Source organism: Balaenoptera physalus, assembly GCF_965194825.1.
Source record: "Balaenoptera physalus genome assembly, chromosome: 7".
In the NCBI taxonomy this organism is placed as follows: Eukaryota; Metazoa; Chordata; class Mammalia; order Artiodactyla; family Balaenopteridae; genus Balaenoptera; species Balaenoptera physalus.
The window spans coordinates 89,825,504-89,897,592 of NC_138886.1; the positions used below are offsets into that span (position 1 = coordinate 89,825,504).

Here is a 72,089-nt window from a genome sequence, read left to right on the forward strand (position 1 = left end):
TGGCCCTATCTACCTCACTCGCATGACCAGGGACACAGAGCAGGTCTCCAGGCATGGCACCTTGTCTGAGGCCCTGCTGTCTAATGCCGCTGCATCCTGGGGCAACCACAGGGGTGTTACTTGCACCCTGCAGGCCTGGATTGGGGTCCAGGGCCTCATTACTGGCTGTGCCCATCTGTTACCCTCATTCTCCATCCAACCACCAGCAGGCCCACTGTGGGGAGACCCTGCCCCAAGGCTGTGTCCACCTGTTGGCTGCCAGCATTTATTTATGTAGATAAGCACTGTCCACCACCCACCAGGGAAGGCAGGCACAAATCTCAGCCCACCCCCACGATGCCTGTGTGGTCCGCCTGTAGTTTCGCAGCATGGTTATTCAGGAACCCACCACTCGCCCCCTTGGGCATCTCCAAATGGGGTGGCGAGCTACGAGGTGGCACAGGGTGTGCCCAGTCCCCGGGAGAGGAAAGAGGAGAGAGGTGGAGTCCAGGGGGCCAGTATGGTTCAGCTCACATGGATGTAGATGGTATAGATGGGTGGGCAACTGTCAGGAGGGGTGGCATGACTGCAGACATCCACCAGGTGTCCCTGGGCACCACCCATGAGCTCCTTCTGTCTTCCGGCGCAGATGACCCCTCACTTCCCACTCAGATGGAGTTTTCTTGACAGTCACCCCACGCCCCACTCTGGGCCACACTGCTGGGCCTGAGGGCAGAGGCCCGGGTCTTTGAGGGACGTGCTGGGTGACCCTGGGCAATTGGCTGCCCCTGTTTGGGCCTCATTTTTCTCCTCTCTGATGTGGAGGAACCCTCCAGGGCCAAGTGCTATGTGGCCTGTTGGTCCCTCAGCAGTCCAGGCTCCCTTCATGCCTGCATGTGGCCTTGATGCCACCTCTCAGATGAGTACAGACCCTGCCGTGGTGGCTGTACAGCTAGGAGACGCGGCAGAGACTCAGCTCATGGGGCAGCTGGGGCCTGGGGCTGCTGGGCCCCCGGGCTGGCCTGGGCCGGGTGCCCATGGGCTGCTGAGCTCAGGGCCTCCAACCACTGCTGCTGCAGCTCGGCGGACGGGGCACTCAGGTACAAAGACTGCTGGGCCTGCTGCAGCTGCCACACGTGTCCAGCATCCAGCCTCTCTGCGGGGTCTGGCACACTCACCCTCCAGCCAGAGAGGGGGATGGCATGCAGCAGCTGGCCATCCTGCAGAAAAGGAGAGGAGCATCAGCACCTCGGCCCCTGGAGTCCTGGCATCACTAAATACCATCTCCCACAAGTGGGCAGCAGAAGGGTGATTCTGGACAGCCGGGGAAACTGAGGCCCTAGGGTCACATGAGCCACCCACCACATGGGGTTGGCCCCAGGCTGCATGGTCCAGGCCTATCTGGGCGCCGCGGGCTTGAGGCTGTGGGCTGCCGGAGCAGGGTGGACCCCCACTCCCAGTGTGGCCCAGCGGACAGAGGACACACCTGGCTGCCTCCTCGAAGGTGCAGCACCAACTCCAGGGAGTCCGACTCAGAGATGGCAGCCCACACCTTGCTCCAGGCTGTGCCGCCATCCGACACCTGCAGGGGGCCACAGAGCAGGCTGGGCAGGGGGTCCACAGTGGCTGGCTTCTGGGGACACAGAGGACAAGTCAGGTGGAGTCTCCCTTGTAAGAGCCACTCTCCAGGAAGCACCAAGGCCGAAGCTCTTGGGGGAGAGAGGAGGGGGAGACAGACTGGACAAGGCCTGGGCCAGCCTGAGCTTCCCCAGGGTCACTGCAAGGCCACTTGGGATTGGGCTGGACCTTCTAGGCAGTGAGACCACAAGAAGGGTCAGGACAGAAATAAAGATAAGGTAGGAAAAAATGGAACAGCAGGGAACCAGAATGTGGCAGCTGTTGATGATTTTCCTGTACACACACACCTCTCACATATAACACCACACACACCACACACATTCACACACACATATACACCCATACCACCCCCCCCAACACCCACACACACCTCACACACATTCACCACACACACAGTACACACAAACATACACATTCACATACACATCACACACACACACCACACACCCACCCCTCCCTTTCTTCTGATGTGTTTAGAGCAGTCATGGACACAACCCTTAGGTCATCAGGAAGCCCCTCAGACACACCTGGCAGAGCTGGTTCCTGCTTGGACCTGAGACCTGGGTCTCCCAAACACAGCATTTAAAGTGCATGGATGAGGGGGCCAAGGGGGCTGAGCAAGGGGCTCCTCTCTCCTCTATCGAGATAATCCTACACTCAGTTCTAATATACTGATGCACTTGACCTCTAACATACAGAGACCCTAACTGGGGCTCCAACCGGCCCACCCGGATGACCCTCCCTGGAACCTTTGGGAAGGGAAACTGACATTATAAATAGCTTCCCAGAAGACCCCGATGTGCAGTTGGCCTTGAGAATTATGCACTAGGTTATGTGGAGAGAATGGAAAAACGCACTTTTTTGGAAACCACATTCTCACTTTTCCAGCTTTCCTGTTACCTCAACAAATAGGTACAATGCCCTTGAAGGAGGGCCTGGAAGGCAGCAGCCATGCTCAGGAGGACAGGAGGTGAGAAGGGGTCTGGTGTCCTCACTGCCCCCTAGCCCCCTGATGGCTTGGGCAAGGCAGGGGCAGCATCTCCTTTCAGCAGGGCCTCCAGGCCTTCAATCAGAGTGACCATGAGTGAAGATGACACTTGTTCCCATCTGCTGTGGGCTGAATTGTTTGCCCTCAAACCCATATGTTGAAGCCCTAACCCCCCATGTGACTGTGTTTGGAGATGGGGCCTCTAAGGAGGTAATTAAGTTAAAATGAGGTCATATGTATGGGCTCCAATCCAATATGACTAGTGTCCTCATAAGACGTGGAGATTAGGACACAGACACCCACAAAGAGAAGACCGTGTGAAGACACAGGGAGAATATGTCCATCTACAAGCCAAGGAGAGAGGCCTCAGGAGAAACTAGCTTGCTGACACCTTGATCTCTGAATTCCATCCTCCAGGACTATGAAGAAATAAGTTTCTGTTGTTTAAGCTGTCCATCCTGTGGTATTTGTTATACAGCCTGAGCTGACTAATGCACCATCTAACTCCTGAGTGCAAATGGTTCCCAAGCTCTCAGCCATGACTGGATCCTAAGAGCCCAACACGCACACATGTGATATTTGGCATTCAACTGCTAGCTGCTCTCAGTGGCCTATGAACCCAACTGAGCTCTACCAGTCCTGGTCTCAGGGAAGACAACAGCTCTAGCACAGTCTGTCAAGGCTTCTGGGGTCTTGTGTCTGGAAGGCTCACCAGACCCAGCCCACCCACCTCTGTGCTCTGCTTGGGCTCCAAGGGGTCCTCGAGGCTGGGGCTCGAGGGGGCCACCGGCTGGGTCAGGAAACACTCTCGGCAGACACGGCTCTGCCTGCCGTTCTCGGCCTTGAACTCGGAGCACTTCCCACAGATGACCTGCAAGACAAGGGCACCTGTGACCCCAATGCCCAGGGACAGAAGACTATCCAGAAGGAGGCTGGAAGGAGAGGTGTTAACGGCATGTGGAAGGGAAGGGCTTGTCTGTGAGCCATGGGAGTCGGGAGTCTTGTCCACAGGGCAGAGACCCCAAGTCTGTCCCCTGCTGGGCCTCCAGGGCCTGCCTTCTTGCTCAGAAGGTCCAGGATCCAGGGGTCTGTGGGCATGGAAAGAAGATTGGGAGGAGGAACTAAGCACATGGAGGCCCCAGCAGCTGGCCTCCTCCCACCTGGACTCACCGCCCCGCACAACTTGCAGTGGTGCTTCCTTTTGGTGATGGAGTTGAAGGTCTCGCCGCAGCTGCTGCAGCCCTGCTTCTCCTTGTCACGTCTGGTCTTAGAGGACCCTCTCCTGGGCTCAAGCTATGGGAGGCAAACGGCTGCAGTCAGCTTCCCAGCGCATGTGGAGTGGCAGCTGTGCGATACACAGGCAATGCACATGCAGGGCAAGAAAGCCGGACGTGCAGAAGGGAATTAAGCAGGAGCCACACTGGCCATGGCCCCCTGCCCAGCCTCACTCCCCAGAAGCTGCCCTGCTGTCACACAGGGTGAGATTCCAAGGGGAACAGGAACTCTATGCTTGGAATGACTTGTCCCACCACAGAGGTCAGTGACTTTGCGTGTCTGCAAAGATAACAACCGGAACCCACACTGGGGGAAACGGTGGCTGCTCTGCACAGGAGCCCAGACGCCAAGGACTGGGGTGTCTGCACCCAGCATCCAGCCAGGTGGCCCTTGCTTCCACGCTCTGTCCTTCATTGGACCCCAGAGCATGGTGCCTGCTCCATGCCAGGCACTCAGGGGTGCGCAGTTGCCCACCCAACACATGCGAGAGCACTCTCCTGGGGTAGGAGCAGGGTCAGGGGCTGGACTCCCCTCTCTATCTCCTCCATGCTGCCTGAATTTCCCACAAAAGAGGTCAGTGATGAGTCCTTTCAGCAAGACAACGGGAAGTCATGAAACATGGTGTGTGTTCAGAGAGGTTAGAAGATCTTTAAGACTAGTCACAAGAACACACTATAAAATGCTTTTACTTCTTTTTTGTTTGTTTGTTTGTTTTCTTTTACATTTAAACAAGCTGTTTTGTGTAAGGTTTCTCAGAAAGTTTTACAAGAACCACATCAAACTCCTTGGAGCAAAGAGGAATTGGAGAGTGGCAGGCAGCAGTGGGAGAGAGGTTTTCATTTTATTCTATCACTTTACTTTAAAAAAAAAAAAGTATTTATTCCTCTTTTAGTTAAACATATTTACAAATTTAAAAAAAATCTGATGCAGTCTAAAACTAAGGAACAGTTATATAAATCATACATGGGAGGTAGATGTCAAGGCGACATGTTGGAAGACTGTTTAAAGGTGTCAAGTTATATTGCTAAGGGAAACAAGCAAGTTGCAAAATAACGTACAGTAGCGTATAATGTTTATACCAAAAAAAGTACGTGCATGAAAAAAAGACTGGAAGGAAGCACACCCTGATGATCTTATTGGCTGTTTGGGGTAGAGTTACTCTTATCTGACTCTCTTATCTGGATTTTCTCAAGTGTTCACCGAGAACAGCTTGTGAAAGAGGAAGAAAACCAAAAGACACGTAGAAAAGCAAACCAGCCACTCGCTGACCAGCCCCCCCAACCCCTCCCACCTCCTGCCTCACATTCCCATTGAGGACTGTGTTCCCTCTGCACTGTGGACAGCGGTTTGAGAGCTGGGTGAGGGAACCTATGTGGTCCGCTCTGGCTGCCTACCCCTGGCCATAGTGACATCAGTCGTGTCCAGGACGCCAGCCCCACCTGATGCAAGGGCTTGGGAGGTGAGCAGGAGGCAGGAGGGAGTGAAGGTGGGAGTGGGCACCGACCATGCAGGGTGAGGCTGGGGTGGGGGCTCAGTAGCGCTGTCTGATTAGGTTTCCCCATATGATTAGGAGTGGTGCAAGTTGGGGGACAGCTCCCAGGCCCTTGCCCTGCCCCTCATCAGCCATGAGACCCTGCACAAGTCACTTCTCCTCTCCAAGCTTGGTTTCCTCATCTGTAAAGTGGGGTGAGGAACCGCCCCTGGCCCTGAACCCTGTCACAGCACAAGAATCCTGACTGGTTTTGCTGATTGCCCTTACATGTAACCATGGCTCTCAGGAAATGCCCCATCGTTTGATGAAACAGCTTTCTAGCTTTGAACCGCCCCAGCCCCTTAGCATTTCCTCTCTGTGTGGGTAGGGGGCGCTGGGGTCCCAGCAGAAAACACAGTCAATTCACCACAAACTTAAGATTTTAAGAAATGTCACAGATATGTATCAAATTCCCCAGGATGTCAGAGCTAGAATGGCTACTGGAAGTGCTTGTCTCAACCTCTCCCCTGCACAGATGGGGAAACTGAGGCCCAGAGACACTTTTTCTGTTTAAAAGAGAAACACTTAAAATTAGTTTAACATTAGTGTTTCTGAGCAGAATAAAATGAGGTCTGAGATTTGTTTTAAAATATTCCAGAAGAAAGAAGAGTATGTGGGGGTGGGGTGAGGATAGGGGTGGAAAGACAGATAAAACATGAACAGCACAAAGTTGAAGCTGTTCCAGGCTGGTGTGGAGGTCTCACTGTCTGTTATTTCTACTTGTATGTGTCCAAAACTTCCCTAATAAAAATTTGAACAAAATAAGCTAAAAAATATGTTTAATATAAACTCTGCAAGTTTAAGGAGAAAGAGATGCACTGGTTGGGGGTGAGGGGGACCGAAGGGAGGGGCTTGGGCATTGGAGGCTGTTCCGGGCTGAACTGTGTCCCCCAAAAGTCACAGTTTGCAGTTCTAACCCCCAGCACCTCGGAATGTGACTGTATTTGGAGAGAGGGCCTTTAAAGAGGTGATTAAGGTAAAATGAGGTCACTAGGGTGGGCCTTAACCCAATATAACTGGTGTCCTTATAAGAAGAGGAGATTAGGACATGGACACACACAGAGGCAAGACTATGTGAGGACACAGGGAGAAGATGGCTATCTACATGCCAAGGAGAGATGCCTGTGAACAAAAAAAGAACAAAGAGTGCCACTCATCATCCAGTTATATAAGGGTTAAGATGCAACCACTGCAGTCACCCACGACAGTGCACCCTGGAGGGAATTCAGGATGCAAAAACAAGATGAGGCATTCTGTGTGTTGGAGAAACAGGCCCCGAGATAGATGCACATCTCAGAAAGAATTTCAGTGACCCCAGATTCTTGCATCTTCCCATGCAGAGAAAAACACTTAAAAGTATTAACTTGAGATATCCGTTCTTTGTGATATAGCAGGAATCTTTTACCAAAATGTATGCTTGACTACATGTATTTCCTAGCCAAAAAATTCCTACATATACTGGCTCCTCCCCTCCCTCTTACAAGCAGTTCCTCAGAGCTGTCTCCCAGGCTATAGTCCTCAGTAAGATCCTGAATAAAACTTAAACTCAACTCTTAAGTTGTGTGTTTTTCTTTAAGTCGACAGGCCTCAGGAGAAACCAGCCCTACCAACACCTTGATCCTGGACTTCCAGCCTTCAGAACTGTTAGAGAATAAGTGTCTGTGGCACTTTGTTAAGTAGCCTGAGCACACTATTCTGGCCTATGCTTCCCAGCTCTGCTGCCTCTGCTCATAGACCCCACTGTGGGCCCCACCACTGTGAGGCCAGTGCTGGCCCCCTGGTACGAGGAGCCCTGGGACCAGCTGGTGCCTCTGAGGGTGATAGGGACACTTGCTCTGCCCAAGACCCCATCCCCCTCCTCCTCCAGCTCATGACCCCTGACCCCATGGACACTGGGTGTAAGAAAACCTTGGGCCCCCTCTCAGTTTATTCCATGCAGCTCAGGACCACAGAGCCCTGTGGGTGGAAAATGGGTGGCACAGACCCGACAAGCAATACTGACGCTCCCCACAGCCACGTGCCTTACTGGAGGCCACCCCTGTCACCCGACCTTGGCTGCCAGCCACACTCTAGCCCTGAGGCACATCTGTCTGCCCCACTCAGGGCTCCTTCCCTTGAGACCATCTCTCAGGACTGCTGGGGCTCAGACATGAGAAGAGAGGGGAGGGGCCATCCCTGGGTCTGCCGTGGCCCAGGAGCCTCAGCCCTCTACCAACCTTCAAGGTGACCCTGCCATGCCTGTTTTCCAGGTGAGGACACCAAGGGCACTTGAAGTGGGAGTGGTCAGCGGCAGGGTGGTTGGATCAGCTGTTTTGCCTTCAAGCACTTACATGTGCTGCAGAACCTTGGCTCTCCAGACCCTGCGAACAGCGCTGAACAACTGCTGAGAACACAGGGAGGCCATGGGGGCTACTGGGGCATCCCTGAGGGGCAGGGCTGCCCACGAGATGGAGGAGAGGCTGTAGCGGGCCAGGGGTATGTGGCTAAGAGCTCAGCTCCTGAAGGTCAGCAGGGACCCCATCCTGGCCAGAGGGACCAGAGGGCAGTTCCTAGAGCCGGGCATCTTGGGGCTGGGGCTTGGAAGAGCGACCCATCCTGGCTTCCTTTTTTTGGCTGCAGTTCAGTGATCAGACAGGGTCTGAGTACCAGCTTTCTTGGCTGGGTACCAGCTTCCTCGGTGCTGAAGACTGTGAGCCACCATGGCCTACGCTTGACGCGGCTCCCCCAGGTAGTTCCCGACACCGAGGGCTGGTGACCAGGTGGCTGAGGTGAACCCACCTGCATCGTTGAGGACAGGTCTTCCTGGCCAACCATACTTCCTTTTTGGATGAGGATATAGAATAAGTCAACCAAAGGGAGGGGCTCAGATTTTCTCTTTGGATGTGGAGACATTGGAAAGGCCTGGGCCAAGTCTAACCAGGGAGGTGTGGAACCGTGGCTTCCCCAGTAACAGCCAAGCAACTTCACCCAAAGCGCTCCAAATGCACAAGCATGGGCCTGGGAGGTCTGTGCTGAGGGCCTGTTTTATTCAGCATTTTCTCTTCAGCAGATTCACTTACAAAGCAGGGAAGCAGGAGGAAAATTCAGGTAAGAATCGGGTCCCAAACAGTGGCCCTGACAACCAGCCTCAGAAGATGGAGCCACACAGTTATCATTGGTCCTAAAGGGTGTGGACATAGGCCTGGGTCTTAGGCCCGGCCCTGTGGCGGGTGCAGCCCAGGCCCTCTACCCTTCACAGGCAGCCCTGTCCCGGGCTTGGGGTGGAAGGGCGGCACTAATTTTGTGCACGCTGAGCGACGGGTGGCAGGGGTGGGGCCTTTCACGGCATCGCGGAAGGGTCCATGTGTTGCCATGGTGGGTCTGGAGCCCAGGGAGGCCTTTTGGACTCTGACATTTCTGTGCTTCCGTGAAGAGAGATGCAACTTTTGCAGAACGGGGAAGTTTTTGGATTCTGCAAGGCCCCCTTGCAAAACTTTCTGGTTTGGGTTTAGCTTTTCTTAGGAAAGAGGGCCTTGTGGGAACTGTGCGTCTGAGGACACCACCAGGAAATCAAATGAGCACACCAAGAGTGAGTTTACATTTCCTCTCCAAAAGCTTACATCTGGCATGTTGTAGCAAAGATCACTCTTTCTAGTGCCAGAATTAAAACCCACTTTGGGGTACTTTCCACATATATCCACTGAGCACATCTCGGACTCACCCAGTATGGCAGGAGCTTCATTGAGCTCTCTCTCTTCTCCCCACCCAAGGGAAGGTAAGGGTAGAGGCGGAGGAGTTGCCCAAGGCCTCATGTCAGGACCCACTCCACGTGTTAAAACATTAAACATGTGACCTTCAGGTCCCTTCCAGCTAGAACATTCTCTGATGGGCACTGCCTGTCAGGTGTGCCAGCCCCACCTCCTGCTCCTCTCTCTCTGCCTTGGCACTGGATCTTCCTCAGCCCTGTCTCCCTGACCACACAGCCCGCAGCCACTTCCACTTTTCCCTGCATCCACGGACTGAGGCCTGCCTGTGGACTCACCCTACAAAGAATGGGGGTTGCTCACAGCCCTTGATGCCCTCCGGCCTGCCCCAGGCCAAGGGTCGGATAGCAGAGGGCCCTGCAGGGGGTCCAGCTCAGCTCCCCTGCAGAGGCAGGGAGAAGCAGTGCTTCATGCAAAGGGCCATCATGGAGGTTGTCAGAAACCCTGGCCAAGGGACCCTGGAGCTGATTGGAAAGCTGCAGAGGCCCCATCTGTCATTTTTCTCTGGGCAGTTAGTTACACAGATGAAGCTTGAGTGTGCAAGCTGCTTTTCATGACATTCCTAGACGTTCCAGAAAGGAGCCCAATAGCACACTGCCAGCCTCACATGCACAGTTTGGTGATTCAGAAAGCTGATGGTGGGTTGCTTCATGTGAGAAACATTTGTCGGTGACTCTAGGGTCAGCCGCGAGGGCTTCACAGATGAGGCCTTGGGGCAGAGTAGGCATAATTGAGGCATTCTGCACAGAGGGGATAGCAGGTGCAAAGGCCCTGGGACACGGCCAAGTGAGGGAGGCCAGGGCATGGTGGGGGAGGGTGGGCTGGAAGGAAGCCAAGGCCAGACAGAGCCACAATGCAGGAAGCCCCTCAGGGAGTTTGAGGGGCTGTGACAAGACCATCTCTCCCCTGCTGATAGTGCTGCTTTCAGATTTCCTGACTCTGAGTTCAAACAAATTAGCACAGGCTCCTTTTGGTTCTCGCAGTACCACCATGTGGCAGCAGTAGCACTCAAATAAGGGGGTTCCCTCCTCTCACTTGGTCCCTGAAGCCCATGATGCCCTAGAAACGCTCCATCCCTCCCTGGGAGCCCAAAAACTTCTCAACGTTTTCCCAGTGCCGGCAGTCAGAGACACGTTGGGTCAGGGGTCGTGTGGTGACCTGGCAAAGCTTCTGCTCTTGTAACAGAGCAGAGGACTGGGGCATCTGGGCACATCTGTTCTGGGGCCTCAGCAGGGGCTCAATGCTACCCAGCAGCATGGATCGTGTGGGAGGAGGGGACTAGTTTTCTTACTAAAAATCTACATCAGGACAGGAACACTTACTCCCCATGATGAACTAGACATCCGTCCCTCCCTCTGCTGCTGTCCCAGGAAAGTCAAGTCCCACCACAAGGCCTTTGAGCCAAAGGCCAGGTCTCCTCACCTATCAAGCCCGTTTCCTCTTCTTAAAATGGGTTGACCCTAACAAGTGCCAACCCAGAATGGCTGTGATGACCAGCAGGGTGGCCCTTGTAGCCAGAAAAGAAGGAGCTCTGCAAGTTGGTGCTAAATTCAGGCAGACTTTGCTGTCCAACTGGGGAGCACCTGCCACCAAGGGAGTGCTGGCCCAGATGAGGGATGTGAGATAGAGAAGTGGGGGGGAGGGAAGGAGAGGCAGGCACAGTGAAGAGAATGTGGGGGCAGTACCGACCCACCCATGGAAGAAGTTCCCCTTTAGGAGCAAACCCCCTGTTAGGGGTCAGGCTGGGGCTCAGGCCTCCACTCATTCCTTCCGAGCCTGGAAAACTGAGGGATAGGGCAAAGCGAGGATGCCCAGGAGAATCCCCTCTCAGGATGCAGGGTACAGCACCTCCTTGGTAGTCTAGGCTTATAAATGTCATCAGACTTCACGACTGTTAGGCCCAGTGGTTAATAATGATGCTTCCCTGTACTGGATACTCACTGCATGCAAGGCGCATACATTTACCCTGTTACTAATCTCCCAAACTGACAGAGCAGGAGGGACTCGGGCATAGTCCCGTGGCCTGGCCCTGTCAGGGTGGGGACATGGACACAGGCTATCTGACCCTGGACCACGCCTTCTCCGCCCACATTGACTGAGCCTCCTGAGGGCCAGGTACTGCCTTGATCCACATTTCATCCAGGCATACTTTACCTGTGGTAAAGAGCACAAGTCTTCAGAAGAACTCAGCTGTGTAACCTTCACCCACCCAAGGAAATGGACATTTGGGTCCCAGCGGGCTTGCCCCAACCCTCCACCAACAGGCCCCAGGGGCCATCAGTGCGAGGACCCAGGTCACATGGAAGGGGGAGGCTAAACCCTCACCCTCAGGTCACCCTGGTCTGACCCCAACTTCCACCTCCCACCCCTGTCAAAGCTGGGGGGGTCACTCACCCCTGCAGCACCCGCTCCACCAGTGGCTACCACTGCAGGCACCTCTGAGTTGGCGCTCACCATCTGGAGGGGACAAAGACAGCTGGCATGAGCAGAGGTTCCGTGGCCACATGCTGACATCCAATGCACTGTTGGAATGCCACCATTCCTTCTGTCTGGTCACAGGGTCAGGAGGAAGACTGTCGGGGCCTAGTGTCTGCTATGACTTTGGGAATCTGTCCTTCCTGGCCTGAAGGCATCTCAGAAGAGTTATCATTTCCCAGCTGGGGTGGAGGGCGGTGGGCAGGTATGAACCTCCTTGAGGCCCACCAGGCCTAGCCAGCTGCATCACACCATGTGAGGTGGCCCTGGCCTCTAGCTCTTTCCTCAGGCATCTGTGGAGAGCTCGGTGCCCTGCCTTCTATGGTCAGGCTCTGTCTCTGCACCAACTTTAATGGCAGGTATGGGGTGGGGCGGGGGGGTTCTGTTTCCAGGTCACCTCTTTTCAAGGTAGGGGACAGTACGTTCCCTGCCCGGGACAACACAAAGTTTTCTTCTAAAATAGTCCAGAAAGCAGACAAAATGGAGATTTGATGCAAATATTAAGTGGATAATGAGGTGGCCTGTGGGCCACAGACCAGTGAGACCACAGGGAGGGCCAACCAGGTCTGGTGTCTGGGACTCAGGGCTGCTCAGCCAGGCTGGGCTGGGTATCCCTTAGCTTCAGGGATGTCCCTGAGGCATGGAGTGAGGGACCCTCACTGTGAAGTCATGTTTGGTTGTACCCAGACAGAGGGAATGGCCAAGGCCTAGGGTGGACCCATCTGGCCCTGGGTGGGGATCCTGCTTCCTGGCTCCCCCCAGGCCTGGGGACAGTTTCCCATGGGGAGCAAGCTACCCCTGCTGATAAGATCACAGCCCCTAGGTGCATGTGATAGGACAATGCCTCATGTAGCAGCTTTATCCAGGCCTGTCCTTCCCTCCCTCCTGTCCAAGCGCTGACCACCCCAGCTACGAGGTACAAGGGTTCCCACATGCATGCTCAATAAAGGTGGGCATGAGGAGAGCATGGGGACCAGCTTCCCTCCGAGACACCAGTCCTTGTGCAAAGGGCCTGGGTCACCCCAGGGACACTGGCACTCACAGGCGGGTCTGGAGTGAGGGAGGAATCCTCATCCTGGCCGAAGGAGCCACTGAAGGCCTTGAAAGTCTGGCTGTTCTGCTTGTGCTTCTCAATGGTGGCCTCAATGACCTGAAACAAAACCACAAAGAACAAGGGCCCTCAGAGAGCATTCCAGGAGGGTGAGGACAAGGGTCCTGCGGTCATTGCGTTTTCCCCTGACCAACAGGCTCACATGTCCTCTGAGATGAGGAAACGAGGCTCAGGGATGTGATCAGTGACTGACCAGGTCCCCATTCCAGTCTCCATGGGTCCCAGTGCCACCCCACATGCAGTACTCCAAGCCAAGAGCAGATGCTCTCGGAACATTTTATATGGATTCGAGGCCATGTTTCCATTTCCTGCAACAGCATTCCCATCTAATATCTGTTTCAATTTCCTTTTTCTCTTCTCACTCAGATTTCTGTCTTACGAATTTTGGGAGCCACAAATCTAATGGTTAGCATTTGGCCTGGTGGTGGTCTGCCAACCTCGGTCACTGCCTTGGCCTCCACTCTGCCGTGGCCCTCCTGACCTGTGCCCCTACCATGGCTGGTTCTGAGCTGAGCCTGCTCTGGCTGCCCCAGGACGCTGCCTGGCCTGTCTCTGGAAGCACAGGCTCCGTCCTGGGAGTCAAGCTGCTCGTCCTGCAAGACCCACTGCTCCTGCCAGCCATGTAGAGAAGGACAACATGGACCCACCTTGGAGCTGCCAGACAGTGGAGATCCTCCCCAGGGTGAGGGCACCTCCCTGCATGCCCACCTCCAGGCCTTTATGTTTATTTGTTTACTGGGGAGCCCCAAATAAGAGAATGGATTCAAAGGTTTGTGGAGTCTGAAGCTGCTTATAAACTTGGTCACCCCATCACTTCAAGGTGGATAGATGGGTGGGTAATACCTGGGGGGACACGGAGCCATCCCATCCCTTGCTCCAACATGAAATGGCCATACCGCTCAAGAATTTGGTCATTTGGTTACTTTAAAACTTTAGGAGTTTCACCTGAATCCATTCTTTCTTTTCCTCTTCTGTCCTATAAAAGCCAAAAGAGTATTTTATTCATTTAGTCTTGGATACTGACTGTAAACCACCTGATTCCTCTCAGCCCTGCAGTACATGCCTGCGCTGCTCACTGTCTGGAAGTGCAACTCAAGGCTTGGGAGAGTGGTCCCAAAGGCTCTGGAACACTGTGGCCAGTATCACCAGGTGCAGTCAGGTGAGGTTAAGCGTGGCCTTGTGGGTGCAGGTGGGGTCAGGTATGGCCAGATGAAGTCAGATGTGGCTGGATGTGGTAAGCTTGGTATGCAGAGCCCTCTGCAGGGGATGTAAATCAACACTTCCCTGGGCCACAATGGGTCATTGCAAAGATCTCACATCATTGGCGGAAGTGAGAGATGGGCTCTCCCAAGCCCTGCCACAAGTCACGCACCATCTTACAGGGTAGTGTGACAATAGCCACCAAAATTTAAAGTGGACATGCTACCCTTTGGCCAGCAATTTTACTCCAGATGGAAGTAACGACACATATGTACAAAACTTGGTTCATGGATACTGCTTGCAGCACCATTTGCAACAGCAAGACCCCAGAGGACCTAGGTGCCCGTCAATGGGAACCAGCCAATGATCATATTGGAAAATTATGCTGCTTTAGAAAATGGTGCTCATATATGGGATGATTTCTGATAAATTAAATGAAAAAAGCAAGATGCAGAACAGACTAGATAGAAAATGGTCATCTGTGATTTAAAAAATAGATACAGGGCTTCCCTGGTGGCGCAGGGGTTAACAATCGCCTGCCAATGCAGGAGACAAGGGTTCGAGCCCTGGTCCAGGAAGATCCCACATGCCGTTGAGCAACTAGGCCCGTGCGCCACAACTACTGAGCCTGCGATCTAGAGCCTGTGAGCCACAACTACTGAGCCCGCGTGCCACAGCTGCTGAAGCCCATGCGCCCTAGAGCCCGTGCTCTGCAACAGGAGAAGCCACCACAATGAGAAGCCTGAGCACCACAATGAAGAGTAACCCCTGCTCGCTGCAACTAGAGAAAGCCCGGAGCAGCAACAAAGACCCAACGCAGCCAAAAATAAATAAATAAATAAATAAATTTATTTTAAAAATAAATAAACAAAATAAAAAATAGATATATATGTATGGGGACAGAAATTCCGGAAGGATACTTCAGAGATGGTTAAGAATGTCTTCTGGAGGTGGGGAACAGGGGGTGGGCAGAGGCTTAATTTTCCTTGACTTCCCCTTAGTACTGTTACATTTTAAACCACAAATAAGCGAGTAAAATGAATAAAAACACATCGAAAGGTTATCCAGTTTAGAAAAGGAAGCCATCTGCTAAAATTTCAGGTCAAACACATTCACACAGCAGCAGACACCAAGGCAGCTGAAACCTACCGAGTTTGTAGCTCCAGGGACCTTTTCTTTCCAGTTATGATGAATGTGTGGGCTGCATTTGACTTGACGACATCCTGCACCTGAAGGCATACAACAAAGGACAAAACAAAAACAGTAGGTCACTTTTAGCAGGTCCTGAACTGTGGACTCACACTCTCAGACTTGGAGGTCTTTCCCTGAGAAGTGGGGCGCAGAGGTGACCCAGTGAGTCTGCAGGGAAGTGCTCGGCTTAGGGTCATGGTTGCTGCGGGCCACTCCATGAGTCAGTCCATGGCGGAGGGTGGACCACCGACCTACTCAGGCAGGGCTAGGACCACTCATCCACTGTTCTTGGAACTGTGCCAGCCAAATCTGCCTGCTCTCAGGGCTTCCCAGGAAGTCAGCCCCAGTGCCTTTCCCCACAAAGTTACCCACAGGCACCCCCGACACAGGGATGGGAATCTTAGGAGAAGAGCCAGGAGGATCTCCACTACTCTGCTGGGGTTTCTGAGGCCCCATGGGCAGGTACCTTGGATCTGCCGGTGTCTGCAACAGGGAGCCTTCCCTCATCCCCTCGACACCGCACTCCCACAGCCCTTGGCTGAATGTGGCCCACAGGCTGGCCACTGTCAGAGGGAATTTTTTGTATCACTAATGCACCCCTTCACTTTTTAGAGTAACTAAATACTTTGATTTAGCCAGTATTTTTGGAGTGCCCGTTAATTCAAAGCACTCCCCCACAGGAGAGGGGGACTGACTCCAGCTCCAGCAGCCCCACAGCACGAGACATCGATGGACTCAAGGAATAGGGACAGCAGGAACAACAGGTCATCTGGACCTTGGATACAAGTGCCTGCAGAACCTCATCTGGGCTCCAAATTGGTGCAGGAGTGGAGAGAGCATGGGACCAAGGACCAGGGAACAGGCAGGATGGGCACCCCATCTGCATTCACCCCAAGTTTCCCTTAGAGTCTGTAAATGGGGCCCTTAGGGCTGACTTCACAGGGGACGGGAGACGACCCAGGTCCTGGCATTGTCCTTCATCCTGCCAACATGAATCCAGCAGCGCACTGGCAGGTAGGCCAAGTGGAGGGACAGGGGATCCTGCCCATTCAGCCCAGGATGCTAGGCCAAGGCGCCCTCAGAGATGTTCCCTCACGCCTGGGTCAGGATAGAAGCAAGGCCCAGAGAAGCAGGCAGGCAACCAGTTGCACAGCAGTGAGTGCTTTGGTGGCTAAAGCGCTGTGTCCCTACATCTGCTCTGTGCTTTCCCAGGGGAACAGATTGGTGGGAAGGGCTCACCCACCTGGAGGCCGGAAATGTCCATCTTCTCCCGGACACTGAACTTCTGGCCCATGAGCCGCAGTTTGGGCACACAGTAAAGGATCATGCTGTTGAACTGCGATAATGACAGGCAGGTATGGGATGAGGGGCGGTTGACTCCACAGAGGAACACCCCAGGGAGGAGGTGGGGCGTGGCTCTGGCAGGAGTGGGCAGGGCTAGGCGGGGCTGGACTGAATGTGGGCGTGGTGAGGGCATGCTGGGGGTTGGACTGGGGGAGTGGCTTAGCGGTGGGGCGTGGCTCTGCAGCTGGTTGGGCCTGGGTTGGGTGAGGGTGTGGCTGAGTGGCTGGGTTGCCCGGGCTCTGCACCTGGGCTGGGTGTGGCATGGCAGGGGCGTGGTTCTGCAGCTGGGCTGGGCAGGACTGGGCAGGGCTGGGTGTGACCGGATGGGGGCTCACCAGGAAGAGGTGGCGGTCCTGGGTCGTGCCATTCTTGGCTGATAGCTTCTGGATGTGGCCCTCCTTGATCAGCTCGTTTGCAGGGTTGACGATGTCCTCCTCCCCACCCAGTCTCTCGTACACCTCCAAGAGCTTGTGCATTTTCTCCTGAGAGAGACACGGGGAAAATTAGATAAAAAGGATCTAGAGTGAAATGTCACCTGTTTAGGTTGCCATGGGTGCCCCACTGTGGGCCTGACCTCAGGCCCATCTGGTCTGGGGGCTCCAGACCCAGTCCCGGGGACAGGCAGGTAATGAGGACACAGGACGTGGACCACACATAGCAAGAGCTGCCCCAAGACAGGCGGCCTGTCTCTCATTTCTCCCTTTTGAGAGATATGGGGTCAAAGAAATATTTCACTTTCTTTTTCCTCTCAGAAAACAACAGTGTCCATGTGAAAGTAAATAGGTCTCAGGACTGAGGCAACCAGGGCTGGGTAGGGACTGTGGCGGCCTGGAGAGCCGGCCCACTTAGGGGGCACCTCGCCTCGTCCCAGGTTGCAGTGTGGGCCTGGGGTTTTCAGAGTTTTCCAGTAAAGCCAGGAATTTGGATTCTCCTGTGAAATGACCTGATCTCTAATTCTGGGCAAGGATTTAGAAATTCTTACACCATGTCCAGGCAGTGTGCAGGCCAAACAAGGGCCTGTGAAGACAGGGCCCACTGGGTCAAAAGGCATTGGTATGGGCTAGGAGGCCTCCCCATCGGCAGAGCCTATTACTCGGGGGCGCGTTAGATCAACAAGAGGACACCATCTCCTCCACCTTCAGGCTGTATTTGGAGGTGGGGCCTTTGGTAGGTGATTAAGTTTAGATGAGATCATGGTCATGGGGTGGGGGAGGGGTGGGGGCATGATGAGATTAGAGCTCTATTAAGAGAGACACCAGAGAGCTCGCTCTCTCTTTTTGCCATGTGAGGACACAGCGAGAAGGTGGCTGTCTACAAGCCAGGAACCAAATCCGCCAGCACCGTGGTCTTGGACTTCCAGCCTCCGGAATGGTGAGAGTAAATGTCTGCTGTTTAAGCTGTCCAGTCTACAATACTTTGTTAGAGCAGCCCCAGCTGACAGAGCTTCAGTGAGTGAATGAACGAACAAATGAATGATGCTAACACCAAGAGCTAACATTAAATTATGCCAGGTCCTGTTCTGAGCACTTTATGTAGAGTGATTTAATCCCCACAACAGCCCAATGAGACAGATTCTGTCAGTGACCTCATTTTACAGATGGGGAAACTGAGGCATGGAGCGCTATATAACTTACCAGCAATCACCAAGCTAGTAAGGGACAGGCCTGTCTGGCTCTCAGTGGAGCCTCTGTGTTCCTGGGGGACAGGTGGGTGAGTATGCATGCTGACAGTGCCTGGCCCACCCTGTGCCCTCCCTGCCCCAAACTACTGGTCCCTCGGGCATCTTCCAGGGTTGCCCACACTCACCATTTTCCGAATGGCAGCGTTGGAGTGGTTGGCAGCTGTGGAGATGAGCTCCAAGGACCCTGCAGGAAGAAGACAGAGTCAAGCTGCAGGGCGCCTGGTGACTCCACCCAGGTAGTTGCCCCACGAGGCTTAGTGTCAGGTTCTGCCCTGCTCCTGCCCTTTCCCACGGCTGTACCAGGCTGCTCATGAGACCTGGCCCTGGGTGTGGGGGTGCGACCCTGCAGACGCATCCCATTTGCTGGGGGTCCGCCAGGGCTGGCATGCCACTCCCCTGTGCAGACCTTGCCCCATGCTGCCCGCCAGCTGCTGCCCATGCACCAGGAGCAGCCTTGCCAGCCCCATAAGGTCCTCCGTGGGGCCTAAGCTCTGCCAACACTTAGCAGCCCCCTCCACAGAACCATCATCCACCCCTCGTACTACAGTGGGGGCAGGGGCGGTTTTCCCTTACACTTAGACTCTCAGTCACCTCCTTGTTTAGGGGTCACTTGGAGCTCTCTCCGTCTCTCTGTCTCTATCTGTCTCTCTGTCTCTATCTCTTTGTCTCTCTCTTTCTGTCTCTGACTCTCTGTCTCTCTCAATGTGGGTTTTCAGCAGGGGCCCCAGCTCCCACTGCCCAGGAGCTCCTCAGCCTGTGGCCGGCTTGGCTCACTCTCTGCATCCTTCCAGTCTGGGGCATCCTCTGGGAGCCTCTTCAGATAGTCCTTGAGCAGCAGCTCATAACGGGGGACCCTCTGCACGGGCTCCAGCATATGGTGCTGCAGCGTCAGGTTTCCGCACATCTCCTGCTTCTGTGGGGGAGATAGAAGCAGTGTGAGGCACCCATGGACACATGTGTGGATCCCCCAGGAGGCTGCCTGGAGTACTGTACCCAACTGACTGCAGACCACATCTTACAGCAGAGGAAACTGAGGCTTGGAGAGGTTGAACGATGGAGTAAGGAGCTGGACCCAAGGCAGGGCTGCTCTAGACCCAGCGCTGGCCTTTTTATACACATCCTCATTGGAGACTGTCTGTGGGGACAGCTGGGAGGGCCCAGACATAAGTGAGGGGGTGAGCGTGCAAGGAGTGCAGGCAAAAGGGGAGAAGGAAACACTCTGATAGTATCAGAGCTATCCTCTCTGGGGAGGGACAGGGATGCTGGGAGATGCAGGGGGATCTAGGACCCTATGCTGAGAAATCATGGGTGACCTGATTACAGTGGGATCTGGGGAAAACCCAGAAAGTTATCAAGGGGCCACCCCAAATCCGAGCCTGGCCTCCAAACCCTCAGCAGAGAGGGACTCTGTGCCCATTAACCTTTCAGGGTACAGTGAGGAATGTAGGTGCACGTATGCATGTGTGAACACATGTGTATGTACACATATGCACATGTGCCTATGTATTACGTGTGTGCATGTACGCATGTATGTGCATGTGGCACATACTTAAAATATTTTTTAAAGAATTACTTTATTTAAAATTGGTGAATGTGGCTAATTAAAACCCCAAAAGTTTGTATGGAAAACAAAATCATACATAAAGTTAAAAAATAAAACATCAATGGAGAAAAATAATTTGCAACACATTTGACAGTTAACAGCTGACATTCTTAGCATATAAAAACCTCATGAATCAATAAGAAAAAGACCAACATGGCAGTAGACAACAGCAACCAGAGGTGTGAACAGGCTGTTTGCAGAAAAAGAGAAAGAAAAGATCAATGCAACATTTTCCTAAGTGCTTCCACTAGCCATTGAGGGATGCTGTGGAGGGAGACCAGCATGTTTGGATCCAGGTCCTATTGAATAATAGTTTGTGATGACACAGATCGCACAAACTTTTTGAGCCACGATTTCCTCACCCATGAAATGAGAATGATGATTTGTCTCTGGGAGTTATTTTAAGGATCAAAACATCAATAGAGCATCTGGACACATCCCACAATTTTACTGATTTTCTCCATGTTGAAACACAAACCCAGCACTGTGCCCGTGAAGCAGAGGTGGGACCGCCCTACCTGGATGCCTTGGATAATGTCCTTAAATACCAGTGAGCGCTGGGTCCAGGTGCTCACCAGCTCCACGGCCCGGTCAAAGTTCTTGACATATTCACCATACATCTTGAGGAATGGGGCCAGCTTCTGCAGGATGTCTCCAAGCCGGGGGTTTGTGTCCCTTTGTGGGGGAGTGAGATCGTCAGACAAACAGCTCCAGTGAAGGGCCACGGTGGGCCAGGGACTTCACCAGGGAGCTATGGGACAATGGCCTGACTCCCAGCTCTGTGTGATGGTGGGCAAACTGGTCACCTTCCCTAAGCCTTACTTTCCTCCCCTGTATCACATGGGATGGAAAATAGTGTGTTACCTAGAGGATCATGTAAAGTACTTCAACCGTGCAGTCATAGAACGATTGCTCAAAACCAGGAGTTGCTAGTAATAATGGAATCACTTTAATGATGAGCCACAGTTATCAAAAAGAATCAAGAAAACCCCATTATACTTCTTCTGTATGAGCAAAGATTAGGAACAATGGGGCAATCTAACTCTGGCAATGTCATGGGAAAGCAGCACTGTGTAATAATGAATGGTTTGGACAGGGATTTGGAAATAAATTTCAAGGAGCAGAAAATATATTAATAACCTTTGACTTTAGAACTGTGGGGGATTTATCCTAAAGAAATAATCAAAAAGAAAAAAAAAAGGCATATGCATAAAGTCATCCTCTGCAGCATTACTAGGAACGTGCACTCAAAGGCCCACCACCTGTGAAGACGGATGGACAAGCTGCTGGACTCTCGTACCATTATTATACAAGGAGTGTCTGTGTGCTGACAGTCTCTCCAGGGCCTTGAGGAGAAAACTCATATCTAGCAGGTGTGCACTGCATCAGACAGAAAGCCAGTCTAGCCCTGAGCTTTAACCTCATGGCCTTGGACACAGTATAACCTGCTCTGCAGGTGGAGCATGTCTTTCTAAACATTTACAAATTGCCCTGGACCCTCGCTGAGCCTTGCAGGTGCAGGGAAACCCCCAGTCAAGCCCCCTGGCCTCTGTGTTCTCCCTGGCCTGGCTGCAGCTTGGATAATGGCCTCTTCCCCTCTTACCACAGGAGAACCACACACTGGCTCAAGTCAGGCCAGTGAAGAGGGGAGACAGCAGAGACCCCAAAGCAAAGCTGCAGCAGCACCCAGAACAGAGGGGGAAGCACATAATGTGGAGAATGGCAAGCTGGGGGCCATGCCGGTAATGTTTCATTATCATTTCTTACAGCTGGGCAGTCCCTCTGCTACAAATGAACGGAAGCGGCAGAGGGACAGATGGACAGCCCTCTGGGGACACTGCTGAGGAAGAAAAACATCTCATTTTTTAAAGCAGAGGTGCAATATACACTAGGAGGGAAAATAAACCAATAAGCACTGTCTATTCACTGGTGTTTGCAGATGGCAAACCTCACTTAAATTCCACAAAGCCCTGAGCAGGTATTAAAGCCCCTTTAGTTTGCAGATGAAGAAGCTAAGACACTGAGAGAGCTTGGGGTCAGGGTTGGCCCAGGACCCTACAGAAAGAGAGCCCAGGGCACTATGAGGCAGGCTACCCAGGTGCCTCCTGGCTTTTGGGCATGCAAACCCCAGATTTAGAGGCTGCTTGGCAGAGAGTATTCAACAAAACCACTGCAATAGTATCACCATGACCCTCAACCACTAAGGGCATTGGAGCCAAACTCCCTGGAGATGCCAGCCCCTACACTTCCCGGGCACCATGAGCTGCACTTACCACTCATTCATGATCCGTGTCTGCAGCTCAGGCAGGAGGAACTGCCCGTGGAAGCAATAGATGGAGGAGATGTTAGAGAAGATGCCTGTGGTGACTTCCGAAGGGATCCCTGCTTCCATCAGTTGGGTGCAGAAAACCTGGGCACGGAGAAGCCCATGCAGTGGTCACTGAGTGTGGGTCACTGCAGATGGTTATGATCATGCTTCTGCTGCAGGTATGGGAGCTCAAGAGAGGCTGCCATTGCCTTATGTTTTCTTAGTGAACCTTCCACTTCATCAGACTGGCTCAAAGAACCTTATGGTCTTAAAGCAAGCTTACTTATGGCTAAGAATTGGGGGTGAGGCAGGGACAGTCCCCTCTAGATAGGGACAGGCCATCTTTCTTCCATCTGCCTTTCAAGGGAAATGGATGGTCCTGATTTCCTTTCTTTGCTTTGTGAGCTACAAACAGAAGAAGCACCTGTCAAAACCCAGTTTCTGTTGGAGTTTTACTTCCTGTGCTCATAAACCCCACGTTGCCAGGTGGACAGGGAGAGTGCCACCCACTGTCCCAACTATTTATGCAGAAAGATGTCCAGAGGCCATTTACATGCTCAGATAATTTAACTGCCAAGAAGAAAAAAACCCCAAGGTGACTGGATGAGACCGTTGCCCCAGAGCCACAAGTTCTGAAAGCAAAAACTAAGACTTTCTGGAGGAGACTTAAATTTGTCCAAGTTTTAGTATTCATGTCAGTCATACTCCAACAGCAAGCCCTAGCCAATGCTAAGATAGAAAGTTTGCCTCTGAAACTGCCCACTGAAACTCTGGAAGTGGACAAAGGCAGGCCCAAGCCAGGAGGGCTACCTGGTCTAGCAGGTGCAGACGCTTCACATAGGTCTCCTCAGTGTGCAGCAGCTCCTGGGCAATGTGGAGCAGCTTCTGGGGCTCAGAGCACTGTGAAGAGAAGAGCCATAGCTCACCTGGGGAAGATGAGTTTTGGGGAGGCAGCATATGACAAAGGCTACCCGCTGTATGCCAGGGATGACCAGGGGCCCCAAAAGGCCAGAGGAGGCTGCTGGGACTGGGATGTGGGGCTCAGTTCTCACAGATGGAATTTCCAGGGAGGTTTCTGGGGAAGACATAATAGTTTCTACCAACCCCCCCCAAACCTTCTGCAGCCCAGAGAGAACTCTATCTTCCCGGGGCTTTAACTACAGAGGAGCTGCAATAGCCACATCAAAATATATTGTGGAGTGACATCAGCAAGGTGGCAGATTAGAAAGCTACAGGCCCTCCCAACAGGCACATGAAAAGATGCTCCACATTGCTAATTATTAGAGAAATGCAAATCGAAACTATAATGAGGTACCACCTCACACTGGTCAGAATGGCCATCGTTAGAAAGTCTACAAATAAGAAATGCTAGAGAGGGTGTGGAGAAAAGGGAAACCTTCTACACTGGGAATGTAAATTGATGCAGCCACTATGGAGGTTCCTCAAAAAACTAAAAATAGAGTTGCTATATGATTTTGCAATCCCACTCCTGGGCATATGTTCAGACAAAACTATAATTCAAAAAGATACGTGCACCCCAATGTTCACTGCAGCACTATTTACAATAGCCAAGACATGGAAACAACCTAAATGTCCATCAGAAGATTAATGGATAAAGAAGATGCAGTACATATATACAGTGGAATATTAGCCATTAAAAAGAATGAAATAATGCCATTTGTAGCAACATGGGCTAGAGATTATCACATTAAGTGAAGTAAGCCAGACAGAGAAAGACCATATGATATCACTTATATGTAGAATCTAAAATATGGCACAAATGAACTTATCTATGAAACAGAAACAGGCTCACAGACATAGAGAACAGACTTGTGGTTGCCAAAGTGGGGGAAGGGATGAATTGGGATTTTGGGATTAGCAAATGCAAACTACTATACATAGAATGGATAAACAACAAGGTCCTAGTGTATAGCACAGGGAACTATATTCAATATCTTGTGATAAACCATAATGGAAAATAATATTAAATATATATATATATAACTGAATCACTTTGCTGTGCAGTAGAAATTAACACAGCATTATAAATAAACTATACTTCAAGAAAATATATTAAAAAAAAAAAAAGAAAGTAATAGGTCCTCCTTCCCTCGCACATGAGTTAACAGTATACAAATAAGAATACCTCTGTGAAAACTCTGGAGACCAGCTGAGAAGCTACAGCTTCCAAGGCATTGTAAAACTAAGAAGAGATTCTATCAAATAGAGAATGAAAATTGGCACGTTTGGAACACCCTTTTGTGTTCCTCCCTCATGCAGCATAGCACAGCACAACTGGGAAGAACCCCCTCCCCCAACACTAGGGCTCCTCCCTCAGGATGGAAACAAAGGAGTGAACTGTGCATCCAAAGTTTTGGCTCATCTGGAAGCTGCCTGAGGGACTGGTTTCTGTCTTGCCTGATTTGGAATGCTGTCATGACCAGCACCAGAGTTTGAAAACAGAGGGAAGCAGCATGTTAGAGCTGATGTTCTGCAAGCAGATGCCAGGGGAGCAAGAGATCAGAAAAAGTTTAATAGGTCTTAGAAATTCCAGCCTGATTGGCTAAGGTTTTCCCTGCACAAAGCCAGCATGCAAAGACTGGAGAGATGATTGTTTTTCAGATGCCCAAATTCCAGCAAAAAATTACAAAGAAACAAGGAAACATGGTGTGATTAAAGGAACAAAATAAAATTCCAGAAACCAAACCTAAAGAAACATAACTCTATGAGCTGCCTGTAAAAAATATTAAATACCTGTCATATAGATGCTCAATGAACTAAAAAAGAACACAGACAACTAAGTGAAATCAGGAAAGTGATGCATGAACAAAATGAGAATATCAATAAAGAGATACAAACTATTAAAAAAAAAGAGCCAAACAGAAACTCTAGAACTGAAAATTGCAATAACTAGACTGAAACATTCAAGCTAGGTCATTTGAAATCATGAATCAGAGAAACAAAAAGAAAAAACAATGAAGAAGGCAAAGAGAGCCTAAGAAACTTATGGGCTACTACCCAAGGGACCAATATATGCATTTTGGGAGTGAAGTACAGCATACTTGAAGAATTAGTGGCTGAAAATGTCCCAAATATGAGGAAAGAAATGGACATACGAATTCAAGAAGCTTACAGAACTCCAAATAGGATAAATCCAAAGAACCACACTGGGACACATTATAATAAAAAAAGGGGGTGGGGTGGGAGGAGTGGGATGATATATTTAGGGTGCTGAAAGAAAAAAAAAAAACTGTCAACCAAGAATATGTATCCAGCAAAGCCATCTTTCAAAAATGAAGACGATGATACAAAAACCAGACAAACATATCACAAAAAAAGAAAATTACAGGCCAATATCACTGACGAACATACACACAAAAATCCTCAACTAAATACTAGCAAACCAAATCTAACAACACATTAAAAAGATCATACACCACGATCAAGTGGGATTTATGCCAGGGATGCAAGTATTCTTCAATATACCCAAATCAATTAATGTGATACACATATTAACAAATTGAAAAATAAAAACCATATGATCACCTCAATAGATGCAGAAAAAGCTTTCGACAAAATTCAACACCCATTTATGATAAAAACTCTCCAGAAAGTGGGCATAGAGGGAACCTACCTCAACATAATAAAGGCCATATATGACAAACCCACAGCAAACATTATTCTTAATGGTGAAAAACTGAAAGCATTTCCTCTAAAATCAGGAACAAGACAAGGGTGCCACCCTCGCCGCCATTATTCAACATAGTTTTGGAAGTCCTAGCCACAGCAATCAGAGAAGAAAAAGAAATAAAAGGAATCCAAATTGGTAAAGAAGAAGTAAAACTGTCACTGTTTGCAGATGACATGGTACTATACATAGAAAATCTTAAAGATACCACCAGAAAATTACTAGACCTAATCAATGAATTTGATAAAGTTGCAGAATACAAAATTAATGCACAGAAATCTCTTGCATTCCTATACACTAACAATGAAAGATCAGAAAGAGAAACTAAGGAAACAATCCCATTTACCATTGCAACAAAAAGAATAAAATACCTAGGAAAAAACCTACCGAAGGAGGCAAAAGACCTGTACATAGAAGACGATAAGATACTGGTGAAAGAAATCAAAGATGACACAAAAAGATGGAGAGATATACCATGTTCTTGGATTGGAAGAATCCACATTGTGAAAATGAGTATACTACCCAAAGCAATCTACAGATTCAATGCAATCCCTATCAAATTACCAAGGGCATTTTTCACAGACCTAGAACAAAAATTTTACAATTTGTTTGGAAACCCAAAAGACCTCAAATAGAAAAAGCAATCTTGAGAAACAAAACTGGAGCTGGAGGAATCAGGCTCCCTGACGTCAGACTATACTACAAAGCTACAGTAATCAAAACAGATGGTACTGGCACAAAAACAGAAATATAGATCAATGGAACAGGATCAAAAGCTCAGAGATAAACCCACGCACCTATGGTCACCTAATCTATGACAAAGGGGGCCAGAATATACAATGGAGCAAAGATAGCCTCTTCAATAAGTGATGCTGGGAAAACTGGACAGCTACATGTAGAAGAATGAAATTAGGACACTCCCTAACATACACAAAAATAAACTCAAAATGGATTAAAGACATAAATGTAAGGCCAGACAGTATAAAACTCTTGGAGGAAAACATAAGAACACTCTTTGACATAAATTGCATCAAGACCTTTTTTGACCCACGTCCTAGAGTAATGAGAATAAAAACAAAAATAAACACATGGGACCTAATGAAACTTAAACCTTTTGCACAGCAAAGGAAACCATAAACAAGATGAAAAGACAACCCTCAGAATGGGAGAAAATATTTGCAAATGAAGCAACTGACAAAGGATTAATCTCCAAAATATACAAGCAGCTCACGCAGCTCAATATCAAAAAAACAAACAACCCAATCCAAAAATGGGCAGAAGACCTAAATAGACATTTCTCCAAAGAAGATATACAGATGGCCAACAAACACATGAAAAGATGCTCAACATCACTAATTATTAGAAAAATGCAAGTCAAAACTACAATGAGGTATCATCTCACACTGGTCAGAATGGCTATCATCAAAAAATCTACAAACAATAGGGCTTCCCTGGTGGCACAGTGGTTAAGAATCCACCTGCCAAGGCAGGGGACATAGGTTTGAGCCCTGGTCCAGTAAGATCCCATGTGCCACAGAGCAACTAAGCCCGTGCACCACAAATACTGAGTCTGCGCTCTAGAGCCCGCGAGCCACAACTACTGAAGCCTGCGCACTTACAGCCCATGCTCCACAACAAGACAAGCCACCACAATGAGAAGCCCGCACACCTCAATGAAGAGTAGCCCCCGCTTGCCACAACTAGAGGAAGCCTGTGCACAGCAACAAAGATCCAAAGCAGCCAAAAAAAAAAAAAAAAAAAAACTACAGACAATGAATGCTGGAGAGGGTGTGGAGAAAAGGGAACCCTCTTACACTGTTGGTGGGAATGTAAATTGATGCAGCCACTATGGAGAACAGTATGGAGATTCCTTAAAAAGCAAAAAATAGAACTACCATATGACCCAGCAATCCCACTACTGGGCACATACCCAGAGAAAACCATAATTCAAAAAGATACATGCTCCCCAATGTTCATTACAGCACTATTTACAATAGCCAGGACACGGAAGCAACCTAAATGTCCATCAACAGATGAATGGATATAGAAGATGTGGTATATATATGCAATGGAATATTACTCAGCCATAAAAAGAAGCAAAATTGGGTCATTTGTAGAGACATGGATGGACCTAGGGACTGTCATACAGAGCGAAGTAAGTCAGAAAGAGAAAAACAAATATCATATATTAATGCATGTATGTGGAATCTGAAAAAATTGGTGTAGACGATCTTATTTACAAAGCAGAAATAGAGACACAGAAGTAGAGAACAAACGTATGGATTCCAAGGGGGAAGGGGGGATGGGATGAATTGGGAGATTGCGATTAACATATAAACACTATTGATACTATGTATAAAATAGATAACTAATGAGAACCTACTGTATAGCTCAGGGAACTCTACTCAGTGCTCTGTGGTGGCTGAAATGAGAAGGAAATCCAAAAAGAGGAGATATATGTATACATATAGCTGATTCACTTTGCTGTACAGCATAAACTAACACCATATTGTAAAGCAACTATACTCCAATTTATAAAATAAAACAAAATAAAATAATAAAAATTTTAAAAAAGAAGAAGAAATTAAGACTTTCCCAAATAAACAGAAGATAAAGAGTTCATTACCACTAGACCTGCTATACAAGAAATGCTAAAGTAAGTCCTTCAAGTTGTGAAAAGATGGTAGATAGCAACATGAAGCTGTACAAAAATATAAGGTTCTTCAATAAAGGAAAATGCATGAACAAATATAGTAACCTGTACTATCATAATTTTGATAGAAAATAACACAAAAAGGACAAAAATATTTAAAAACTATAAATCTATGTGAAAGTGCATACTATATATATAAATACATAATTTGTGACATCAATAACATAGAGTGTCTGGGAGGGGGAGCTGTAAAGGAGGAGAGTTTTTGTATATCATTGAAGTTAAGTTTTTATCAGCTTAAAATAAAATGCTATACAGATGAAAAGATGCTCAATATCACTAATTATTAGAAAAATGCAAATCAAAACTACAATGAGGTATTACCTCACACCAGTCAGAATGGCCATCAGCAAAAAGTCACAAACAATAAATGCTGGAGAGGGTGTGGAGAAAAGGGAACCCTCTTGCACTGTTGGTGGGAATGTAAATTGATACCTCCACTGTGGAGAATAGAATGGAGTTTCCTTAGAAAACTAAAAATAGAATTACCGTATGACCCAGCAATCCCACTACTGGGCTTATACCTTGAGAAAACCATAGTTCAAAAAGACACATGTACCCCAATGTTCATTGCGGCACTATTTACAATAGCCATGACTTGGAAACAGCCTAAATGTCCTTCAACAGATGAATGGGTAAAGAAGATGTGGCATATTTATACAATGGAATATTAGCCATAGAAAAGAACATATTGGGTCATTTGTAGAGATGTGGATGGAACTAGAGTCTGTCATACATAGTGAAACAGTGAAGTAAGTCAGAAAGAGAAAAACTAACATCAAATATTACCACATATACATGGAATCTAGAAAAATGGTACAGATGAACCTATTTGCAGGGCAGGAATAGAGACACAGATGTAGAGAATGGACGTGTGGACACGGCGGGGGAAGGGGAGGGAGGGATGAATTGGGAGATTAGGTTTGACATAAATACACTACCATGTGTAAAATAGATAGCTAGTGGGAACATGTGGTATAGCACAGGGAGCTCAGCTCAGTGCTCTGTGATGACCTAGATGCATGGGATGGGGGGGTGGGAGAGAGGTCAAAGAGGGAGGGGATATATGTATACATATAGCTAATTTACTTTGTTGTACAGCAGAAACCAACATAACATTGTAAAGCAATTATACGCCAATAAAAATATAAAAAGCAGACGGAAGATCTTTAAAAAAAATACTATAACTTTAATTATTTTATGTAATTGCAATAGAAAAAGTACATAGAATATACACAAGGGGCAATGAGAAGGGAATCAAAGCATATCATTACAAAAAATCAATTAAACTTAAAAAAGGAAAGCAGTAAGAGAGGGACAAAAAAGCTACAAAACATACAGAAAACAATGAAAAAGGCAATAGTAAGTCCTTCCCTACCAGTAATTACTTTAAATGCAAATGAATTAAACTCCCCAATCAAAACACATGGATTGATTGAACAGATTTTTTTAAAAATCCGATTATATGCTACCCACAAGAAACTCACTTTAGATTTAAGGACGTACATAGGCTGAAAGTGAAAGATGGAAAAAGATATTTCATGGAAATGGTAAACAAAAGAGATCACGAGTGGCCATATTTACATCAGACAGAATGGACTTTAAATAAAAAAACCATTACACAATACAAGGAAAGACATTATATAATGTTAAAAGGACCAATTCACCAAGAAGATATAACAATTATAAATATTTATTCATCAAACCTCAGAGTTCCTAAACATATGAAGCAAACTTTGGCAGAATTGAAGCAAGAAACAGATAGCAACAAAAGAATAGTAGGAGATGTCAGTACTCTACTTTCAATACTGGATAGGACATGCAAAATATCAATAAGGAAGCAGGGGATTTGAATAATACTGTAGATCAAATGAACCTAACAAACATATGCAGAACACTCCATATAACAACAGCAGAACGAACATTCTTCTCAAGTGCACACAGAACGTTCTTCAGGTCAAACCACTTGTTAGGCCACAAAACAAGTATTAACAAATTCAAGAAGATTGAAATCATACAAAATATCTTTTCCAATCACAATAGAATGAAACTAGAAATCAACAGCACAGGGAAAACTGGAAAATCCACAGATATGTAGAAATTAGAAAATACACACTTAGCAGAAGCAAGAAAAACTACAATCCTGCAGCCTGTGGACCAAAAACCACAGTTACAGAAAGATAGACAAGATGAAAAGGCAGAGGGCTATGTACCAGATGAAGGAACAAGAAAAAACCCCAGAAAAACAACTAAATGAAGTGGAGATAGGCAACCTTCCAGAAAAAGAATTCAGAATAATGATAGTGAATATGATCCAGGACCTCGGAATAAGAATGGAGGCAAAGATTGAGAAGATGCAAGAAATGATTAACAAAGACCTAGAAGAATTAAAGAACAAACAAACAGAGATGACCAATACAATAACTGAAATGAAAACTACACTAGAAGGAATCAATAGCAGAATAACTGAGGCAGAAGAACGGATAAGTGACCTGGAAGACAGAATGGTGGAATTCACTGCTGCAGAACAGAATAAAGACAAAAGAATGAAAAGAAATGAAGACAGCCTAAGAGACCTCTGGGACAACATTAAACGCAACAACATTCGCATTATAGGAGAAGAGAGAGAGAAAGGACCAGAGAAAATATTTGAAGAGATTATAGTCGAAAACTTCCCTAACATGGGAAAGGAAATAGCCACCCAAGTCCAGGAAGCGCAGAGAGTCCCATACAGGATAAACCCAAGGAGAAACACGCCGAGACACATAGTAATCAAAGTGGCAAAAATTAAAGACAAAGAAAAATTATTGAAAGCAGCAAGGGAAAAACGACAAATAACATACAAGGGAAGTCCAATAAGGTTAACAGCTGATTTCTCAGCAGAAACTCTGCAAGCCAGAAGGGAGTGGCATGATATACTTAAAGTGATGAAAGGGAAGAACCTACAACCAAGATTACTCTACCCGGTAAGGATCTCATTTAGATTTGATGGAGAAATCAAAAGCTTTACAGACAAGCAAAAGCTAAGAGAATTCAGCACCACCAAACCAGCTCTACAACAAATGCTAAAGGAACTTCTCTAAGTGGGAAACACAAGAGAAGAAAAGGACCTACAAAAACAAACCCAAAACAATTAAGAAAATGGTCATAGGAACATACATATCGATAATTACCTTAAACGTGAATGGATTAAATGCCCCAACCAAAAGACATAGACTGGCTGAATGGATACAAAAACAAGACCCATATATATGCTGTCTACAAGAGACCCGCTTTAGACCTAGGGACACATACAGACTGAAAGTGAGGGGATGGAAAAAGATATTCCATGCAAATGGAAATCAAAAGAAAGCTGGAGTAGCTATACTCATATCAGATAAAATAGACTTTAAAATAAAGAATGTTACAAGAGACAAGGAAGGACACTACATAATGATCCAGGGATCAATCCAAGAAGAAGATATAACAATTATAAATATATATGCACCCAACATAGGAGCACCTCAATACATAAGGCAACTGCTAACAGCTATAAAAGAGGAAATCGACAGTAACACAATAATAGTGAGGGACTTTAACACCTCACTTACACCAATGGACAGATCATCCAAAATGAAAATGAATAAGGAAACAGAAGCTTTAAATGACACAATAGACCAGTTAGATTTAATTGATATATATAGGACATTCCATCCAAAAACAGCAGATTACACGTTCTTCTCAAGTGCGCACGGAACATTCTCCAGGATAGATCACATCTTGGGTCACAAATCAAGCCTCAGTAAATTTAAGAAAATTGAAATCATATCAAGCATCTTTTCGGATCACAACGCTATGAGATTAGAAATGAATTACAGGGAAAAAAACGTAAAACAGACAAACACATGGAGGCTAAACAATACGTTACTAAATAACCAAGAGATTACTGAAGAAATCAGAGAGGAAATCAAAAAATACCTAGAGACAAATGAAAATGAAAACACGACGACCCAAAACCTATGGGATGCAGCAAAAGCAGTTCTAAGAGGGAAGTTTATAGCTATACAAGCCTATCTCAAGAAACAAGAAAAATCTCAAGTAAACAATCTAACCTTACGCCTAAAGAAACTAGAGAAAGAAGAACAAACAAAACCCAAAGTTAGCAGAAGGAAAGAAATCATAAAGATCAGAGCAGAAATAAATGAAATAGAAACAAAGAAAACAATAGCAAAGATCAATAAAACTAAAAGTTGGTTCTTTGAGAAGATAAACAAAATTGATAAGCCATTAGCCAGACTCATCAAGAAAAAGAGGGAGAGGACTCAAATCAATAAAATCAGAAATGAAAAAGGAGAAGTTACAATAGACACCGCAGAAATACAAAGCATCCTAAGAGACTACTACAAGCAACTTTATGCCAATAAAATGGACAACCTGGAAGAAATGGACAAATTCTTAGAAAGGTATAACCTTCCAAGACTGAACCAGGAAGAAACAGAAAATATGAACAGACCAATCACAAGTAATGAAATTGAAACTGTGATTAAAAATCTTCCAACAAACAAAAGTCCAGGACCAGATGGCTTCACAGGTGAATTCTATCAAACATTTAGAGAAGAGATAACACCCATCCTTCTCAAACTCTTCCAAAAAATTGCAGAGGAAGGAACACTCCCAAACTCATTCTATGAGGCCACCATCACCCTGATACCAAAACCAGACAAAGACACTACAAAAAAAGAAAATTACAGACCAATATCACTGATGAATATAGATGCAAAAATCCTCAACAAAATACTAGCAAACAGAATCCAACAACACATTAAAAGGATCATACACCACGATCAAGTGGGATTTATCCCAGGGATGCAAGGATTCTTCAATATACGCAAATCAATCAATGTGATACACCATATTAACAAATTGAAGAATAAAAACCATATGGTCATCTCAGTAGATGCAGAAAAAGCTTTTGACAAAATTCAACACCCATTTCTGATAAAAACTCTCCAGAAAGTGGGCATAGAGGGAACCTACCTCAACATAATAAAGGCCATATATGACAAACCCACAGCAAACATCATTCTCAATGGTGAAAAACTGAAAGCATTTCCTCTAAGATCAGGAACGAGACAAGGATGTCCACTCTCACCACTATTATTCAGCATAGTTCTGGAAGTCCTAGCCACGGCAATCAGAGAAGAAAAAGAAATAAAAGGAATACAAATTGGAAAAGAAGAAGTAAAACTGTCACTGTTTGCGGATGACATGATACTATACATAGAGAATCCTAAAACTGCCACCAGAAAACTGCTAGAGCTAATTAATGAATATGGTAAAGTTGCAGGATACAAAATGAATGCACAGAAATCTCTTGCATTCCTATACACTAATGATGAAAAATCTGAAAGAGAAATTATGGAAACACTCCCATTTACCATTGCAACAAAAAGAATAAAATACCTAGGAATAAACCTACCTAGGGAGACAAAAGACCTGTATGCAGAAAACTATAAGACACTGATGAAAGAAATTAAAGATGATACCAACAGATGGAGAGATATACCATGTTCTTGGATTGGAAGAATCAACATTGTGAAAATGAGTATACTACCCAAAGCAATCTACAGATTCAATGCAATCCCTATCAAATTACCAATGGCATTTTTTACGGAGCTAGAACAAATCATCTTAAAATTTGTATGGAGACACAAAAGACCCCGAATAGCCAAAGCAGTCTTGAGGCAAAAAAATGGAGCTGGAGGAATCAGATTCCCTGACTTCAGACTCTACTACAAAGCTACAGTAATCAAGACAATATGGTACTGGCACAAAAACAGAAACATAGATCAATGGAACAAGATAGAAAGCCCAGAGATTAACCCACGCACCTATGGTCAACTAATCTATGACAAAGGAGGCAAAGATATACAATGGAGAAAAGACAGTCTCTTCAATAAGTGGTGGTGGGAAAACTGGACAGCTACATGTAAAAGAATGAAATTAGAATACTCCCTAACACCATACACAAAAATAAACTCAAAATGGATTAGAGACCTAAATATAAGACTGGACACTATAAAACTCTTAGAGGAAAACATAGGAAGAACACTCTTTGACATAAATCACAGCAAGATCTTTTTTGATCCACCTCCTAGAGTAATGGAAATAAAAACAAAAATAAACAAGTGGGACCTAATGAAACTTCAAAGCTTTTGCACAGCAAAGGAAACCATAAACAAGACGAAAAGACAGCCCTCAGAATGGGAGAAAATATTTGCAAATGAATCAACGGACAAAGGATTAATCTCCAAAATATATAAACAGCTCATTCAGCTCAATATTAAAGAAACAAACACCCCAATCCAAAAATGGGCAGAAGACCTAAATAGACATTTCTCCAAAGAAGACATACAGACGGCCACGAAGCACATGAAAAGATGCTCAACATCACTAATTATTAGAGAAATGCAAATCAAAACTACAATGAGGTATCACCTCACTCCTGTTAGAATGGGCATCATCAGAAAATCTACAAACAACAAATGCTGGAGAGGGTATGGAGAAAAGGGAACCCTCTTGCACTGTTGGTGGGAATGTAAATTGATACAGCCACTATGGAGAACAATATGGAGGTTCCTTAAAAAACTAAAAATAGAATTACCATATGACCCAGCAATCCCACTACTGGGCATATACCCAGAGAAAACAGTAATTCAAAAAGACACATGCACCCGAATGTTCATTGCAGCACTATTTACAATAGCCAGGTCATGGAAGCAACCTAAATGCCCATCAACAGACGAATGGATAAAGAAGTTGTGGTACATATATACAATGGAATATTACTCAGCCATAAAAAGGAACGAAATTGAGTTACTTGTTGAGACATGGATGGATCTAGAGACTGTCATACAGAGTGAAGTAAGTCAGAAAGAGAAAAACAAATATCGTATGTTAATGCATGTATGTGGAACCTAGAAAAACGGTACAGATGAGCCAGTTTGCAGGGCAGAAGTTGAGACACAGATGTAGAGAATGGACATATGGACACCAAGGGGGGAAAACTGCGGTGGGGTGGAGATGGTGGTGTGCTGAATTGGGTGATTGGGATTGACATGTATACACTGATGTGTATAAAATTGATGCCTAATAAGAACCTGCAGTATAAAAAAACAAACAAAACAATACTAAACTTTCATTGGGTTATTTGTATGGAAATATGTTAATATAAATGTTTCAGACATTACATGAAATTTCTAAAAATCTTATATTTGTATTTGTATGGAAATAGGTATGGAAATATGTTAATATAAATGTTTCAGACATTACATGAAATTTCTAAAAATCTTATATGTTCTGGTATAATGTTATAAGTAATAATCCTAGTTATTACTTTAAAATGTTTATCTCAGAAATAACTAATTTTCTTGTCAACTGCATTATTATGAACTTTCATCAAATCTTTAACCGTGGTCATTCTTAAGTCTTTTGTCATTTACAGACAGTTCTGGGTGTACTCTGATGATTTTGCAAATATGTTCCTATAAAAGGGTTTCATCTTCAAGAAATTCATGGAAAAGACTCTGACAAGTACAGGTTTCTGGTAACTGACTGTACTGCTGAACTGAATGAATAAGCATTTTCAGAACTCTAATGAAAAACTGATGAACTCATAAAAGTGCTAACAAAAGATCAAGATGAAAAAAAAATTATTAATTACATGGGACTGAGTGAACTGATGAGGATGAGTATAATTTTTGTGACTTTCTGTCTGAATTAAAAAAAAAAAATCCCACAAGGACTCAGAGGCAAAGAATATACAAATCAATTTTCACTGCAAAGTAAAGGAGCTGTTGCAGTGGAGGATTACTGGACTGAATGTCAATATTATGACATAGTATGAGTGTGTTTCATGTTTGGTAATTGCAATCATTGTTGCTTTTGTTGTGGTCATCCATGTACAATGCTTGGTGTCAGTCTATTTATCTCTTGTAAAAATAAAATACAGTGTGTGGGTGTGGAAAAAAAAAAGTTATAACAAATAAGAGAACAATGAACTTTTCATTTTTCTTGGGAATTGAATCCTGTCATCTTATGAAAAACTACTCTAAATGGCACTTTCCCAGCTGTACAAAAATATACAATATTTCTAATAAAAAGTTGTTCTGTTAAAAAAAAAAAAAAAAAAAGACAATATGGTACTGGCACAAAAACAGAAACATAGATCAATGGAACAAGATAGAAAGCCCAGAGATTAACCCACGCACCTATGGTCAACTAATCTATGACAAAGGAGGCAAAGATATACAATGGAGAAAAGACAGTCTCTTCAATAAGTGGTGGTGGGAAAACTGGACAGCTACATGTAAAAGAATGAAATTAGAATACTTCCTAACACCATACACAAAAATAAACTCAAAATGGATTAGAGACCTAAATATAAGACTGGACACTATAAAACTCTTAGAGGAAAACATAGGAAGAACACTCTTTGACATAAATCACAGCAAGATCTTTTTTGATCCACCTCCTAGAGTAATGGAAATAAAAACAAAAATAAACAAGTGGGACCTAATGAAACTTCAGAGCTTTTGCAGAGCAAAGGAAACCATAAACAAGATGAAAAGACAACCCTCAGAATGGGAGAAAATATTTGCAAATGAATCAACGGACAAAGGATTAATCTCCAAAATATATAAACAGCTCATTCAGCTCAATATTAAAGAAACAAACACCCCAATCCAAAAATGGGCAGAAGACCTAAATAGACATTTCTCCAAAGAAGACATACAGACGGCCACGAAGCACATGAAAAGATGCTCAACATCACTAATTATTAGAGAAATGCAAATCAAAACTACAATGAGGTATCACCTCACTCCTGTTAGAATGGGCATCATCAGAAAATCTACAAACAACAAATGCTGGAGAGGGTGTGGAGAAAAGGGAACCCTCTTGCACTGTTGGTGGGAATGTAAATTGATACAGCCACTATGGAGAACAATATGGAGGTTCCTTAAAAAACTAAAAATAGAATTACCATATGACCCAGCAATCCCACTACTGGGCATATACCCAGAGAAAACCGTAATTCAAAAAGACACATGCACCCGAATGTTCATTGCAGCACTATTTACAATAGCCAGGTCATGGAAGCAACCTAAATGCCCATCAACAGACGAATGGATAAAGAAGTTGTGGTACATATATACAATGGAATATTACTCAGCCATAAAAAGGAACGAAATTGAGTCACTTGTTGAGACATGGATGGATCTAGAGACTGTCATACAGAGTGAAGTAAGTCAGAAAGAGAAAAACAAATATCGTATGTTAATGCATGTATGTGGAACCTAGAAAAATGGTACAGATGAGCCAGTTTGCAGGGCAGAAGTTGAGACACAGATGTAGAGAATGGACATATGGACACCAAGGGGGGAAAACTGCGGTGAGGTGGGGATGGTGGTGTGCTGAATTGGGCGATTGGGATTGACATGTATACACTGATGTGTATAAAATTGATGCCTAATAAGAACCTGCAGTATAAAAAAACAAACAAAACAACTAATACTAAACTTTCATTGGGTTATTTGTATGGAAATATGTTAATATAAATGTTTCAGACATTACATGAAATTTCTAAAAATCTTATATTTGTATTTGTATGGAAATAGGTATGGAAATATGTTAATATAAATGTTTCAGACATTACATGAAATTTCTAAAAATCTTATATTTGTATTTGTATGGAAATATGTATGGAAATATGTTAATATAAATGTTTCAGACATTACATGAAATTTCTAAAAATCTTATATGTTCTGGTATAATGTTATAAGTAATAATCCTAGTTATTACTTTAAAATGTATATCTCAGAAATAACTAATTTTCTTGTCAACTGCATTATTATGAACTCTCATTAAATCTTTAACCGTGGTCATTTTTAAGTCTTTTGTCATTTACAGACAGTTCTGGGTGTACTCTGATGATTTTGCAAATATGTTCCTATAAAAGGGTTTCATCTTCAAGAAATTCATGGAAAAGACTCTGACAAGTACAGGTTTCTGGTAACTGACTGTACTGCTGAACTGAATGAATAAGCATTTTCAGAACTCTAATGAAACACTGATGAACTCATAAAAAAAAAAAAAAAAGAAAATACACACTTAAAGAAGAGTCAAAGAAGTCACAAAGGAAATTAGAAAATAGCTTGAGACAAATGAAAATGAAAACACAATATGTCAAAACTTATGGAATGTGGGAAAAGCAGTGCTAAGAGGGACGTTTTTAGCTGTAAGCGCATACATGTAAAAGGAAGAAAGATCTCAAATCAACAACCTAACTTTACACCTCAAGATTAGAAAAAGAACACACTAAACCCAAAGCAGTCAGGAGGAAGGAAATAATGGAGATTAGAACAGAGATAAATGAAACAGAGAGTAGAAAAACAATGGGAAAAAACCAACAAAACTAAGAGTTGTTTTTTGAAAAGATAAACAAAATTAACAAACCTTTAGCTAGACTTACCCCAAAAATGAGAAAGAACTCAAATAAATAAAATGAAAGAGGAAATATTACAACTGATACCACAGTTGAATACAAGGGATCAGAAGAGATGGCTCTGAACAATTAAATGCCAACAATTGGATAAGCTAAAAGAAATAGGTAAATTCCTCGAAACACACAACCTACCAACACTGAGTCATGAAGAAATAGAAAATTTGCACAGACCAATAACAAGTAAGGAGGTTAAATAAGCAATAAAAAACTTCTCAACAAAGAAAAGTCCAGAAACAGATAGCTTCACTGGGAAATTAATACCAATTGTTCTCAAATTTTTCCAAAAAAATGAAAGAATAAGGAACACTTCCTAACTCATTCCATGAGACCAGCATTATCCTGATACCAAAACTTCGGGGCCTTGCTGATCCTGGAGGGACTGTCCCTCCCAGGGTTCGCTGATTCCTAGAGATGTAAAGGATTCGCTGGCAAGAATGTCTTTCAAGTGCAAACCAACCCATCCAGAGCCCACACCCAACCACCTTCTTTATACTTGCTTTTCCCCTATTCCCCGCCCTAATTACACAGGTCCAGGTGCTAGCTATCCAGGGACAGCCCCTGTGCACAGAACCCACTGAAATTATTCAAACTGGCCAATCTTAAGCCTGTTTACCCTGTCTCACCCATCCCTCTCCTCAGAAACCACAATAAAGACTCTACTGTAACTTATATAGTATTTGTACATCAACTATACTTCAATTAAAAGAATAAAATCATTACGTGATTAAAAAAAGACTCTTGCTCACAATTTCCACTCCCTCTGCCTCCTGCCCCACCTTGGTGCTTTTCCCTCTGGTTTCCCATGGTGTGGTGTGCCCCCTCCTCTCGGGAACTATGAGTAATAAACTGTCTTTAAATGGCAGTCATCTCCTGATTTGTTGGCTTCACCATTCCTGAATAATAATAAAACTTAGATTAAAACATGCCCCCAGCCCACTCGCTGGGAATTTGGCTTTCAGCAGTGCAGGCCTGTGGCTGCCCTTTGCCCACTAAGCCTGCCTCTTGATGCGGCCATGTTAGTCCATGCCATCTCTACCAGGAGCCAGAAGGTCTGACCCTGGCCAAATGCCACCTGTGCTTGTCTTGGGACCCAGTCACTTGTAGCTTACCTACGCTGTTCTCCTCCCATGCACAGGCGGTCTCTCTAAGCCGGGGCTGTCGGCTTTACTTCCATGTCCCCACCAGTCCCAGTGTAGAGCCCAGAGCCCAAAACGCTAAAGGGACACAGATGAGCTTTCTTGCAAGGCCGAGCCCCCACAGGTGGGCACACCTGCTTCCCGGGGCCATCTACACGGGGCTCCCCTCGCATGCCTGGGCTCCCTTCCTGCCTCTGCCACACCCCATGGGAAACCCTGGGGTTTCTCCATTCATAAAATAAGGTGACAAGCATGCTGTTTTCCTCATGGGGGCTCTGCAAGGCAGGCAGCAAGCACTGGCAAAGAGTGGTGGCAGCACTGTTCCCTCTAAGATGAACCGCCACAGCCACCCTGGGGTGGGGTCCCTGTGCCACTGTGGGGCCATGGAACTAAGGCTTGGGGGTGAGATCATTGTCTGATGTGTCAGGGAGACCCCTGCCTGCGTGGTCCTTCCCCAGGGCCTGCCCACCAACCCATAGCAGGGGCTTCTCTGAGTATGGTGTCTGAGTGTACACCCTGCTACTGGCACCAGGCCTGGGTGATGGCACTGTAAACCTCAAATACCCTCGGAAGAGAGCTCTGCAGCCCCTGACACCTGGGACGGGAAGGTGGCCTACCTTGGCTGGATCCGCGTCAGCCCTCAAGGGGCTATTCTCGGGGTCTGGCTCCTCACTGCTGCCCTCGCCCATATCGCTATCGGCCTCCTCCTGTGGGGTCTTGCCACCTGGGGCTGTCTCCAGGTGCAGGCCTTTGATGGTGGGGCCTGGGCCCGCCTCGCTGCCGTCCTCGCAGGAGAAGTGCTCGCCAACCACGCTGCAGGAAGGGCTGTCTATCCCGCTGTCCCGGTTAGGGATCTTAGTGCCGCTGCTGGGCTCACCCACAGAGCTCATGTCCCCCGCAGAGGCCTGGCTGCCAGGGCTCCCGGAGGCAGGGTCCCCGCAGTGGGCTCCAGGCCCAACAGGGAGCGCTCGGAGCTTCCCTGGGTCTGTGCTTGGATGCTCCAGGGAGGAGCTGCTAGGCCCAGCATCTGGCTCCCCCCGGGTGGCAATGGGGGCTGGGGGCATTGAGGACCCCCCTCCTGGCTCCATCCTCAGAGCTGAGTTCTCTGAGCTCTTTGAGGGGCTGGCCGGGGGCTTCCTGTCAGGGAGAAATGAGTGTAGTCAATGCCAGCTGGGCCATGGACCAGCCCCCAGGTGGGGCCCTCTGGAGAAAATCAACATGGAGGAGGGGGAATGGGGCTGAGTGTGAAGTGAACACCCTGGTCAGCCTCAGCTGGGTCCTGACTAGGCAGGCTTTGGGGCAATGGCCAATGGAAAGCATTTTATTCTAAAAATAAATTTCTTCATTAAAAAAAAGAAGGAAGAGAGAGAGGGAAGGAGGGAGGGAGAGAGTGAGAAAGAAAGAGAGAGCGAGAAAGAAAGAAAGAAGGAAGGAAGGAAAGAAGGGAGAAAAGAAGGAAGGAAAGAAAGAAAGAAAAAAGAGAGAGTGAAAGAAAAAAAAGGAGAGGGAGGAATGAATTCTGTAGCGTGAAGCTACCTGCCCCTCAATGAATTCAGAATATATGTGTAAAAGAATAGCAATAACCATCATGAGCACAGTGAATCTGGTCTGTACTGTGCTTTGGCATCCGTGGCGCTCTATCCTACCATGTAGCTCTGAGGTGAGGCAGGATGCCCATCGAGACCCTCCCTCAATATCACTGTCGATATTCTGTCTGACAGGTGACCCATCATTTTCCAGAGACCTGGAGGCTGAGGAAGCTGGATCTTGGTCCCCAGTTCCTCTTCCTGCTAAGCTCTGGAGCTACTTCATGCCCTCACATGGTGCCTCTTCTGGAAACCCTCGTGGAGGAAAGGCACCTTCAAATGTCAGTCTAGGTGCACAGAGAGGGTCAAAGGTGAGACTAGACTGAGAGGAGATTGACATTCCCCAAAATCTTCCACTTGAACCCCCCGTGGAGCTGCAGAGGAGGACAGGGACCAGGAGTGGCAGTCACTTATTCCTGGGCAAGAGGTGGGTTACCTGAGGCTGTCAGACTCCACAAGGACACTGAGGTGGAAGGGTGGGTGCCAGGTTCCCTGCTGGCTGCGTTCCAAGTCGTTTGAGTTGGCCAGCCCAGGCCTTGCACAGGGTTGGTGGGCTGGGAGGATTTGCTGAAAATCTTTTTCTTGCCCAGCAGTTTTGAAGTGGAGCAGTTCAGGAGGTTCTAAAAAAAAACGTGAAAGGAGAATGAAAACCACCTTCTCCACTGGCACTTGGAGCAGTGTGGGTGACAGACCCAGTGCTCAAGGGAGAACACGGAAGGGCATCTTCGTGCCACCACCCAGTGCAGGAGACCCCCAGGCAGGTCACAGAGGTCTGCGGGTGGATGGAGCATGGCTGAGTCCCTGGTCCCCGTGCAGTAGCTTCTAGGCCCTGGCTTAAAACTGGGGCCAGAACTGAGCTTGTTCCCAGTCATGCAGTGACTCAGGGAGAAAGGGTCCCCTTGAGTGTGCAGTGCCCACTGTGTCTGAGGAGAGCTGGCTGGCATCTCCACGCACCCTCCCAGACACAGGCACTCACTCAGCTCTGCTGCCAGTGGCTTCTTCACACATTCCCTTCCTCCCTTGCTAAACGAAATAAAGAACCATCGGTGGAGATGCAGTTTCCCCTCCCCGCAACACACACAACCAAAAAGGTGTCCTGAAGCCTGACCCTCGGCCACCCATGCAGCAGAAGGGCCTCCGGTCAGAGCGTGCTCAGAAGAGAAGCATGAGCCACCTCTGTGCGTGTGTGGCCTTGAGGGCTGGCGAGGCCCCAGGAGTCAAGCGCCAACTCCAGCCCCTGGGATAGTCTCCTGCGCTCTTGCCTTCCAGTGCAGTCAGATTTCTTCTGAGTGGACCTTTCTTTAAGTGACACCAAAACCAGTGCAGGGTGCACATTTAGTATTGGCTACTGCCACACTCTTAAAGAGCTTAATGGGGAGAAATATCAAGATTTCTAAACAGAAAATGCATGCTTTGCTGCATTTTTCTCATAGCACAGGTGATAAATTCCAGTTTCCGGAAATCAGACATGACACAGCAGTCAAAATATGCCAGATGGAATGCAGGCCACGCACTCAGCTCTGGTGTGTCCAATGCAGCCATCTGGTGCCAGGTGGAGCCTGCTGCAATCACACCTCAGGGATTCCTGCTTCTGGTCAAGATGGAATAACAGAAACTGGAGATACTCTCTCACTGGAAACAACCAAATCATGGATAAAACATACGAAACAACAGTTGAGAGACACCTTACACCAGGCAGCAAAGTGCAGTGGTCCTGAGAGGTGGGTACAAGTGCAGTGATCCCTCTCTCACCCCAGCTTCCTGCCCAGCGAAGGGGATCCCAGGTAGACCCCTGAGTAAGGAAACAGAGCTGGGAGTCCAGGAACATGAAGGCAGCTGGAGGTCACAGGATAGAGCACTAGAGAGAGCGCAGAGAGCTGACAAGGGCCCTCGGAGATGGCTCAGTGCATGTGTGAGGAAACTGCAATGCTGGAGAAAGATCTACTTGAGAGGGTCAGAGGGAACATCAGCTGGTGCTCACACAGGGCAGGGAATATGCCTGTTTCCACCAGTTAGACTGGAAACCCCAAGATCCACAGGGAGTTAGAGAACTTGGAAGGCTCTTACCTCAGTGTGGGGCATAATTAGCCCCACGGTGAGCTCTGCTCAGGTCCCACCTAACAAATACTGATGAATTTTAACAGGAAAGTCCATCTGTTTACAAACAACTTAACTGCATCCCTAAACAATGCCTAAGGACAATTATAAGAGCACAAACATATTCAGCATCCAGTAAGGTGAGATTTATAGTGTCTGGCATCCAACCAAAACTTACCAGACATGGAGGGCAGGAATACACAACCCATAGTGAGGAGAAAAAGTCAGTGAGTTGAAACTGACCCACATAGGATACAGATGTTAGAATTACCAGACAAGGTCATTAAGGCAGCAGCAGTTACCCACATTATATTTAAAAGGTCAGTAGAAACATGAAGAATAAAAAAAAGATGCAAATCCAACTTCCAGAGATGAAAACCACAAAGTGTGTGATCAAGACCCACTGGAAGGGATTGATGGCAGATTAGATATTGTAGAAGAAAAATTAGTGAGTTTAGAGAGACAATAGAAGCTATCTAAAATGAAAGAGCAAGAATGAATTGTGAGATGTGGAAAAACTTTAAGCAGCATAATATCTGTGTAACCAGAATATATATGTGGAGTCTCAAAAAAGGAGTGAGCTTGAAAAATATTTGAGAAAAATAATGACCAAAATTGATACCAATTCTACACAAATCTTTCAACCACTGAGGGGAAAAGAGAATACTTCTGAACAACATGGATGAATCTAGAAATAATCATGCCAAGTGAAAGAAGACAGACAAAAGAAAAGGCACCTACTTTTTTCTCATTTACATAGAATTCTAGGAAATGTACACTAACATGTGGTGCCAGAAAGCAGACCGGGATGTTGCCTGGAAGGAGGGGTGGGTGTGGTGTGGGGGTTACAACGGAACACAGCGAAGCCTTCAAGGGCTGACAGCTGTGCTCATCATCTTGGCAGTGGCGACACTTTCACAGGTGTATATGTGTATGTTGAAACGTCAAATTGTACATTTTAAACATATGCAGCTAATTGTATGTTGATTGTACCCTGTGGAAGGTGATACCTCCGAGCTGTGCAAACTTGGTGAGTTGCTGACACTCACCAAGTGTCATTTTCCTTGTTACAGAAGGGACAATGAATCATGTAGAGGAGGGTGGCGAGGGGTGTGGCAGGCCCAGAGCCTGGGGAGGCTGGCCTGCCTGGATGCCCTTCAAAGGGAGGAAGTGAGCCTTTCCTCTGGCGGCCCTTTAGCCATGACCATCTCATCTTCCAGGGGTTTTAGTGCAAGGGCAGCTGAACCATGCTTGGCCAGACTGGGAAGCCCAGGGCTCAGCATAAAGACATCCTCCAGGGAGCAGAGTACATGATGGAGGGAGGTCCTGATTGCAGAGCAACCTTCCTAAAGATCAGATGACCCTCTGATCTGATTTGGGAAGCCACAGGATACAGCCACCAGCCTCGCTTACCTCAGGACTGGTCTCCCTGCTGCCTGTCCAAGGCCAAAGTGAGTGCAGGGCAGGGCAGTCCAGTTCCAGCCTCCCCTCCACACTGCTCAGAGGAGCCGGGGGCTAGGGTAGGGTTGGGGGAGAGGAAACACATGTTCAAGGGTGCCCAACATACACACATATAAACACACATGCCTCCACACGTGTATACACATATGCACATGCACACATACACAAATACATATAAACATATATCCAATTATATATACACGCCCACACACCCCATGTGCCAGGAGATGTGCTGAGTGCTTTTGTACTCTTGCTCAGTCACAATCACCAAGGTGGGTGACATTCCATGTTTCAGACAAGGACGCCAAGGCTGACCCTGGCCATGCTGGCCTGGGGTAATCAGCACCCAGGAGCTGGGTCCACCAGACATGCTGCTCTGAACCCCCTGGACTGGGCTCCGGGCTCATTCTGACATGCCCAAGGCCAGGGACGTGTAATCACGGAGGAGCCAAGGAGCATTTGTCATTTCTGTCTTCCCAGCCACTCAGCTCTCCCTTTAGAAGCCCTGAGCTGAGAGAGTCCACCCTAGGTGAGCTGAGCCTGCTGCTGAACTCAGGACCCAGGGCCCCTGACACCCAAGGCTGCCACCACCCAGCATCAAAGGCCCCAAACCTGGGACTGGGGGAGGTGTGGGGACTGGAGAAGTACAGAGAAAGTAAATGTGCCCCACTATCCAGTGCATTGTGGACCGTTAAGTGGCTCCATCCACAGCAGCCAGTGGATGGGGTAGCATGAATGCTGTGGTGCCTGCCCTGGAGTCTCTGAACCACTTGGTAGCTGCCTGAGTTGGGCAGGGATAGTCTTACAGATGGGCCACAAGTTCGCTCCACCTGCCGCTGGACGTCCCCACCTTGGAAACAGTGTAGGAGCCCCCACTCAAACCACCGTTATGCCCATCTCACTTGCTGCCTGTCACCTGGTACCCTGGAGCCCCCAAGTGAGCAGAGACCTCGGCTGTCTTGTCACTGACATGGCTTAGCGGCCCCGGCACATGGGGCCCCAGCTGGCAGCAGCCATCAGATGTGTGAGCCTGAGAAGAAGACTTTGAAACAGTTCCAGCCCTCACTGGCGACAGTCCCAGAGAAACCCTGAGTGAGAGCCATGGGAATGCACCCCACGAGCCCCAGAATCATGAGAGATGACAATCCTCGGTGGGGCTGCTCTTTACCCTACCATGTCCAGGTGGTTGGTTACGTGAAGGAGGTAATCCAAACAATACTGAAAGCACCATAGGGCAATACCAGCAACTGCTGTGCTGCACACACCTGCATGCAGGTTGCAGGCTAGGAGACAAGGCTGCAGAAACCCACAAGGCTGTATCAGCAGTGACAAAGGTCTGGCTGCGCTGGCCATGCCAGATGCAACAATCAATGACATGTCAGCAAAGCTGCCCCGTGACCCAGGGGTGCCTGCACTCCAGTGTCAGGATCCAGAAGCGCAATACTTGCCTTGGGGCCTCAGCCCGGGAAGCGCTCTGGCTGCAGCTGCTACAGTCAGCGTTCTCCATCCTGTGTGCTGAGAACACAGAGATGGACGCAGGTACTGTGGGGTGCCACATGCTTCAAAATTCACTGGGGTCAATGGGACCTCGGGACGGGATGGGGCCAGCAGAGTGGGGAGGAAAGGAGACGGATGAGCACAGCACCATCCCAGATTGCTGGGACGCCCTGATCAGATGTTCCCCAAACAGTTCACACCATCACTTTAAAAAGTTACTGTTATTTTTTTAAACCGCATGAGTGATGAGTCATTTTTTTTAAGAAAACTTAGATATTATGGAAAAACAAAAAAGAAGCAAAAATTACCTGTCCGTTCTAGTACTGGGATACTGGTGAGTGGGCAGGGGCCTGCAGGCTGGACGGCGGGGCTGTGAGGTAGGTGGGGGTCCGAACGCTCCTAGGTGTGCTGCAGCTTTTCTTAGAGAAGCTGCATTTGTTTCAACACCAAATTCCAACATGAATCCCTTATGTCCTCAAGAACGCATTTCTCCCAGAAGAATTGAAAGCAGAGACTCGAACAGATGTTTGCCCCCTGTTCACATGTGAACAAAGGTTCAGAGCAGCATTATTCACAACGGCCAAAAGGTGGAAGCCTACTTCAACATGAATGAACCTCGAAGACGTGCTGAGTGAAACAACCCAGACACAAAAGGATAAATATTAAGATTATGCTTGTCTGAGGTACCTGGAGGGGGCAAATCATAGAGATAGAAAGTAGAATGGTGGAGCTGAGACTGGGGAATGGGGAGTTAGCATTGAATGGAATAGATTTTCATTTTGGAATGATAAAAAAGTTCTGGAGATGCATGGTGGCGATGATGCATAACAATGTGAATGTACTTAATGCCACTGGGCTGTACACCTAAAAGTGGTTAAAATGGTAAATTTTATGTTATGTGTATTTTACCACAGTAAAAAATAAAAAAGTTCTGTAAATTAGGGTCAAAGTGACAGTGATTCAAAAGCACTGAAAACTTACTCCCTGCCCTGCATTCCTGTCACCCTGGTCCTCAAACCCAGGCTTTTTCTCCACTAACCCACCCGGAAGCCTCGAGGCCCACGGTGACGTGTGGTTGTGGAGAGGCCTGGGCCCGAGCAAGAGCTGCCTGTAAACCTCTCACCCCGCTGCTGATGCATCGCGTCACCCTGCACTGCCCACACTACTCCTCAGGAGACATGGCCCCCAGGGCAGGGCCTCGAACAGACCTGGGGGGTGGTTGGATGGTTGGACTGTGGCCCACACTCTGTGTGGCTCTGGCTCTGGCCTCGGCCTCCAGACTGTTTTTTGGTCCCCCACCTGATGAGGTGAGGCTCAGAGACAGCTCATGGCCCAGCACAGAACATGGGTATCATTACTAGAGGCTCAATAAATGATTGTGGGGAAAATGCAGGATGCTTTCCTGGTTGATTACATTCCTGAGACCACAGGTGCCTCACTGGGAGGGAGGTGGGAAGGCTAGAGCCCCCTGCCCACCAGGGAGGGTCAGCCAACTCCAGCTATGTAGAGGCCCTGCCTGGACTCCTCCCTGCTCTGACCCCAGGCCGTCTTCTTGGGCCTGTGGGGGCATGACAGCCCCCATGGATTGCATGATGCATCTTTGGCCCTCCTGCGTGGATCCAGGAAGGCAGCAGCACAGTGGGCCTGAGGCCCTGCATCCAGAGTGATCAGTTTCTACCACTTATTGACCCGGTAACCAGAGATAAGCTCAACTTCCCCAAACCTCAGTTTCCTTGTCTGTAAAATTGGACCCAACAACAGTCCTGCAAAGGTTCTTAAAGCTTGAGGCAGTGCACAACACTCTACCCTCAACTGGCCATGTTGTACATTTTTAGTGGCCCTAAACAGACAAACATGGTCAGGACACCTCACCAGGGTGATGGCCTTCAGCCATTAGCATCGCCTGAAGCTCCCAGGTCCCCTGTCACAGGGCCTGCTCAGCTACAGTAGGAGTTGGTGAAATCACACAATGAGCCCAGTAGTGATGACATGTGCCCAGAGCTGGACTGACAGAAACTCAGGGAACGCACTGGGTACAGTGTAAGGAGCTATGACAAGAAGGGTCACATGCAGGGCTGCACTGTGCGCAGGGTGGCTGTGCCTGGGAAACAGACCACTGCACTGTTTCTTTCTTTTTTTTTTTTGGCTGCGCTGCGTAGCATGTGGAATCTTAGTTCCCTGACCAGGGATCCAACCCATGCCGCCTGCATTGGCAGCATGGAGTCTTAACCCCTGGACTACCAGGGAAGTCCCTGCACTGTTTCTACTTAATCTTTTTACTTATGTATTTACTTAATATTTTTCTTTATTTCCTATTTTTGAATTTTCTGTACTTATTTCTGTTTCATATTTTGTTTCTGTTTTTATTTTACTTTCATCTAGAAGGAGTATAAATATAAACACTACAGACACTGTGCATTACCATACATTAAAAGCAACTATAAAAATAAAATCACAACCTTTGAAATAAAAAATAAATCCTTCCTTGCATAGGCAGGTAGATGTGTGATAAAGCAAGTAGGATCTCAGGAGGGGACACTGTAAAATATTTGGAGCTTTGCTGTATGTTTGAAATGTTTTGTAATAAAGTATTTTGGGAAAAAAGTTGATCTCTGCAGTACCCTAGACCTCCAGGCCCACACTTGGGGTGGGGCAAGGGGGGCTCCTTGTTCCATTCTGACCTCCTCCATTGGGCACCCTGGGCTCACTACATATTTCTCTCTACTTTTGATTATGTTTGAAATTTTTATTTAAAAAAGTTATGAAACAAAACAGTTAAGAACTTTCCAACAGCTCCCGATTGACACTGAAATCCTTGAACACAGATGTAACTCTGCCGTTCCCTCCACACTGAGTCACCTCAGGGGCCTTTGCAAGGTGCTCCTTCTAGAGGAACAGCCTGGCACAGCTCCCTGAACTCACTCCCTGCTCTGTGACAGGCCTTTCCCAGATGAGGCCGCCCCTCCTCCATCCCCCCTACCCCTCCAGGCTCACCCAAACCTCCCATCTCCACTCCCCACTGGCTGCAGGCCACACAGGTGGAAATCTCACCTCCTTCACATGGTCCCCCACCTGGCAAACAGCAGGACTCAGTAAGCATGTTCGGTGAGAAAGTGAATAGATGAATTTGAATCAGCATCTCAAGCGGTCTTATTTCCCTTCTAATATGTACTTTTACATAACCATACAAAAATGTCCTCTGGCTGAGTCCAAATTTTGAAAATATAAAATGCAAATCTATATTACAGAAGGTCAAATCCCACCTCCTACAGTCCATCACTCGACAGCCCCACGTCGTCTCATCTAACTTCACAGGGACCCTGTCAGGTAATTACAGCAAAAGGGACACCCAGACAATGGATTCACCTTCCTAAAGCCACACACCTGCACCAGCAAGAGGTCTGTGCCCTGGGCACCGAGGGGCTCCAAGTGGGCCCCACCAAAACCCCCAGAGCTGATGTGTAAGGTCAGCCACCATCCACTTCACTGGGGACCTAGGTGACCAGTCATCACACATGGGGGCTCAGACAGAGGGGACAGTATCCCAGACAGATGGAACAGCATTGCAGACAGAGGAAACAGCATCCCAGGCAGAGGAAACAATGTCCCAACAGGGGAAACAGCATCCCAGACGGAGGGAATAGAGTCTCAGACAGAGGGAACAGTGTCCCAGGAAGAGGCAACAGCCTCTCAGGCAGAGGGAAGTGTCCCAGACAGAGGAAACAATATCCCAGGCAGAGGGAACATTATGTCAGACAGAGAGAACAGCATCTGAGACAGAGAGACCAGTGTCCCAGACAGAGGGAACAGCATCAGATAGCATCAGACAGAGGGAAGGGCACAAAGCAAACAAGAGTGAGCCAGGCCATCTGAAGAGCTGGCAGTGTGCCTAGGTGGGTGAGCCCAGAAAGGGAGGGGATGGGACCTGGTTGTTGGAGCCAGGATGGAATCTCATAGCTGTGGGTAGCCAGGGGGTCATGCAAGTGAGTGACACCCCATCCAGGTTTGGATTTCACATCTCGGCTATGGTTAATACTGCCCCAAGGTTACATTTTTACTCCTATGTTCACCCAATTTTCCATGGACCTGTTTCCTCATCTGTCAGTGGGGTCGTGAGAGCCCACCTGGAGAAGGTGGCAAGGATGCAGCAAGGCAGGTGCTCCTGGCACTGGGTCAGCGACTCTTCCATGGTCACTGTTCTGGGTCCAGGGACACCCACCACCCTAGGTTCCCAAGGGGCTCTGGGCAGCAAAGCCTCACCCTTCCTCTGGGGCCTCACTCAGCACCTCATCTCAGCTTTAACCCCAACAGACCTACCACAGTCCAGGCTTCTGTGTGTGCAGAGCACACAGTCTTGTCCAGCTTTGCGAGGCACTGCATATTTGGAGGTGCTGGTTTTAGTGGGGAGACAGACATCAGCCCGAGGAGCGGAACCAGGGCCTCTGGCCTCCTGCAACCAACCAGCTGGAGACAAACCACTTCCTCCCCCTCTGCACCCGGCCCCACCCAGCCCCAGGGCCACTTGCCAGTCAAGCTGTCAGGCTCCAAAGGTTTGAGTTTGCCCAGCTTGGCATCTTGCAGTCCATGGTCTAGGGCAAGCGGTGGGTCTCAGTTTCTCTGTGGCCTTCAGTTTCCTCTCCTGAAAGAACGGCGGAGCGAGGTCACCCTGGGTTTTGTCTGAGGACTAATCCGAATAATAGCAGAGCTGCCCCAAGCACACCCAGCCTCCAGGGGGCTGTGCTCACCTCCGGAGCCTGGCAACACTCAGACCCCAGTTCACATACAGGAAAGCTAGGTGGTCAAAGCATCTGCCCAAAGTCACAAGCTGGGGGAGGGGCTGCAAGCCAAACGTCCCAGTTGGCCACTAACATCAGCAGGGCACCAGCCACCTGCTGCCCCATGCTCAGTTTCCCCTTTCCAGTGGGGTCTCAGAGAACCCCAGGCCCAACTTTCCACCTCCAAAGGGGACTCCACAGCACCTCACTGACCGCAAGAAGCTGTAAAGGGGCTGATTGTCAGCAATCACAGGGACTCCCACACTACAAACCCCAGAGGGTCCTGGAAGCCAAGTGCTCTGGGTGCAGTCGTGCCCTAGAACATGTCCACTCTGTACAACGGGCACAAACACAGCTGCCTCTGGTACCCCATGGCTGCCCATGAGCCTCCCCCAGTCTGCGAGCCTCTCACAGGTGGTCCGCCCACCACCCTGCACTGTCTGGGCACAGTGTGGAATTCTGAGGAGGCCCTGACGGGCTCGGCCTTCCTTCCTAGTAGCACTATCATGGATAGGCCCTGTCTGTCAGTACCTAAAATGCAGATTGCAGAGGAATCTTCTGGAGCCCCACCATGTGGAAAGGCCTAACCCCCTAGGGACTGTGTTTGGGACCATTCATCCCTCCTCTGTAAGCCCAGCCTACTCAGGGACCCTGGCCTCAGGTTCATCTTTGCTAGAGTCTAAGCCACCACAGATGACACCCAACATTGTCCTGGCAGGTGTGCTCATTTGCTGTTCGATAATGCCCACAATAACCTGACTTGTTACAAATCATGCCAGAGGCACCACAGGAAGACAAAGGGACACAAGACACCACTCAGCGCCACCACGGCAGCTTCCTGCCTTGAAAACATCCGACCCCAAATGGCTCCTGCTCTGAACTTCCCCTAACCCCGAAAGTGCCCCTTACAGGACCAGCACAGGCTCTCAGGGCTGGCAAAGACCCCGAAGCCAGCACCACTCACCTGTCTTCTGCGGCACACACACTCCTCTCCAGGACTGACTTCAGGCAGTAGCAAAACACAACTTCCTTTTGCTGGTTTTCGCAATATGGGTCACTAAACGACAGTGCATTTGCATTTCCGCACTATCACACATCCAAGCTCACTGGTTCTCCCCCTGCCTTATTTGCAAAAATACAGCCCAAACCGGCTGGAACGCTGTCCAAGGCCCAGGCCATCCTGGCCTGTGTTGGTTTAAAGTTTAACAGGTTGCTTGGGTGTCCCTGAGTTGTTCTGGGCGTGGAGGCTGCAGCCATTCTGCCTCTGCCTCTGTGGGTTTTTCTAAGCAGACCTCCAGGCGCCTGTCGCTCAGACCCTCAGAGAGGGGTCGTCAGTGTCTTCAGTGCCTGAGCAGTGGAACTGGCCCCAGACCATACAGGCAGTGGCCCCTAGATCAAAGAAAGGGCCCAATGGGCCCCCAGAGGCTTCTTCAGGTCTTCTTTGGTGGGAACGGTGAAAATGGCCGCAGACGGTTGGAAAATGGAGAGGTCCCACTGAAAACAGATTATTTCAAGATGCTCCCAGGGGTGAAACCAGTCCCCCGCCACTTCCTGAGGAGACCTGTTCCACAATGGATGCTCCAGCCCAATCCAGCCCCCCCAGCGCCCACAGGGAGGGCTCCATGACTTGTAGGGTGAAAGTAAATATATAAAGATACAGGATTCCTACAAGGCTTAGACCACGAATTCTGACCTAATTTAAATGATGGATTCTTCATCCAGGCTTACATGCTTTTTAAAAAACAAAGCAATTTCTCTGGGCCTTGGTTTCCTTGTTGTTGCAGGGGTGTCACCATAGAGCCCCCCTCAGAGGCAGTACCTAACACACAGGGATCATATGAGTGTAACGAATGAAATAATCAAAAGGGCCAGTTAATGAGATAATTTCTCCAGCCCACCCTGACCTCCCTTGGCAGAGCACACAGCCATGTTTCTCCACGAGTTTCTAAGTGATGCCCACACCAGCTGGAGAAGGGACTTCCTTCCGCCCTCAGTTCTACTAAATATTTACCAGTTGTTTGGGAGGGGGTAGGCTGAGACATGCTACCCACTTCCACCTCCAGATATTCTTCCTTTCGACCAAAGATTTGAAGAATTGTACAACTAGGACACTGATGAGCTCTCACTCACCTCCATGACTAATTTCAGTGAAAGCCACCATGCGCCAGACCCTAGGAGTATGGCCACCCTGGACTCAGGCCCAGCTCTAGGATACACAGGTGCATCTCCCTCCAGGAATCTGAAGACCAAGGTGAGGATGAGATCCATCTGGCCCCCAGCCATCACTGAGGACTCAGAGTAGCCCGGCCAGCAGGTGACAGAAGACAGGGTGGCCTGTGTTTCAGGGGCACCTGGCTTCACATCCTGGCTCACAGGTTGTGTGACCTCCACACATCACTGAGACACTCGGAGCTCCAATTCTTCTCATAAAATGGAGATAATACAGGATGCGTGGTTGGAGTTTTTGTGAGGAGCGAGAGCCTGGCCTGTGGCAGATTGACCATCGGAATGCTTCTAGCCCAGGCTGGGAAGGACAGTGCCTGCCACCATCCTCCAGCACAGTCGTTCCCCTTGTTGACATCCCTCAGACAAGAGAGTGGCAGGGGGGCTCCATCAGGACATGGAGACCCAAGCCCAGACCTCTGCTGTACAGAACTGACCTAAGAAAGCAGAGATGAACCCTGGCAGCACAGCAGCAGACCAGGTATAATGACCCAAAGGTCATGTGGTGGCGGGGCATGGCCAGAAAGCAGAACTGGGGTGAAGTGCCCTCTCATCCTGAGACGGGGGTCTCCACTGGGAGGTGACACCATCCAGCAAGAAGATTGCTTGTGGCAGTCAGCTCCCAAGATGGTTCCTGGTGATCCCACTCTTCTGCAGCCATGCCCCCTTTGAATAGGGTTGACCCAGTAATGCAGCCAATAGGACACTGCAGAAATATCGAGGGTGACTTCTGAGGCCAGGTCACCCATCCCATTGCAGCTTCTGCCTTTCTCTCCTGGGTCACTTGCTCTGGGGGAGCCAGCTGCCATGTCATGATAGTGCTCAAACATCTCTGAGGAGAGCCCCATGTGTGGAGGAGCTGGGCCCCCAGCCAACAGCCAGCACCAACTTGCCATGAGGGAGTGAATTACCCAGAGTCAAGTCTCTGGGTAAGACTGCAGACTCACAAGAGACCCCAAGCCAGAGATAAACTGTACCCAAATTGCTGACCCACCAAAACTGAGTTGGTAAGTGTTTCCTGTCTTTTTAAGCCACTTAAGTTTTGGGCATTTCGTTATACAATAATAGATAGATCTGTTATGCAATGATATAATATGGTCATCAGGAAATGGGCATCACCTTAAGGTCAGGGGGCATCAGCCCAAAATGAAGAGGTGACTACAGGATATTAATGGTACACATTCCTATTTCTCTATCCAATTATTTCATTAGTGACCCAATGGTCCAAATTGTTTCCTCAACCCTGAAGCGTTCCCTGGTAACAATGTTGAAGATTCTGTCATTCACTCTCGATGGCCCTGAATAGCTTCACGAATCAGAGGCTCTTCAGGGGAAGGCCAAGTGCCCCAAACCGTCATCCCTCTGCCCATCCATCCTCCAAAGGGGATGCTCACTCCTCCCCCAAGCAGCTCACTGCACAGGGGACAACACTGATCAGGAGGGCTCCCCCCATGGCCCCTGCTCTGCCCCAGAAAACCCCAGCCCCACCTACCAGGACAGCTGGCAAGGACCTAGGGGCAGCCCATCTGAGGAAGGCAGAAGAACCCTGAAAGCAGTCACCAAAAGGGACTTGTGTGGAACCAAAGGCTGGAGAGAATGGGTGAGCAGAGACCTTTCTACCAGGGGGAATGTTTACTCATTTCACTCAGGAGGTGATCCAAAGGGAGAGAGCCCCAGGCCAGCCATAAGAAACTGGTCTTGGGGACATTGAATGGGGCAGAGCCCACATCCCGAGCTGGGGCTGCTGCCTAGCTCTCAGCCCTCACAGAGGAGAGTATGGGGCAGTCTCTTGGAATAAGGGACAGGCCGGCGCGGAACCCAGGATGGTCTTGTGATATGATTTCTTTTGTGTTATGATTCCTACTCATCTTGTGTGAAACACATGAGATTTAAGCCACATTAAGTAATTCAAGATGGAGTCACAGTGGTGAATGTGAACTTCCATACTGGTTGTTTTGAAATGTCCAATACACGACTGTGAGTGTAATACACTGAGAGTGTCAATATAGATAAGGAACTTGTTTGGCAACATCCTTGGAAAGATTTCGGGAACAGAAGGGGTGACTAATAGAGACAAAACCCCCTGGGGTGTAACCATTACACCTTACTGACTTCTTAAAAGTTGAGACCACTGAGCCAAATGACTTAAAGGCTCTTTGCTGGAGGACCCGGCTCCACGCTGCTGAGGGCTGTTCCAGACGGACCTGCCGGAGGCTCTGCTGGAGCAGAAGCGACTTGCCACTCACACTTGTCAAGACACCCGTTGCTGGACCAGAGACTGCGGCTGGTGCTAAGATGCCTCCTTCCAGGACTTGTCCCTGGAGTGATTCATTACCCTCTTTCCTATTTTCTCCCTACTTTGACTAAGCTCTGTTGTGTGCTGATTGTGTGCAATAAACCGAGTGATTCGCGAATTGAATGTTAGCTACGTTTCGTGTATCTCCAATCCCGTGATTCTTACCTGACTTTACTGTTGTGCCCTTCAACAAACAGGTCTGCACGAAGAACAGTGGAAAGCGTGAAGAAAGAGGCCTTGGGGGTTAAGTCCAGGGTTTACGGAGTCTCTCTATAAATTTGTTTGTCTCTCTGTACATCTGTACATTAATTTCCTGCCCAACCCTGAACTCCCTGGTTCTCCGTTCACTCCGAGAGTGCTGTGTCCCAGCTTGAGGAACAGAGGTCATCCAAAACGAGTATTTTTATAGTATAAAATATTGAACATAAAATGGCCACATATGGTTGTTTCTTATTTACACTTCCTTGAGTGTGAGGAGTACAGGACAGTACCGTCTCCACTTTCTTCTGGAGAGTGAAGTGACCACATCTTATCACTCCCGACCTCCCCTGCTGATGGTGGGCCATGTTGCCAGCACTGGACAATGGGAGCGACATACCCCCTTCAGGCCTGGCCTCTCAAAAAATGCCCACACAATCTTACAGCTCCCTCTTCCCCATCTGCCAGGCAAATGCATGGAAGTCAGGCCAGGAGCCACCAGATGGAGAGCACTGGACCCCAGACTGTCAACGAGCTAAGCAGAACCTTTGTCCCCCAGAACCCATTCTCCCTGGGGACCTGAGTTAGGGCTGGTCACAAGGGAAATTTGCCCATGATCTGGGAGATGAAAGTGAAGTGGTGCCTCCCTTTCTGAAAGTCATTGTGATTAGATGAGAGAGACCCAAACAGGAGCGCTAGCAGGTTCCAGCTCATCCCCATTCCTCTCTGCTCTCTGTCCCACTCCGCATCTCCCAACAACCACCATCAACCCAGCCCCAGAAGCAGGGTCACAGCCTTCCTCGAGTATCTCCACCAGTCCCCCTTCATGGTTCTGGTCTGCTGGTAGGACCCTTCTTTCCCAGCTGGTATTTAGTAAGCACATGCCTGAGCCAGACTCTGCCTGGGCTGGATTTGTGGGGTAACTTGGCACCCACAGGCCCACCCCAAATGCTGCTCAGAATAAGATCAACCACCAGGGTACATCCTCCGGTCATGCAAGGGTGTCCCTGGCTGTGGACATCTGATGGCCCCAGAATGTGCAGAATCAAATGTGTGGCCAGGCCTCACTGAGGTTTTCCTGCAGACACAGAGGCCAAGGGACAGCAAAAGCACTAGCTCTGGGCAAAAGTCACCTCTCACCTATACTGTATGTGTCATTGAGCTTTGTGATCATATCTAAGCCCCGTATGAGACTCTGATGTTTAAGAGACTTTCCCATGGGGACAAATTCAGAGTTTACTCACAGCCGCCAGCAATGGAAAAGCCCCTGTTAGAAAAGGGGGTGCCTAACCCACCTGCGTACATTCTGAGTGGACGCTCAGAGATCCCATCAAATCCTCTGGCTCTAAGCAGGGCAGAGAACAGAGCCTCCAGTTTCCTTGTCACCAGGAAGTGGCAGGCCTGGGGGTAGCCCTGTCTTCTTGCCTGTGTTGATCTGAGATGACCTAGCGCTTGCTGTCCTTCAGTACTGTAGGTGCCAGCGACCTCTCCCAGGACACTCTTGTGAGCCATCAGGTGGACACTCTGGACCAAGGGTGTTGGGCAATCGCTGCTTCAGTACTGGGCAACTTGGGAGACACACGGAGCAGCCACTCTTCTGGATCTTCCAAGAGCTGTCAGCCCAATGGTGTCCCATCAGAGCCCCTCAGCGCTGCTGCTGGCCCCTGCGTGCGCTCCCTGCCCCACAGTCCTCTCTGTGTCCTTGGGGATCAGGCCAAAACCACACCCCAACACCACTTCAGTGTCCCTGATGGGGTATCCTGTGCCAACACAATGACCCAGAGCCGGCATCAACAAATCCCTTTTCACCGGCCAGGCAGCAGGCAGTCCCCACTGCACAGCAGTGTGGAACCAAGAAAATGGCCTGCAAGAAAATGGTCCTGACCGAAGGGGAAAACTACCATTGTTCCAGGAGCTTTAGAAATGTTTTTCAGAACATTGAAAATCTCTCACTGTTGCTATAAATATAGAAAGATGAAAAATGGTAAAACCAACATTTATTCAATATGCTGTGACAAGACATTAGAAACATTAAGACTTAAGGTGTTTTATTTCCTTGTATAAAAACTTATACAAAGAGAACCTAATTCTCTCTTCTATCTTTTAGTAGAACTCTGGGCACATATAACATTAAAATCCAATATACTCCAAGAGTGAAACCTAATGTGAACTATGGACTTTGCATGATTATGATCTGTCAATGTAGGTTAGTCAATTGCAACAAATGTACCACTCTGGGGGAGGTGCGGGGGTTGTTAATGAGAAGGCTATGTATGTGTAGGGGCAAGGGGTATATAGGAACATCCCTTTTCCCTCTTAACATTGCTGTGAAAGTAAAACTACTCTTAAAAAATAAAAGCTTAAAAAAATTTTTTTTTAAATCCAATACACTAAATATAATATGGTACCCCAGATTGGATGCTGGTGAAATCTGACTACAGACTGCAGTTTATGTTATTCTACCAATGCCAATTTCTTGACAAAGGGAACCTGGTTTTGTAGATGCCTGTGCTGGGGCAAGCTGGGTGAAGGGTATAGGAACTTGTATTATCTTTGCAGCTTGTCTGTATATCTAAAATTACTCCATAATAAAGGGATTATAAATTCAGTACTGAATATTTTAATGAGATGGAACAGTCCTGTTGCAAGGCCATGAGCAAGTTAGGCTTTCTCTCAAAATCTTGTCTCTTATGGCATTTCACATTCTAAATAACTTCCTGGCTCATGTGTCAATCAGTGAGGCAGCATGAGGGACAAAAGGATGATAAAAACAGCTACCAGATGTAAAGTAATTTGTTTGCTGTTTATCAGATTTATACATGTGGAGTTAGATGAGTTAATCTGACTCAACCTAAAACCATTTTGGTTTTATTCCAAAATGGTTCATTTTTTTTTTAAGATTCAAGTGGCTGACCTGCCATCAGATGAGTCACTCTCCATCATTTAGTCCAAATAAGGGTGTTGGGGGTGGGGGATGGTGAGTGGAACTGTGGAATGATCCAGAAGCCAGTAACTCTGGGCAAAGGGCAGGAACCGATAATCATAGAAAAGGAAATGTGAGTGGTTTTTAAACACCTCACACATAATGAGAGAACTACAGATTACAGCCACACTGAGATACATTTTCTCCCCGTCAGATTGGCAATGACTGGGGGAGGGGGGAGGTGAGGCTGTGGGAAGAGGCTCCTTCCACATGGTGGATGGGAGGGTGAAAGGGCACATATGCCCTGAATTCAACTCTCCAGAAATCAGTTCTGCAGGCACACCTGCCCAGGTACACAACAACAGTGTGCCAGGTGGTTCCCTGCATCAGGGATGATAAGAGCAAGTCTGGAAACAACAAAGACCCACCTAGGGGGAACTTGCTGATAAATCACATGGCCACCTGCTAACTGCAGAGGGAAATTTACACAATGGGGGGATCTGGCAAAGCCACCTCAAAGGATGATGCAGCTAGTCACTAAAATGAGATGACCAGAGCCTGAGTGACACAATGGGAAGTACCTAGCCACAAAACGTTCCATCCGTGAGCTCTGAAAGGTTTTTTTTCAAATGGTTCTGACAAAAAAAAATCTGCCTATATATACAGAGAGAGACAGCAAATACGGGAAAATATTGACACTTGGTGAATCAATTCTTACAATTTTTCTGTAAGTTTGAAAATGTTTAAAAACAGTTTAAAATGGTTATCTATAGAGAACAAGAGGAAAGGGGTGAATGAAGATAGGGGTGGGAGTGAGATTTCTCTTGTAGCTTTTTGTATTTTTAGCCATGTAACCATATTACCTAATTTTAATTTAATCATTTTGTAAGACTAAGATAATTAAAACAAACAAAAAAATTCTACTTCCTCTCATGGCTGTCTCCATGACAAAGCACAGAACCAAGACATGAGATAGCACTCCAGAGGCACCAAACACTGGAGGTTGGCTTGGAAAGGGTCAGAGTAGTGCCTGGGGTGCACCACTCCCTCACCCCCAACCCCCTTGTGGGAGGCAGTCTGGAGCCTCGACCAAAACAAGGATGACAATACACAGGTCACCCCCTCCCACACAGCTCTGCCCCCTCCAGGTGTCAATCCTTCATGTTCACACAGATGAGTAAGGACATGCAATACAGTCATATTTGTAATAGGGGAAAATTGGAGGTGTTCTGGATGTCCAACAATAGAGAACTAGTTCAATAGATTACCACAGCACAGGTCTTACTATAAAATATAAAATGATTTAATTTATTAAGTAAAATCATTACTATAATAATAAGATTAAATTAAATTAAAAATCAAGACAGTGTGATATTAGCATAGGGATAGAGAAATAGATCAGTGGAACAGAATAGAGTCCAGAAATGGACTCACATTCACATGATCAAGTTGATTTTCAGTGAAAGTGCCAACACTTGTCAATGGGAAAGGAAAACCCTCTCAACAAGCTGGAATAAGTGGTTATCTACATGGAAAAATGAACCTTGACCCTCCACTCACACCACACACATAAAAATAACTGGAAATGAATCACAGTCTTAACTGTGAACAATAAAACTAAAAAGGTTCTAAAAATAAATAGGTGAAAACATTCATGCATTCAAGGTAAGCAAAGATTTCCTAAGCTATAAAAGGCACTAGCCATGTAAGAAAAACTTGACTAACTGAACTTCATCAACATGAAAAACCTGTGCTCATCAAAAACCTGTGCCCATTAAGAAAGTGAAAATGCATGCCACAGACTGAAAGCAAATATTTGTAATACATCTATCCGACAAAGGACTTGTGTCCAGAATATATAGAGAATCCCTACAAATCAATAAGAAAAAAGACAAATGGTCTAACAAAAAAAAATTTTTGAGGAAAAGACTAAACGAAGCACTTGACTAAGAAAAGTTATCTAAATGGGCAAAAAGCACATGGGAAGGTGCTCAGCATCACCTGTCATCAGGGAAATGCAAATTAAATTTACAATGAGATATCACCATGCCCCACCAGAATGGCTACCATGAAAAAGACTGACAATACTAAGTGTTGACAAGAATGCTGAGCAAACAAAACTCACACAGTGCTGGTGGGAGCATAAAATTGTACAACTGCTTTGGAAAACTGCTTGGCATTTTCTTATGAAGTTAAACATACATTTGCCCTATGACCCAACAATTCCACTCCTAGGGAGTCTACCCAAGAGAAAAGAAAACATCTGTCCACACAAAGACCTGGTCACAAATGTCTATAGCAGCCCTATTCATAATAATTCATAACTGGAAAAAACCCAAATGGCCACCAACTGGAGAATGAATAAGCGAAGTGTGGTATAGCCATAATATGGAATTAAAAGGAATGAATTACTGATATACCAGTGATACGGATGCTTCTCAAAAGAAGCCAAGCACAAAAGACTAATTTAGATGAAGTTCAAGAACAGGCAGAACTCGTCTATGAAGTTGAAGTGTGGTATTCTCTGGGGCTCTGTGGTGAGAGTGTGGGTATTAGTTTGCTTGAACTGCCATAACAAAATACCATAGAAACAACAACAAAATGTATTATCTCATAGTTCTGGAGACTAAAGTCTGAGATTCATGTGTCAGCAGGGCTGGTTTCTCCTGAAGCTTTTCTCCATGGCTTGGAGATGACAGTCTTCTCTCTGTGCCCTTACATGGTCTTCCCTCTGTCTGTGTGGGTCTATATCTTAATCTCCTCTTCTTATAAAGACACCAGTCATATTGGATTAAGGTCTACCTGCAAGACCTCATTTTAATTTAATTACCTCTTTAAAGGCTCAATCTCCTAATATAGTCACTTTCTGAGGTGCTGAGGATTAGGATTTCAACATATAAATTTTGCAGGTCACAATACAGCCCATAACCTCCCTTAAGAATGAGAACAAGGCAAGGATGTCTGCTTTCACTATTCTTATTCATCAGAGTGGTGGATTCTCTAGCCAGTGCAAGGCAAGGAACTAAAATGCATACAGAACAGGATGGAAGGAATAAAAACATCCATATTTACAGATGACATGATTGTCTACAAAGAAAATTCCAAGAATCTACATCATACTCAATGGTGAAAAGCTGAAACCATTTACTCTAAGATCAGGAACAAGACAAGGATGCCCACTCTCACCACTTTTATTCAACATAGTATTGGAAGTCCTAGCCACAGCAATCAGACAAGAAAAAGAAACAAAAGGAATCCAAATTGGAAAGGAAGACATAAAAATGTCACTGTTTGCAGATGACATGATATATACAGTAAGTCCCCTACATATGAACCTTCAAGATGAGAACTTTCAAAGATGAGAATGTGCATTCCATCACTGTCAGGTGTGAGTGAAATTGCAGCTTGCTCTTTGTCTCCTATTGCTGATGATCCTTCAGCTCTACCATCTCCCACCTCCTCTCCCTCCTCCAGTCAGTAACTCTTCTTGCCTGTTTACTTGATGCCAGCCCCTGTATGCCAGCTGTTGTACTGTACTTTTCAGTTACTGTATGATTAAAAAATGTTTTCTTTTTTTTTGTGTTTGCTTTTTATGTATTATTTGTGTGAAAAGTATTATAAACCTATCAAAGTACAGTATATATAGCCGATTGTGTTAGTTGGTTACCTAGGCTAACTTTGTTGGACTTACGAATGCATTCTTGGAATGGAAGTTGTTTGCATGTTGGGGACTTACTGTATAAAAAATCCTAAAGATGCAACCAAAAAGCTATGGGAACTAATAAATGAATTCAGTAAATTTGCTGGATACAAAATTAATATACGGAAATCTATTGCATTTCTATACACTCACAATGAACTATCAGAAAGAGAAATTAAGAAAACAATCCCATTTACAATTGCATTAAAAAGAATAACAATACCTAAGAATAAATCTAAACAAGGAGGTAAAAGACCTGTACTCAAAAAACTTTAGACATTGATGAAAGAAATTGAATACAACACAAACAAATGGAAAGATATACTGTGCTCATGGATTGGAAGAATTAATATTGTTAAAATAACCATTCTACCCAAGGCAATCTACAGTTTCACTGCAATCCCTATCGAAATACCAACGGCATTTTTCACAGAACAAGAACAAATAATTCTAAAGTTTGTATGGAAACACAAAAGACCCCGAATAGCCAAAACAACCTTGAGAAAGAAGAACAGAGCTGGATTTATCAAGCTCCCTGACTTCAGACTACACTACCAAGCTACAGTAATCAAAACAGTATGGTACAGGCACAAAAACAGACACATAGATCAATGAAACAGAATAGAGAGCCCAGAAATGAACCCACAATTAAATGATCAATTAATCTATGACAAAGGAGGTAAGAATATACAATGAGGAAAAGATAGTGTCTTCAATAAATGGTGTTGGGAAAACTGGACAGATACATGCAAAAGAATCAAACTGAACTATGTCACACCATATACTAAAATAAACTCAAAATGGTTTAAAGACTTAAATGTAAGACCTGAAACCATAATATTCCTAGAAGAAAACATAGACAGTACCCTCTTTGACATCAGTCTTAGCAATATTTATTGGATATGTCTCCTCAAGCAAGAGAAACAAAAGCAAAAATAAGTTAAAAATTAAAATTAAAAACTTTTGCACAGTGAAGGAAACTATCAATAAAATGAAAAGGCCTCCTACTGAATGGGAGAAGATATTTGCAAACAATATATCTGATAAGGGGTTAATATCCAAAATATACAAAAAACTCATACAACTCAACATCGACCCAATTAAAAAATGGGCAGACATTGAGGTTGCTTGCATGTCCTGGTTATTGTAAATAGTGCTGCAATGAACATTGGGGTGCATGTGTCTTTTTGAATTATGGTTTTCTCAGGGTATATGCCCAGTAGTGGGATTGCTGGGTCATAAGGTAGTTCTATTTTTAGTTTTTTAAGGAACCTCCATACTGTTCTCCATAGTGGCTGTACCAATTTACATTCCCAGCAACAGTGCAAGAGGGTTCCCTTTTCTCCACACCCTCTCCAGCATTTATTGTTTGTAGATTTTTTGATGATGGCCATTCTGACAACAAATACTGTATGCTAACACATATATATGGAATCTAAAATTTAAAAAAAAAGATGGTTCTGATGAACCTAGGGGCAGGACAGGAATAAAGACACAGACGTAGAGAATGGACTTGAGGACACGGGGAGGGGGAAGGGTAAGCTGGGACGAAGTAAGAGAGTAGCATTGATATATATACACTACCAAATGTAAAATAGATAGCTAGTGGGAAGCAGCTGCATGGCACAGGGAGATCAGCTCTGTGCTTTGCGACCACCTAGAGGGGTGGGATAAGGAGGGTGGGAGGGATACACAAGAGGGAGGGGATATGGGGATATACGTATGCATATAGCTGATTCACTTTGTTGTGCAGCAGAAACTAACACAACACTGTAAAGCAATTATACTCTAATAAAGATGTTTTAAAAAAAAAAATGGGCACAAGACCCGAATAGACATTTTTTCCAAAGAAGACATACAGATGGTCAACAGACACATGAAAAGATGCTCAACATTACTAATCATCAGGGAAATGCAAGTCAAAACCACAAAGAGATATTACCTCACATCTGTTAGAATGGCTGTTATCAAAAAGACAACAAATAACAAGTGTTGGCGAGGATGTGGAGAAAAGGGAACCCTCATGCTCTGCTGGTGAGAATGTAAATTGGTGCAGCCCCTGTGGAAAACAGTATGGAGGTTCCTCAAAAAATTAAATATAGAACTACCATATGATACATCAATTCTACTTCTGGGTATTTTTTTGAGGAAAACAAAAACACTAATTTGAACACCCTTATGTTTATTGCAGTGTTATCTACAATAGCCAAGATATGGAAGCAACCTAAGTGTCCATTGATAGATGAATGGATAAAGAAGATGTTTCATACACACACACACACACACACACACACACAATGGAATGTTACTCAGCCATAAAAAAAAAGATGAAATCTTGCCATTTTCAATAACATGGTTGGACTTTGAGGGTATTATGCTATGTGAAATCATTTGGACAGAGAAAGACAAACACTTGCACAAGTGAGCCCTGTGCCCATACCCCTTCCACTCACTGGTCACATGGGGCACACATGCAGCAGGCACTGGGGGCACCTGTCAGACTCCAAGGATAGGACAAAGTGTCCAGCACTGTCATTTTCCTTTCCACAAGGCAGGCGAGAGCCACAGAAATGCTAAACTCGCCGAGCGGGAGTCTGGGATGAGAATCCAACAGGCTTTGGATGGGGGTGCAACTTAGCTTTCAGGCCCCAAGACAAATCTTAATGAATATTCTACTTATCAATAGACAAGACCCAGGAAAGGAAAAGGGAAATCTTTCCAGACCCACAAAAACCTCGCCATCTTTGGGTGGTGAGCTTCTGGGAATTTTCATTCTCCTCTCAATGCTTCTCGGTAATATCTAAATTTCTACGAAGAACGTTTATTGTATTTGCAATTGGGAGAAAAGCCAACCTATTTAAGAGTAAGAGAATAAAGCCTTCTCCATTGCTCTTTTGATATTCCAAACCTCCAGCTATTAAACAGTCAGAGCCAGCTGTCTCCACGTCTGTTTACGTATGGAAATTTTAATTTCTACTTAGCTGTCCTAAATCTCTTTTAGGAAAAATGTGGTCAAGAAACCCCAAAAGAAGGGACTCTGAGTGTAATTCTGCTTTCTGAAAACATGTTTTTGCAAAAAGTTTTCTAGGTTGCTCTAAACTGAAAGTGAGTTTTGTTCAAAGACCTAAAATATTTCCTAAATTGGGCACTGCCTTGAACGTCACCCATCTTCACCAGCAGTCAGGCAGCTAGGAGGGTGAACAGGCCAGCACCTGGAGTCTGTGAGGCCACATCCTGGGCAGGTGACAGTGAGAGAGCCCCTTCACACCAACACAGGGCTACGGGGTGGGCAGTGAGGAGCTGATTAAGCATTATTCGCTTTACTTTCTTATTAAAAGAAAAAAGAACTGCTCTAAAAATATTTGACAGTTTAGTCATCTCAGCCAAGAGAAGCCTTTGGCATTGCACTGGAGAAGCAATCTCAGCCTCAAACCCTTGGATGAAGTGGCATTTAAGAGCTTTCCAGACAGGACAGGATAATTACAGAGAGGCCCTCATGTGGGCTGCAATGACATTCAAGCCTGAAGTGGAAGCAACCTCTTATCTTTAACAAAGAGCTCTGATGATCTACACTGAAAGGAAAGTGCTGTGTCCAGGGTACATTTTTTTTTTTAATCCTGTAAGAAGAAAATATCACTGTGTAAATAGAGAGCTATATGAAGGAGTAAGACAATAAGAGTGGCCTTGCCCCACTCTTCAGGTCCAGGTGTCTGGATACAGGGTGATTCCAACATTGTTCTGGCAACTGCACAGCCTCAACCAGAGCATGGCAGAGCCCAGAGAGGTGCAGGGTCTCCCCTGCATGCTCAAGATCCACCCACATTAGAGTTAGCCAGGTGGCATTTGCACAGTCACTTGGACCCTTCCTTTCTTATTCAGCTCCTTAGTCTCTGCTCCTGATTAACCAAAGGCAATTCAGAAATCAACAGCTCTGCTTATTTAGAGGGCTTTGTTTCAGGGCACTGCTGTGCTGGAGACTCTGGGAGAAGGTAACTAGAGAGAACTGGAATTTACTCACAGCACCACTGTCCTAGTGAGAAAGGAGGTCAGGGAGGGAAGAATGGGGAGAGGGAAAAGGAGGGGAAGGGGAGAGGACCTGAGTGTCCCTTAACAGAGGTCTAAAGCTGAGGGATAGTGTCAGGAAGCAATAGCAGGCTGGAAGCATCTGTCTACCCCTGCAATTGATTATTTCTTAAGCAGCATAGTTTATTTTGCAGACAAAATTTTTTGGAACTTGGTTTAAGACAAAGGATCATGGAGAGAATAGAGAACAGATGCCCCCTTTGCCACAGAAGATCTTAGACTCCCCATACGTGTGGGGAATGGGGAAGGGAAGAAGGACCTTCTCTGCAGCAGCTCCTGACCTTAGCAAGGTTACCATTTCAATGGTTTCCTGCAGACACTCCCTGCACATGATGCACACGCACAGGTGGACACAGGCCAGGCTCCCACCTACACCAGGGTTCCCTGACCAATCATCTAGGACAAAAAAGCAACAGCCACACTCTCCTGGACCCATTTTGGAGAAACAGCACAGGCTGCTGAAAAGTCACAGCCTGTTGACTAGGAGGCTTACATCTCAGAGGTCAGCAGTTTTATCCAATTTGCAGCCTGAGCACCAGCTATGAGGGATCCTTTAGACACAATGTTAAGAACATGGGAGTCCACAGATATAACCCCACATCTGCATGGGACAGCAGTTTCTTTTAGGATGCTATAAGTTCAATGTAAGATGCATTCAGCAAAAAATTCTAGCCTCATCCAGCTTAGTCCACGTTAAATATTCTGAGACGCAAAATTATGTACTAGGAGAACACAGGCCTTCCTCACTTATCCGTTCAAGCATATATCACTAGTAACTTTTCATTTTAAAAGCCCCAGGTGGATCTCTAGAAAGCCAGTTGGAATTCCCTCTAAACACGCTCGACTTAGCCTTTATCTCCCAGCCAGGCCAAGGGGGAGCGAGTCGTCCACCCCCATGGTGTCCCCTCTCCCTTGTTCCTGCAGGGGACAGGAGACAGAGTGCTGGGAGGGACAGCCAGGAGGATGGTCATTTAGGGGCTCCCACTCCTCAGACCCCCTCTGAGTGGGCTCCTTGGGTCTGTTTCTGGGTTCCATTCTTTAGACTGAAGAATGTTCATGAGCTCTGATAGCTCACAAGGGCCTGACCTGGAAGTGGGGAGGAGGCTCGGACTAAACTGGCCAACCTTGAACTCACAGGTACAGAGCCTTCTCTCTCCCCTGCCTTCTTCCAACACCCGGGCTCTCAGATGGGTAGGCTCAAGCCCAGAACTCCCACAGAACTCGGTCATGGGGCTTCACGCCCCCCGCAACACAAGTTCTGTCTGCAAATACAACCAGCTCTTACATTATATTCACCTGTTTCTCTTTATCCTTAATACTTTAGGCTAAACCAAATCCTTTCTGGAACAAGATGGGAAGGAAGGAAGGGAGAAAGGGAGGAAGAGAGAGAGGGAGGAAGAGGGGGAGAGGGAGGGAAAGAAGGGAGGAAAAGGGAAAGAAATGAGAAGCAGGGAGGTCAGCTAGCTGGTTAGTGGTTGGGTAGTGACTGGCTGGTCAGTTAGTAAAACCCTAACAGGGATCTTGCCTGTGGCTCTGGGACAGAGGATGGCTGAGAGCCTCTCAGGGAAAGTAGAGGGAGGGCAGGGGGGACCATACCCCTTGGCAGCACACAGAGGGCGAGGGCACAGCAGTGCACGCGGGGAGGGTGCTGGCTCGGAAGGGATGGCTTCTCAGTTCTTCCCGGGAAGATTGCTGCAAACACTGGTGTCTCGCCGCTCTCTGGACACAGTTGGCCCACGCAGACATCTGGCGGCCCTGGGTGGGCTGGGAGTGCTGAGCTATGGCTGTACTACAAACCAGGTTCTGGGGAACCTCTTCTCTGGGTGTCCTGGAGAAGGTGGATACCCCCAAAGCTGGCCCGAAGCTACAGCACTGAAGCAGAACTGGAGCCCAGGAACTTGGGTTGGGTGTCCCCTCAGCCCTGGCAGGTACTTCAGTCAGACAGCCTCCACCTGCCACAGATTGTACCCCTCAGCTCCTTTTACGCACAGTGAGCCCCACCGGACAGCTGGGGGAACTGAAGCACTGGCCTAAGGTCACGCGGTGGGAGGGGCCACCGTCACCTGGGTGTGTGCCCCCCCACCAACTCGCTTGGCAGGCAGACGTGTCCTGCTCTGAGCCCCCAAGACCTGTGTGAGCTGGTCTGTTCCTGGTGCCTAGAGCAGAGCCAGGCCCCCCACAGCCCGGCTGAGGTCACCAAGTGAGCCACTAAGGGCCTGAGGACGAGCTGTCAAGACCCCCTGAAGTGCAGATGAGGAAACTGAGGCCCAGCCCAAGCTCTGCTTGATGGGGTCTCTGTCGGGATCCAGCCCAACCTGGCTAGGCTGGGACCCTCGCCTACACAGAGCAGACCCTGCGTCCAAAGCCAGCTGGCCTTCAGCTGACCAACTGGCTAGACATAGGGGCCTGGAAGGAAAAGCCACGCCTGCCAAGACATGTTTAACTTTTCTGCACAATATAACCTCTCGTAAACAACCTATCTGGAGCTGGGGTGTGCTGTCATTTGAATTGAGTCTGTGTACATATGTTCACAGACACAACACACATAATCATTCTTTTCACTTCAAGCTGATTCAAGCAAGCTGATTCAACCCAGTCACCCTAGAAATCCACAGCAACAGCTAAGATGTTCTCACTGTCCTGATTCACAGATGTAGAGCAGGAAACACATCACCAAAGAGCCAGGGACAGCCTGGGGTCACCAAGGACCTGGGAATGAGCACCTTACAGCCTCTTTAAAGAAAAAGTCCCCTTGCCCACATTTATCTGAAGGGCTGGTTTTCCTAATGTAAAAGAAAGTAAGTAAGTAAAAGAAATAAAAAGAAGACAACCCTGGAACCTAAAATGCATACTACTAGGTGACAGAAGCCAATCTAAAAAGGCTACATACTGTATGATTCCAACTGTGTGACATTTCAGAAAAGCTACTGGAGTTCAAGACTTGCCAGGGGTTAAGGCAGGAGGGATGAATAAGTGGAGTACAAAGGATTTTTAGAGCAGTGAAACTACTCTGTACAATATTATAAAGGTGGATACCTGCTATGATACATTTGTCCAGACCCATAGAACGTACACACCAAGAGTGAACCCTAATGTAAACCGTGGACTCTGGGTGATTATGATGTGTCAGTGTAGGTTCATCAGTTGTAACAAATACACCACTCTGGTGGGGGATGATGATAATGGGGGAGGCAGGGAGCAGGGGCAGGGGAGTATATGAGAAATCTCTGTACCTTCCCCTCAATTTTGCTGTGAACATAAAACTACTCTAAAAAAAATAAAATCTATTTTTTTTTTAAAAGACAATCCTGACATCTGAAATGTGGTCCCTGTTATCATGGCAACCTCAGGAAGTGGTATTTCTAAAGCACACACTCTATTCCTTTCCCATCCATTTAAAAAGAAAGGAGAAGACTGAGGTGAGGGTGAGGGAAATCCAGAATTAGACCAGGTCCCATTACAGAATCCAACATCCTGCATTTGTTTAAAAAATATTCTGGACAATTCCATTCAAGAGCCAGGGACCCCTCAGCAAAGCCAGCCCAGGTCGTCAGCCTAGACCCAGTGTGCTGAGATGCAGGGGGACCCCCTCCTCAAGTCACACCGCAGCAGTGTTCCATCCCCCAGCCCTACAACCCTGGAGAATAAGCAGCACCCAAGGAACCCAGAGAAGTGACGCACCTAGGACTTCACCACCTGAAACGAGAAAAAGTCTCCCTTTTTCAGACACCCGTCTACTCACCGCCTTCCCTTGAGGAGGAAAACCAAGAAACACGGAAACAAGCAGAGCCAGGGTTTCTCCACAGGCCTGTGCAGCGCCATCAGCCACTCCTGCCCGGGACGGCTTGCAGGAGGGGACCCCAGGCAGATCACCAAGGAGAAGGACACCGCCCCAGGTTCCCACACTGGGGCGGGGCTGGCCTCCTCCCTCTGGGCACGCTGTGCTGTGGGCAGTCAGTCCAGGGTGAGGCTGGCAGGGACCCCACAAGCTCGGGGCTGGTGGTCTGGAGTGGCCCTGCCTGCCGGTTCCGGCCCTCAAGGGGCCTCAGTGGCACCCACGGCAGCCTCTTTTCTTCTCCGTCTTGCAGCTGCAGGGAGACGCTGAGCCCTGACAAAGCCCGCCTGCTCCTCCAGAGCCAGCAGGAGGGGTGAGGGGAGTGCAGCCCGCAGCCCACAGCCTGGGATGCCGACTGTCACCATGGCAACAAGGAAGGGTGGGGGGTGGGTGACAGGCTAGTGGGACCTGTAGGGCCAGGGAGTCCCTACAGTCATGGGCTAAGGAGGGGGCCCCGGCAGGCTGGGAGGGGCCTTGTTTTTTGTTCTGAACACCTCTGCCACCCATCCTCCCTCTTGCAGACTTTTTAGAAAGTTCTGAGGCAACAGGGCATTTAAAATGCTTCATCACCACAATGAACCCCCTTTTGTAGTGTGTGGACACTTAATACATGCCTAGGGAAGCATACAGGGAATATGCATCTGCTTAAAGAGTTCTTTGGAGACTATGGGTGTGTGTGTGTGTGTGTGTGCGCGTGTGTGTGTCCCTCACACTCAGGCTTACCTCCACACTCACATTTTACCCTCACACTTGCCTGCACCCCTCAGTTTGGGGAATGCTAACTGAAACTTGGATCCTTAGGGTATGTCAGCTACCCTGAGCCCTGTCTGTGAATGTGACACAGACTTACTTGTTTATTTCCTGTCACAAACCTGTAAGGTGAGTACTGTTATCACGGAGTTTTCTGCCAAGGAAGCCAAGGAGATAAGTGCCCCCCTGAGGTCATTCCCTCTGTAAGTGACAAGCCTGGAGTGAATGGCCATGTCACACACTGTTGTAAGTGCCGAAACCACGACCAGCGAGCACTGAGCAGACATAGGGCACGGGTGTGAAGCAGGCAGCCCAGCCCAGGTCAGCCATCGTTCCTGGCCTGGTACCCTGAAGCCTTGAGCAGCAGTGCCTCAGCTTCCCAACAGGTCTGAGTGTCCTTCACCCCCCATGCCCACGATCTCACTAAACATCTTCGTAATTCAATGTCCGAAGGCCTTCAAATGCCCACTGAGGTCCCCTTGGTGAGGGACCTGGCAGGACACAGAGGGTCTGAAACC

At 47.2% G+C, this 72,089-nt stretch overlaps 1 protein-coding gene across 6 annotated transcripts; it reads right to left on the bottom strand.

The window, feature by feature from the left end:
- Positions 1-251: 251 nt before the first annotated feature.
- Positions 252-45,234, bottom strand: FGD3 (FYVE, RhoGEF and PH domain containing 3). Of its 6 annotated transcripts, none has more exons than XM_082470121.1 (18): positions 43,248-45,234; positions 42,170-42,353; positions 40,765-41,284; positions 22,878-22,967; positions 22,033-22,169; positions 20,278-20,434; positions 18,931-19,069; positions 18,282-18,340; positions 16,811-16,957; positions 16,375-16,467; positions 15,090-15,169; positions 13,686-13,716; positions 12,672-12,779; positions 11,549-11,611; positions 3,776-3,898; positions 3,336-3,476; positions 1,466-1,561; positions 252-1,199 (listed from the first exon to the last, which is right to left on the bottom strand). In XM_082470121.1, exons 1-18 carry the CDS (start codon positions 43,273-43,275, stop codon positions 957-959), a joined length of 2,439 nt encoding a protein of 812 aa, XP_082326247.1. In that variant the 5' UTR covers positions 43,276-45,234; the 3' UTR covers positions 252-956. The 6 variants fall into 6 exon arrangements, with proteins under 6 accessions (XP_082326247.1, XP_082326246.1, XP_082326245.1 ...); XM_082470120.1 differs by having other exon boundaries at positions 1,466-1,609; XM_082470119.1 differs by having other exon boundaries at positions 1,466-1,612.
- Between the last annotated feature and the right edge of the window lie 26,855 nt (positions 45,235-72,089).

Bases quoted from the DNA above. Each gene is read 5' to 3' on its own strand.
- FGD3 (XM_082470119.1), bottom strand. From the start codon at position 43,275: ATGGCTGCATTGGACACACCAGAGCTGA. The intron at 42,354-43,247 runs GTGCGTGGCCTG...GTTTTTTTTTAG, and splicing joins ATTGGACACACCAGAGCTGA to AACCTCCTGAACTGCTCCAC. The intron at 20,435-22,032 runs GTAAGTGCAGCT...TCCCCCACAAAG, and splicing joins ACACGGATCATGAATGAGTG to GGACACAAACCCCCGGCTTG.